At 36.5% G+C, this 72,089-nt stretch overlaps 2 protein-coding genes across 2 annotated transcripts; both read left to right on the top strand.

Moving 5' to 3' along the window:
• Positions 1-21,003: 21,003 nt before the first annotated feature.
• Positions 21,004-29,075, top strand: zgc:100868 (uncharacterized protein LOC554458 homolog). The gene is made up of 10 exons (XM_051105850.1): positions 21,004-21,145; positions 21,884-21,904; positions 22,282-22,440; positions 22,547-22,807; positions 22,900-23,045; positions 24,216-24,498; positions 26,063-26,234; positions 26,313-26,569; positions 26,670-26,767; positions 27,744-29,075. The coding sequence occupies exons 1-10, from the start codon at positions 21,070-21,072 to the stop codon at positions 28,131-28,133; spliced, it is 1,863 nt and encodes a 620-aa protein (XP_050961807.1). The 5' UTR covers positions 21,004-21,069; the 3' UTR covers positions 28,134-29,075.
• A 13,312-nt stretch (positions 29,076-42,387) lies between these two features.
• zgc:165423 (uncharacterized protein LOC100101646 homolog) lies at positions 42,388-64,863 on the top strand. Its single transcript, XM_051101699.1, is given in 20 exon segments — positions 42,388-42,516; positions 43,911-43,931; positions 44,035-44,197; positions 44,290-44,558; positions 45,665-45,807; positions 45,895-46,117; positions 46,236-46,365; positions 46,458-46,702; positions 46,814-46,911; positions 47,082-47,337; positions 58,536-58,556; positions 58,662-58,824; positions 58,917-59,029; positions 59,032-59,184; positions 62,038-62,180; positions 62,345-62,567; positions 62,693-62,816; positions 62,912-63,138; positions 63,247-63,347; positions 63,485-64,863. Coding segments are annotated over 20 exon segments (3,132 nt in total). The 5' UTR covers positions 42,388-42,461; the 3' UTR covers positions 63,746-64,863.
• Positions 64,864-72,089: the final 7,226 nt, after the last annotated feature.

The raw sequence follows: 72,089 nt of genomic DNA, 5'->3' as shown, positions 1-72,089 counted from the left end.
GAATGACCTCTCTTATTCATTTAGCTTCATGACTCTTTGTTTATACTTCATGAAAATCATCTCTAAGCCTTTTGTGTATTTCCAAGTTTAAATAAAATTTTAAAATCTGGTAGACTCATATGTTTGAACCCCACTTTATGTGTCTGGGACAGAAGGAGGAAGGGGTCACAGGGTTCACGACCCTATGTCTTCTGTGGACCCTACAACCTGTCGTAAATCTAAGTTGTTCGTTTCTTCAGTGATGAAGAGACGCTGTGCTTTGTTGTGGAAGACTGATACATTTTGTGTGTTTTACAAATTACCAGGCTAAAGAAAGAAAGAAGTGTTGTACTAAAACAGCAACAATTACTTAATTATACAAGTGTTGACCATTTGCTATAAATATTGAATGTATTTCGAGGCCCTTAGAAAGCAGTGTTTGCATGAAGTATGCATATATGAATGTGAGGCACAAACATCTGTGATACTATGCTATATTATCCCTGGAGGAAAGCACTAAAAGGTAAAAATAACAGGAGTGAGAGGAAATGCTCTGAATGGTACTGTATTGTGTTACATGAACTACCATTTTCTCTATTTATGAGCTGTGATGAGGATACTGAGGCTGTTTTTGGTCACTGAGACCATCTCATGGTGCTTGTAAAGCGCTAACGTCCTGTTTCCTCATAATTCACATGTGGCATAGCATACATACCACTATTTCCTTTCTCTTTACATCACTTCCTCTGGGCTTAAGGTTAAACACCAAAGGAATGATGCTTCTGTCTGACCTTACATGTTCAAAAACATCCACATGCACATATGAATACTTACTATAGCTGGGTAAAAAATACTGATTTCTCGATTTTAATCTAACCTTCTATATAGTAATGTAGTAGGTACCAATGGACTCTTATGTATATTTTACAGCATTAATTTGATGGGGGTTTTTTTCTTGAGAAAATTTGGCATGTACTGTACCTGATATATATCCAGAATTACATACGTGACCCTGGACCACAAAACCAGTCGTAAGGGTCAATATTTTGAACTTGAGATTTATATGATCAGACATAATCTGAAAGCTGAATAAATGAGCTTTCCATTGTTTGTTAGGATAGGACAATATTTGACTGAGATACAAATATTTGAAAATCTGGAATCTGAATATTGAGAAAATTGCCTTTAAAATTGTCCAAATTAAGTTCTTAGCAATGCATATTACTAATCAAAAATTACGTTTTAATATATTTACAGTAGGAAATTTACAAAATATTTTGATGTGACATGATCTTTACTTACTTATCCTAATGATTTTTGGCATAAAAGAAAAATCAATAATTTTGACTCATACATAGTATTTTTGGCTATTGCTACAAATATACCCATGCTACTTATAACTGGTTTTGTGGTCCATGGTTTTGAAATGTTCATATACTATTTCAGCACTGAAACAGTTATTACATAACTGAACAGATATTAAATAGAAAAAAAACATAACTGTTTACACTTCAAGGTTAAAGTTCTTATATGTGCTCATTTGAGACATCACCAACGTTTACAAAAAATGTCTGCATATAATAACTTAATATCCTGTTCAGTCCATCTGCCAATCAGAACGGTCCCAGGCATTGCTTTAAAGTAAGCTGAGCCTGTTAAATACATTAAGATCTGGAAAGAGCGTCATCTGTAAAACATATCTCAGAAGTACATGCCAGTTTCTTCAAAGCCAGAAAGTCCATGCTCCATTTAAGAGCAATAGTTTTGCCCTATAACCTCCCTTATAATTTACTGTAACTACAGAAACAATGTTTGCATTATAAATCTATCAATAATGTTAGTTAGTTTGCTAATATGAGGCCGTTTTGTGCTGCCACGTGCAGATTAAACATGGAAACATCTGCTTCGGTGAGCACAAACCCTCAGCCATCTGCCCACTAACTGCAGACTGGGATGAATTTCCCTCCAAATATAATCCATAATCCGTGTAATCTAACCAGCATCATACCAAAACCTAAAATATCACTAAAATATCTGCCCACAAGAGGGATGAAATAAATGACAGGGGCGGAATAGAAGAGCTGATAGATGTAAAAGGGTGGAGAAGTGGATGCAAGATGAAGAAAATATGAATGAGACAGAGACGAAGTGCAAGACAACCTCCCAATCATGTATGGACAGTGATGAAGTAACAGGTCATTAGCTCCAGCTGTAACGTCAATAATTACTCAGAAAGCAGTAGAAAAACAGGCCCATCCAGACAACACGTGAGCTCTTTTGTCTTGTGGTGAGCCTTCAGAAGAAAGCTTGCCTAAAATTTGTCCTTCTAAGAACACTGCAGGAAATTTATTGCGTACTTCAAATGGAAACTCGTTTTAGTTCTAGATATAGAGTATAAAATGCACAGCTGCTGTGTGAGTGCTGATCTAGAGTGATTTAATGCTGATATTGCTGGAGCATCTGCAGTTTTCCTTTCAATACACTGCAGTGCAGTATCTCAGAGATTCTGTATACATTTGTAGGCACTCCCTAGACACATTAAAAATGGCTTGTAGACAGTTCAGTGAAAACTAATCTCATGTAAGATGAAACCAAAACTTGATTCAAAGTAACAGCAAGGGAAGAAATAAAGTCTCTTGGTAGAGATTATTGTTTTGTTTGTTTAGCATTTTTCTTCAGTAACATGACAGGTTTACTTTTTTTCCATCATTTTATAATAAACAGTCAAACAGCACTAGGGCTTTTCACTGTTTGTATCACTCCCCTTCTGTGTTCACACATGCCAGACAGACTGTATTCAGTGATGCCGCTTACAGGTTGCGTCAGTAACACATGTAGGCATGTCTAATTAATGTAATACTCTAAGAATGAAAATATTTAGGGTAGAATCAGTGTTACATCACACTTGCTCACCAATGGATCCTCTGCAGTGATTGAGTGCCGCCAGAATGAGAGTTCAAACAGCTGATAAAAACATCACAATAATCAACACAACTCCAGTTCATCAATTAATGTCTTGTGATGTGAAAAGCTGCTTGTTTGAGAGAAACAAATATTCATCATCAAGGCGTTTTTAACTTCAAACTGTTGTTCCTCTAGCCATAGAATTGCTTTCTCCAGTGAAAAAGTTGTCTTGTCTGAATCAGGAGAGAAATATGCACTGTTTACAAGCAAAAACAGTCCAACACATGTCTATATATATGTGAATTTTGATGCAAGAGGACAACAGGGAATGGAGTTTTTTAATAGAAGAAGCGTTATTATAGATTTTGGTCTTGCATTTTGGCCTGAAGCAACAGTTTGAAGTTATAAAGGCACAATATGTAAGTTTTCGCCGTGAGAGGGCACATATTCAAAACAAACACGAAACAAAGGCGTAGTTTGATGATGCCGTTATTGAGTGTGGAATCATGGGAGTTGTTGTCTTCATCCCCACAGCCAATGCAATCTGACAGGACTCGGGCAGAAATAATGTTCATGGATGAGGTCACTGTAGTATGAAGCAGGGTTGGGCTGAAAGTCATAGAAGTTCGATACACAGTCATGCGTATGTAGGAAAAAGCAATGTTGTTTTATCATACTAGATACATTTGAGTGTATTGAAAGTTCTGTTGTAATGCTACTCTGTGCGTTCATCACCTGTCTAATAAAATGCATAAAATATGAAAGTCTCTTTGGGGTTTCCAAAACAGTGTCACTACTGGGGTTTCTACAAAATAAAACCGGAATATTCGAAGGCAGGCAATGCAATGACATCATCCATTACACTACTTAAATTGCTTATTTAAACATTCCTCAAAACATTTTGGATAATGTAAGTACACAATTGCACACTGGATATTTTAATCAGGAAATCTTACATATTGTGCCTTTAATCATGGATTTGTTTATTACAAAACATGCACGTTTTCACAAGACATAATTGATAGACTGGAGCTTGTGAATTGTTGTGACGTTTTTATCAGCTGTTTGGATTCTCATTCTGACGGCACCCATTCACTGCAGAGGATCCATTGGTGAGCAAGTGATGGAATGACACTAGTGCTGTCAAACGATTAATCGCATCCAAAATAAACGTTTGAGTTTGTCTATATGTGTAATATGTTATTTATGTACAAAATAGTTTTATTTATATATAATATAAATTATACAAAAATTATTATAAATACACTTGTAAATATTTCTTAAATATATACATGAATGTGTTTTTATTTATATATACATAATAATTACACACAGTACATTAGGCACATAAATTAGGCAAATTCAAACTTTTATTTTGGATGCAATTAATCGTGATTAATCATTTGATAGCACTAAAATCTGATGAAGAAACAAACTCATCTGCATCTCAGTTGATCTGAGGGTGAGTACATTTTTATTTTATTTTTTTAGCAAATTTTCATTTTTGAAAATTCCTTTAAGACAAGTTGGAGAGGAGGATCTGCAGTAAGACAATATGTGTGTTGGTTAGAAATTTTATCTGACTTGCGCAGATGTATGGCCTCACAGTGCCGTGAGAACAATGTAGTCAGCTGGCTCAGTCACTGCAGTTTCTTCAGAGCAGCTGCACAAGCTATTTTATGATTGGCAAGACTTACCGATAACAGCAATCACATGTGTTTCAGGTTAATCTCACAACTTAAGTTCCACTAATGCTCACAAATATGTGCTTTTGTAATAGTAAAATCTCTTTGCATGTATATATGAAATGTATGTTCATGTTGCATTGTGTGAAGTTTAACAAAATGAAACTGATAAAAATGTATAGACTCCTCTTTATTAGTATTTAAATACTATAGGCTTATGCTAAACATTATTGTTGCACAAACAGAAGCTGTATTAAAGGTATAGTTCACCTAAAAAATGAAAATTCTGTCATTGATTACTCACCCACATGCTGTTCCAAACCCAAAACACCTTCGGTTATCTTTAGAACACAAGACGCACACTGTGTCTAAAACAGTCTTCGTAAACATATCTGAAGATTTCTAATTTAAGAGAGATAGAACATTCTATGTTAAAATGCTGGCTCCTGCATCAGCAGCACCACACGCACGCTGTGGTACTCTCATTAACCTGGACTGACATGGAAGGGAAGAAATTGTTGAATTAAGTCATAATTTTTGTTTCCTTTGTGCTCAAAAAGTATTCTTGTAGCTTCATAACATTACGCTTGAACCACTGATGTCACATGGACTATTTTAACAATGTCCTTACTACCTTTCTTGCCTTGAACGTGGTAGTTGTGTTGCTGTCTATGCAGGGTCAGAAAACTCTTGGATTTAATCAAAAATATCTTCATTTGTGTTCTGAAGATAAACAAAGGTTTTATGGGTTTGGAACGACATGAGGGTGAGTAATTATAGCGTTTGACATTAAAAAGTATATCAATTGTATTATTTTTATGAAAATAACCAAATGTTTCGCTAGATAAGACCCTTCTTCCTCGGCTGGGATTGTTTACAGCCGCATTTAGACTGCATTTTGGAAGTTCAAAATCGGGGCACCGTACCAGTCCATTATATGGAGAAAAATGCTAAAATGTTTTCCTCAAAAAACACAATTTCTTTACAACTGAAGAAAGAAAGACATGAACATCTTGGATGACAAGGGGGTGAGTACATTATCTGTAAATCTTTGTTCTGGAAGTGGACTTCTTTAATGACAATTTTCATTTTTGGGTGAACTATCCCTTTAAGCAGTATAGAACTACTGACTAAAAATGTTTCTGTTGCTGTACGTATCTAAAATGTCTGTTAATTTGACAGATCTTGCATCTCCACATCATCTGTGATAAAGAAATCAAACAACATGCAAGTTTCACTAGGGGACAATGCTGACTGCAAATCACACCATTTGGTAAATCCAGCCAAAGTTAAACCCAATAAGAGGGCTGGTGACCTTAGCCAAGGCAGAAAGTGGGGCAAAATTATTTTAATAAATACTGACCAAATCAAATGAACCTCATTAAAAGCTGAATAGTACAAGTGGGCCCCTTTTCTCATCAGGACTGGTATTTAACCACTACTTCCCTCTGTCCCATTAACAGCTTGTTCCAACTGTTTGTTTCTGCAATACATGCAGCAGTGTTTTGGCTCATGGGCCTGTTTCATAATCATAAGATAACAGCTTTTTGACAATGTTAAGAGAAGCTGCAAACAGATCAGAAGAAACTATCAGGACAAACTCAGCTGTTATTTTTAGTTGGTTTGCACTTGTGCTCACAGAGCCAGCTACTGTTACTATCCTACTGTTACAGTCATTCCATACACCTGATCAATGAGACGACCTTCACACACACACACACACACACACACATATTCTGGACTGTATCATAGTCCAGGGAAAATGTCAAGTATGTGAAGCATTTATCTTTTACCTTATAATCCCCTACAGCAATTACAGCAATTTTACCCCCTAAGTATCGATCTTCTGCTACTCTCACTCTATGGTGGTCTGTTGTTTGTCTAGTTAGTCGTTAGTGCCTGTTGGCATTTTTCCATGGCAAGACATTTACACAAATAAACACACTTTTGGAGGTTGGATCAGGTCCCTGTTCAGCATTGACCTGCTCTGCCCATAACAGCTTCTTCCTCTCATAACACTCAATTACATGTGAGTGGCCATCCAGATACTTCAGAATGTCAAACACTACAAATCTACAGTGTAAATGTGAATCTGAGATATTATATGAAACATCCGCATCACAATATTAGCGTAAATCAAACCAATGTTGCAAACAAATATGTCATCAAACAAACATTAATCATCACAGATTTTGTAGACATTAAACACTCCACCAATACAAATCTAATATTAAATGTTGTTTTAAATAGCTTTACAAAGAATACAAAGACAATCATGTTATTCCAGTGGTGCCGCTATTTTTGATGTACTGTGTATTCACATGTCCTTGTATTTTTATAAACACAATGCGATGTTTCTAATAATACAACTGTCCTATTTGGTGACGTGCCTACTATTGCATGGGGATGACATCACCTGGTTGACGTTAGCCCTGTGCAAGACGTGGCTGAGGACATGCCGTGTCCCCCTCTGAGTGAGTACATGAATAATTCATGACTGAAGAGCGGGAAAAACAGCATGCAACCCGCTTAAAACGAGGGAAAGACTGTGTAGGAAATAAATATTTTGATAAATGCCATTTAAATGTGGCTGAAAACCAAACAAAATGCAGTGTCACGTTGCCTCTCTCACACCCATCGCTGTCCCAAAGGAGCAAGACTGTTGAGACTGTGACATAATGCAGCTCAGGCAGCAAATTCAGCACAGGGAATCAGCATCGTTGTTTCTCTTTAGTGTCACTGCATAACAAGCAACAGCTGGAAAGAAACACAGCTGTGTTGTTGTTTTTTTATTTAGTGATAGTTGTTCATGAGTCCCTTGTTTGACCTGAGCAGTTAAACTGCCTGCTGTTCTTCAGAAAAAAAATCCTTCAGGTTCCAAAGTTCTGTGGTTTTTCAACATTTTTGTGTATTTGAATTTGATCCAAAAATGACTGTATGATTTTGAGGTCCATCTTTTCACACTGAGGACAACTGAGGGACTCATATGCAACTAAATTTCACTTTGTGAAAACAACGTAGGAAACATGTAAGTATCTTCTGTAGCTTCTGAAGGGCAGTACTAAATGAAAAAAAAAAAAAAAAAAAAAAAAAAGATATTTAGGCAAAATAAGAAAAATGTACATTCATCTTCATTCTGTTCAAAAGTTTTCACCCCCCAGCTCTTAATGCATTGTGTTTCCTTTTGACGCATCAGTGAGCGTTTGAACCTTCCGTAATAGTTGCATAGGAGTCCCTCAGTTGACCTCAGTGTGAAAAGATGGATCTCAAAATCATACAGTCATTGTGGGAAAGGATTAAAAAAATAAAAAATGATGAAAACCACATAATTTGTGGGATCTGATGGATTTTTTAGATTTATTTTAGATTTTTTTAGATTTTTTTTTTTTTTTTTTTTTGTGATTACATAAGCACCTAACCCTTCTAGTGGGATTAATCAAGTTTGACTACACTAAAAAAAATCTGTTATGTTCTTCAAGTGCAAAATTAACCACATACCCAATGATTATCTAAATCTGCAGTTATTAAATATGATATACTTGTCTGGACTGGTATCTGCATGTTTTAGGTGCACTGCTGTCATGCAAAGCAGAGTATAAGGTTACTTGTATCTGATTTAAAACAGTGATGGTGGCTAATAAAAAAGGCTATATTTAAATCAAATGGCGATTCTGATACCGACACCCTTTATATTTAAAATAGTCTATGATGTTCTTTAAATGACATCAGCATCACAAAGCAAAAAAATGAAGAACAGAATAAGCTAAAAACGCAAGCTGCACAGAGGATTGTTTTGCTGTTAGAAACTGATGTGAGCATCCTGCTGTGGTGTTTGCATTTGCCTAAAGCATCACTTGCATGAAACGGGAAACATGTTTGTTCTGTGTAATTGTACACAGGCTGTGTCGCTCACCTGCTCCATGCTTCAGCAATCCCTCTTCCGCCGCCTGTTCCCACTCATGGCACACTATTCCAGTTTCTCAGTGCAATATTCCCACAGCAATCCTTACAAAAATCCACAGACGTCCTTACATAGCCGGGAGGCTCCCTGAAGATGAGCCGCCGAGATACATTCCCTCTCCAACAGCCTGTTATCCAGTCAAATGCTCGGGAGTGTTCCTATTATCTGTGTCACTTTCTCTGTCCCTGTCTGTCTGGTTTTGCTGTGATCCTCTGCTCCAGGCTATGTGCTACAGCAAAAAGCAAAAGGTCAGGGCTGTGGCTATGATTTCCTGTTCTCTGTTACGGCGGAGGATATGGGACTCCCTCTCACTCGTTTGTTTGCTTCACACTCTTCACCTTGCCTTCATGCTTCCAAGTCAACCCTCCCTCTTTCTCTCCCCACTTCCCTCCTCTCCTTCCCTTCCCCCACTTGTATGGATTCTGAGGGAGAGGAAGGGGGGGGTTGGTCATAGTGGTACCATGTGACTCCCAGCGCTGGGCCGTGGGACCCAATGAACTGAAGCTTATTCTGTTTCTATGGTGGGACCCCCTGATGCCCAGCCCGGCTCATGCCTGAGAGGAAGCTTCTGTCACCACTGGCAACCATAGAGCACAGCAGCCATGATGTGAATGTGACATGCTCATGTGAGACTCTGTAGCAACATGCTGTGCTGAGAACATGCAGCCACATGCAGTGTGCGTATAAATGAAATAAGGCTGCTTTGGCTGAGTGTGTGAGAGAGAGAGTCAAATATGTGTGATTTAGAGTGTGTGATTTACTGACCTCTGTAAGGCATGCGTGTTTTTCATAGTCTTAGAGATGAAATATAAATGTCATGTTCCCACAGTTCTGGAAAACCTGTACACTCTTAAGAATAAAGGTTCTTTATTGGCATTGATAGTTCCATGAAGAATCTTGGAACCTTTTCACTGGACAAAAAATGGTTCTTTTAGAACTAAGAACTGTTCACTGAAGGTTCGTTTGGGAAACCAAAATTAATCTTGGCATCACATTATTTTTTAAGAGTGTAAATATTAGTCTTAAAAACATGTTATTTATGTTATTTATACACCTCATTTTTCCCATACAAGTGGGCGTGGCCTTTTGTAAATTTCATGGGTGTGGCTTCTGGTCTCATCCACATCCAGCTATTTTTAGCCGTACAAAACAGCTCGTTTTGCTGCTTGATATTGCAAATTGGTGTGGCTTTCCATATTATTTTAATGCATTATCTTAATTATGAACACACTGGTTTGTAGTGCAAAGTTTTATCGTTTACTGCGTGTTGTTATTCTTTTCGTTATTTTCCTAAAGCGGCTACTGAACCGGAAGTTTCGTCCATGATCTTCCAGTAAGCGTATTTTATCAACAAGCAGTATTTAGTTTTTTTTTTTTTGTGACTGTTGCTGTGTCTCCAACCAGTATATAATTGAGAAATATCACAAGTAATAGTTCTGCTCTCCAGAATCCTAATATTCTGAATAATAATTTAATCACGAGACTGCAGGTAATCACATATGTGACCATGGAACAGAAAACCAATCATAAGGGTCAATTTATATATCCATAGGATATTGTCCTAGGTAGTATAGGACAATATTTGACCGAAATCCAACTATTAGAAAATCTGGAATCTGAGAGAAAAAAAAAAACAACAACAACAAAAAAATCAAAATATTGAGAAAATCGCCTTTAAAGGCACAATATGTAAGTTTTCACCGCTAGAGGTCGCATTTTCAAAACAATAACAGAGGCGATGCTCGATGACGCAAAGACGAAGCATGGAACGCTGGGAGATGTGGTTTTTGCAAATCATGCTCATGGATGAGGCAATGTATTACTTTTTTATTAACTTAACTATACATTTAATAACAGTATTTTATGTCATTGTAATGAATCTGTATTTAATTACATTACCATAGGTTTGCTCACCAGACTTGATAAAAACTAGGGATGCACCAAATTTTCGGCTGCCGAAAAAAAAAAAAAAGTGTTCAGAGTCATTATTTAAAACTGGAATTTCTCTGGATTTACAAATGCTTGAGAACTTTTGAGATAACGTAAGTACACAACTGCATGAAATATATAAAGCTGTGCAAGTGGTTTTTGGACATTTTATTACAAAAATCTTACATGTTGTGCCTTTAAATTTGTCCAAATAAAGTTCTTAGCAATGCATATTACTAATCAAAAATTAAGTTTTGATATGTAGGAAATTTCCAAAATATCTTCATGGAACATGGTCTTTACTTAATATCCTGATGATTTTTGGCCTAATAGAAAAATTTATAATTTTGACCTATACAATGTATTTTTGGCTATTGCTACAAATATACCTGTGCTACTTAAGGTTTTGTGGTCCATTACCAACTCCAATTTTTTTAAGCCTTTATTGTTTTTGACATTTCGTCCTCTAGGAATTATAAGGTTCTATCTGACATTTTTGTCAAAATTGACTTGTTCACGTATTCTTATTCTGTGACAATTTATTTACATTATGTGACAGATTTTTTAATGTTGTGTACATTTTGGGACTTTTTATTTAAAAATCAAAAGGTTCTGTCTACACAGTCAAAAGGAATGCAAAAACTTTGAAGTTCAGTATCTCAAAACTACACGGATGCAGAAATATCCTTATAATTCCAAGGGGATGATTTACTTTGTTGGTAGACAGATGAAGGCATACGATGGAATAAGCCTATGGAGATCACTTCCAGTTCATTAGCCACTTTAGGGAATTAACGAGAAGAATAACAACGTGCAGTAAACTGTAAAACTGTTTGCACTACAAACCAGTGTGTTCCTAATTAAGAGATTACATTAAAATAATATGGTGAGACACACAAATTTTGCAATTTCAAGCAGCAAAACCAGCTGTTTTGTGCAGCTAAAAATAGCTGGATGCAGATGAGATCGGAAGCCACACCCATAAAATTTAAAAATGGCCGAGCCCACTGTCACGGTAAGAAAAAGGTGGATAACACAGGCTTCTGTTTGTATATGAAGCCAATTGTAAGCAATGTACTGTAGTAGTAATATAAAACCTTTTGCCTTATAGATACAAAACAATATTTACTTTTCTTAAATGTAATTTATTTTTGATTGGTGACACCACTGGATTTCCCCAAAGGAAGGTTTGGTCAGATTTAGCTCACATTTGGGGATAGTATTTTCCTCAAACTATACACACATATACACACACACACACGTACACACAAAGCCTCTTGTACAGACAGGAAAGGCTTGGAAGGCAAAGGCATGCCTGGTTAATCAGGAAAAAGACATTCTTGGTCATTTCCCTTATCCTACATGAAGAAAATCCATGATTCACCCCACCACAACAGGAACTGAGCCAACTCTGGGAAGCATTATCTGTCACACTTCCCCTCATGCCTCACTCATCTGTTGTCACTCCTTCCTTCTTGTTTTTTTTTTTTTTTTTTTTTTTTTTTCTTCTCACCTGTTTTCTCGGTCTTTCCCCAGATATTTTACAGGAAGGATTCTGCGGATCACTTTTACCAGCCGCTTGTCATACATTTTTACTTTTGTAATGGATTATATGTAACTATTTTTTTTTAAAACTAATATATATATGCAAAAAACACATTAAAATTACACATTAATATCTACAAACTCAGTGTATGACAAATGAAATAAATCCTTTTTATCTGTGAACAGGCAGTACAGTCTTCAATCTTGTTGCTAGCATACATTTTGTTGATGTAGTTTTTTTAATTTTGTTGGTAGATAATGACAGAATCAGTTGTTTAGCTCAATCGCATGTGCCCACATACGTTTCAGTTCATGCCTTCAACTCTCGATGTAGTTTAAATGTTCGTCCTCTAGATGGAAGTAGAGTGACTTATGGGTAGATCTGACAAACTTTTTTTTTACAGTCATTTACACCCTGAAACAAACTGCAAAGGCATTATCAAATTTCATCAAACGATACTCAAACTTAATGCTTCACATGACTTCCTTGTTTCTGTTGCTGTTGAAATACAAGATTTCTTCCACATTCTACTTAACTCAGAGACTTGTTGTGCGCTACATTTTAACAAAGTTATTTTGCAAGTTAAATCTGTACAAATGATTTTAAAAATTCTGAATACGTCAGTGGATTGTCAATATAGGTTGTCTCTCTAATAAAAATGTTACATTTCATGTGAGGTCAGTTGGGGATGTGACTGGATTGATAAAATTAAATAATTTATTTTATTTTATTTTTTTTAAGTACAATGTACTTTTGAATCATTTTCTGTACACAGAAGGTGTGAACTATCTGTACCTTGCCATACATCTTTGATTTGAGTTATAAAAATAGTGTGAACCTACTTACCAACCAATATACAATGCAAAAAACATCTTGCTTCTAGGCATGCTTAAAACCTTTACCTGAGGGAAAAAAAGAGAAATTGAAAGAAAAATTATCTAATTTTATTGGATGAATTATTTTATGTTGTTTTAACTTTTTAACTCTTATTTATTGGCATGTCCAACACCTTTTTTTTTTTTTTTTTAGCTGCTGGGTTTTCTACAAAAGCAGTCAGTGTCAAGAACATTTTAATGACGTAATTTTATGGAACGACTGGCAGCATAGCATGACATTTTCAATGATTTAAAAAAAAGTTTTGTTTGTTTTGTACAGTGATTTGAATGTGTGTGTTTGACAGGACAAACAGGTTTAGTGTTTACTTGGAAGTGCGTGCACATTCCAATGTAACAAAAGTGTTCCAGGTTTTTAAAAGCTTTACAGTCTTATGAAATGAATCCACTTTAACCCACTCAGGGTTGTGATCAAGCAGTGAATTTTCAGACCTTTTCTACAGAGAGACAGAGACATATAGAGAGATCACAAACTTTATCGCTTTGCTTCTTCATAATTTTATCATGTGTCAGATTTAACAATGTTTTTTACCAGGTAACAATGTTGCTCAAGGCTTGCTTAGTTGACCTTAAATCTGTCCTCATTAACCCTCATGTCACTCTAATAAACACCCCGTGGTGTATAAGAGCTGACAAATTGTGCCTTAATTAGTAGAATTGCACTATATGTCAAAAAAGTAATCCAATTTACAATGAAGTACCTAGCCAAAAAAATCTAGCTTTATTGAACTTTATGTATTTAAAAGTAGAAAGTAAAAAGGTTGACTTTTAAAAGCAAGAGACTACACTGTAAAAAATAAAAAAACACAATTTGTTGAGTCAGCTTAAAATAATTTGTTACCCTGCTGCCTTAAAAGTTTTTAAGTTCAGTCAACTAAAATAAGTTTAGTCAACTTGAAATGTTAAGTTGTATTAAGTATCAACTTAGATATTTGTGTTTGCTAAACTTAACAGATGGGTAAGTAGCTGCCTTAAAATTTTAAGTTGAATCAACTCAAATATCTAAGTTGTCACTTAGTATAATTTAACATTTCAAGTTGAATAAACTTTTTTTGAGTTGACTTAACTTAAAATTTTAAGGCAGCCAGGTTACAAATTATTGTTAACTCAACAAATTGTTTTTTACAGTGTAAATGTTAGTTTTTTGATGCAAACACTTTGTAAAGGATCCTGTCAGACGTCAAACTAGAAGAAAAAAAAAACCCCTGAAACCTGTCACCTGAATATTTTCAGATAAAGCAGCAGGTTTTTCAGTGGTAGATTCCACTACCACAGAATCACAAAAAGCTTCTTTATAAGTCGTCACCTTTATTTGTATAGCGCTTTTCTTTCTTTTCTTTCTTTTCTTTCAAAAAACGTACTGACCCCAGACTTTTAATAGTTTAAAATACAATACCACTAAAGTTATCCATATGATTTTTGATCCGTATTCAATTCTTTTAGTCATACAGTAATCAAAATGTTGAGGAAATCGCCTTCAAAGTTGTCCAAATGAAGTTCTTAGCAATGCATATTACTATATTATTATAAGTTTTGATACGAAATATTCATATGACTATGAAAAAATATTTAGGAGCACTGTAGAGCCCTGTTTTAACAATACAGATTGTGTCAAAGCAGTTTTACAGTATTAAATGGGGAAAAAAGTATGTCAGTAATGCAAAAGGACAATAGTAAATCAATTTTCAGTTAATAATTTTCTGTTTAAAATAGAAAATGATTTTTAGATAAAGTTTTTTTTATTATTGAAGTGTTCTAAGAAACTGGTTCTTTTAAGGTTATGATGTTATTGTTATTTCATTAATCCACACATATAAAGTATTCTTCAGATATAAACGGGAATGGGGACGCAGTAGTAGACCCATCATGATTCATAACATGGTCAATGCGAATGAATTATAAATCAGTCCGTCTCATTTGAGAGGCTGTCTTCCCTTCTCTTTCACCCCTTACTCTTCCTCTCTACTTACACACCTCTCTTTCTTCAATTCTTTCTTTACTACTTCTTCTCAGTCTCCAGGGGTGTCATTGTTTCTTTGCTTTGGGTTTTCACAGATGACCTCTTTCATTCATTTTCAGCTTAGTAAATGGCATTTCCTGCACTGTGTACGTGACAAACCCAGAAGATATCTAATGGACAAACCTGGAAAACCTGAAAACGGTGGTTCGTGGTATTTTTGATTGCTTGCTTAATCTTTAAAATAGTACTATGAGCAAAAGTAATTTACATAGTTTTTTGACTCATTTTATTCTGTGAGTCAGTTGATGCCTGCCTGCTGTACGTGTCTGAGAAAATGTTACTATAATTAGACCATTTAGTGAAGAATGAGAACCAACTTCTTTTTTCCAAAGCAGGAAATGAATCTTTTTCTTTTGTGCTTAATTTAATTGCATGTTAAAATGACTTTTACTTAACCTTAACCTGCCTGTTATTCTTTTTGTGTACATGTTAAAGTTAATTCTTCTATTTGTATGGATCATATTGCTGTTGTCTCAGGCCAGATGCATGCTGTATTGTCCTTTACAATTGTTGCTTGTCAGACTGTACAAACATCATAGCAAAATTTAATCAGTCTTTTTTTGGCTTGCACTGGTTATTAACTGGCTCTCTGTGAACGTGACTACTGATTTTGGCTTTGGAACACAAATTAAGATATTTTTGATGAAATACGAGAGCTTTCTGACCCTGCATAGACAGCAACACACCTGTCAGCAACATAACTTCAAGGCCCAAAAAGGTAGTAAGGACATCAATAGAACTGTCCATGTGACTTCAGTTGTTCAACCATAATGTTATGAATTTACAAAAATAGGGGAGAGTGCGGCACAACCTAACAGTTTTTGAATTTCTCAGTTTGTATAAATCCACGTGTGGTTCAGAGTATCATTTTTTATCCACATTCATTTCACACTTATAGTACAAATATATCACTTTGTTTCATAATTACAGTGTGTATGTTTTTTGTTATTTACCTCAAAAGAAAGGAAGTGAAATGTGACAACATGCCCCTAGGTGGGGTACATTGTAACATGTGAGGGGCACGCTGACGATATGACAGCTTAAAATGTTATCTGATCGAATGAAAAAATATACACGACAAACTAAAATACTTTGTCAATAAAATAAAATGATTAACTTTTTCAAATAAAATAATGCCGTTTTTTTTTTTAAGAATTAACAATAATCTAATTTTGGAGTTTGACAATGAACACATCACTGTCACTCATCCTGACAATCACAACCATGCCCTGATCACGAAACACAGCTATAGAGTGTAGTTCAAAACAATGTGCGCAAATGAAGAAACACATTCAGACATTCAGAAAAACACTCCCCTCCCTCCAAACACAGCTCTCATAGAACACAAGACACATAAACACATTACATTTCTTGAAATAATAATTTAAAACATTGATTGTCAGTCTTTATTCAGCTGTTTGTTGTGGTTTCTCATTAAAATCCACAAAAGTAAATGGTGTAAATTACATTGCTAATATCATAGAATAGCATAGTTTAATATAGCGGGGCAGATTGTAACGCAGTGTTACAACGTTCCCCATCTGCGCAACTGGAATTTAAAACTGCTTTGTGTCTTCTGCTGGTTTGTGAAGCATTAATAAACTGTCCAAACTGATAAATAACAGATTGGAGATCAAAATAATAGCAGATTTGTCTCATTTTATATAAATTCTGAAAACTGAGATGAAATATTCTGGTTCAAATAAATAAGGCTGGGCAAAAAATTGCAAGTCATCCTCTCTGTCTGAAATTTTCAGACATGTTTATGAAGACTGTTTTATGTACAGCATGCGTCATCTTCTGCTTGTAAACAAGGCACAGCACATACGGGTTCTACGTCAGAACACCGGCTCCTGCGTCAGCAGCACCACATGTATATGTTGTGGTACTCTATTGAACGCCACAGAGACTGACAAGGAAAAGAATAAATTGTGAAATAAAGTCATTATTTTAGTTTTCTTTGTGCAGAAAAAGTAGTCTCGTAGCTTCATAAAATTACAGTTGAACTACTGATGTCACAGGGACTATTTTAATAATGTCCTTACTACCTTTCTGGGCCTTGAACGTGTCAGTTATATTGTTTAATTTGTGTTTTAAAGATGATTGAAGGTCTTACAAGTTTAGAAAGTAATGAGGGTAATTAATTAATAACAGAATTTTCATTTTTGAGTGAACTATCCCTTTAAGGAAATATAAATGGATAAATATCATCAGAAAGGCATTTATCTTCAATAAAAATGAAGGAAGTATTTGACAAGTTGAAAATAAAGTATCAGGTAAAGTTAGGTGTAGGGAGGGCTTACAGTATATTGTCCCAATAAGGTTGTTCTAATTTATACTCAGTATGTTATTATTGCATACTGTTTTATAATGTACTACAATACTGAGGTGTAGATAATTGCCATTATTTGCAATTAGTATAAAAATCCTGCTATTTTAACATACACTGTAAAAAAAAAAATCAGTAAAAAACGGCAGCAACGTTAACTTTAACTTTTAATTTTCATTTAAATACTGTAATTTCCTTAACTGATGTAATGTTAATCAACATAGTGAAGTACTGAAATCTGTTTTGTACCTTTGTAATACACTGATAACCACCAAAACATTAGTCAATCGGGTTGTGTGATTCATTTTTATATCCTCTTCCCATAAATGTTGTATCTGAAAGGGAAACTCCTACAAATGCATATTCAATAATAAGGCACAAAAACAACTGTGTCCAAGCCTTTTTAGCTCTAATTCTTCATTGCGCATCTTCAGTAAATCCTGACAGTACTATTTTAACACCAAAAGGTACTTTGCGCTGGCGCAGGCTGACCTTTAGTGTAAATCTGGCCCTTAGTGTAAATAGCATCTATCACAATTTACACTTGTAAATAGCCGTTGCTAAATAAAAATCTTAAAAAGGATCAATTTAATATTGCAGTTTTGAAGCAAATGGAAGCGTTTGCTTAAATCATCTGTTTGTCAGATTCTGGTGCTGAGAAAAATACCTTCTGTTTTTTTTTTTTTTTTTTTTAAGCACAACAACATTATTTGTACAAACATTATTTAACTTAAATGAAGCTGGTTCTCTCCTTCTTTCTTTCTTTCTTTCTTTCTTCATATTAAAAAACCAGCAGCACCATCTTTGTAAAAAAAAAAAGAAAAAAGACTTGAATGGCCAAATACTAGGAAACTGATGCTATTAGAAAGAATATAGTTCTTAAAATAACTTTTTTTTTTACTTTTATTTTCTGTTAGCCAGCAGAAAGCTGTTGCAAATGAGAGAGCAAAAGTTATTTTTCTACATAGTTTGTTTATTAGTTAGAAGAATATAGTACAGCTTTTATTTTGAAGTTTTTGTGTGTGTTGTTTTTGTCACGTCTCTTTTCATGTCCCTGATCGGCAGGTGCGTCTTGTTTTGCCATTAGTTTCGGCTTGGGGTATGGCGGGCGTTTTCCCCCACTCTACCCTACATAAAAAAAGTACTATGGTCTAATTTGGGTCCAAAAGGACTGATTACTGCTTGGCTAACTGCTAGCTGGTCAGACTAGTTCTTAGAACCAGTCCTAATGTAACGGCTGGGTTCGTGGAACTGACCCCAGATTCATAGAGAGAGAGAACACAAACCTGTTATCTGTTCTTTTTCATGACTGACAATTTAAAAAGCTACACAGATGTTTCTCAATCCTCCAGCAGTAAACATTTTGAATGTCTTCCCGATCTAACATCCTCATTCTTTATGTCAATCACTCAATGTGACCTCACCTACCGTAAAAGCCTCAAGAGCAGGTCTGAAAACCACGCCATTACACAACTGCTTTGCAAACAAACAATTTAAAAAAAAAAAAAACATACATCATGTAGTTTGCGTTTAGAAAGATCCTGTTTGACTTGATACCTACTCACAGAAACTGTTGTTTGATCTTGGTGATTTAAACTCCTTCTTGCACTGATTCATTGGTGTCATTTGCCTAATTAAGTATTACATAAGCAAAGTATTGTAATTTTAGTCATTTAAAAAAACATCTCAAAATGGGTTTACACCTTTAGCTGGGTTTTACACATATGGAATTAAAACTGCATTTGAGTATAATATCATTGTAATTTTGAACTTGGTTATTATACAGCATGTATGTTGTGCTCTAATAGTAATCTACCATCCATAATCTAACCTCCTCTAATCATTAGAACCGTGTGACTCAATCATGACTTAATCATGACTGACAACTGAAAATCAGTTAATTATAATTGGTAGAGAAAAGAAAATATGCTTTTTTAGATGTAGGAGGGAACTACTGTCACCGCATTCTAATTCTGGAATCATTAGACAAACAGCCCTTAACTGTGTTTCTAATTTAGCTTGAACTGAAAATATGAAACAAATAATGCAAAATGATTTTTACCCATTTAAGATTATTTTATCCAAATAAGAAGGATCAAACAAAATGCATGTTATTTTTATTTAGTACTGACCTGAATAAGATATTTCACATAAAAGATGTTTACATATAGTCCACAAGAGAAAATAATAGTTGAATTTATAAAAATGACCCTGTTCAAAAGTTTACATACACTTGAATATTAAAACTGTGTTGTTACCTGAATGATCCACAGCTGTGTTTTTTTGTTTAGTGATTGTTTGATTGATATTTTGTTTGTCCTGAACAGTTAAACTGCCTGCTGTTCTTCAGAAAAATCCTTCAGGTCCTACAAATTCTTTGGTTTTTCAGCATTTTTGTGTATTTGAACCCTTTCCAACAATGACTGTATGGTTTTGAGATCCATTTTTTCACGCTGAGGACAACTGAGCTACTCATATCCAACTATTACAAAAGTTTCAAATGCTCACTGATGCTTCAGAAGGAAACACAATGCATTGTTTGCTTGAGCATCTGAAGGGGTGAAAACTTTTGGAATTTGCAGATCAGGCTAAATTCTACTTATTTTGTCTTCTGTGCAACATCTGTAGCTTCTGAAGAGCAGTACTAAATATGATATTTAGGCAAAATAAGAAAAATATACACATCATCATTCTGTTCAAAAGTTTACACCCCCAGCTCTTAATGCATCGCGTGTCCTTCTGGAGCATCAGTGAGTGTTTGAACCTTCTGTAATAGTTGCATATGAGTCCCTCAGTTGTCCTCAGTGTGAAAAGATGCATCTCAAAATCATACAGTCATTGTTGGAAATGGTTCAAATGCATTAAAATGCTGAAAAACCAAAGAATTTGTAGAACCTGAAGGACTTTCCTGAAGAACAGTTTATTTTATTACAGCAAAGTTAACTTGTTGCCGTTTATAGTTATCGCTCGTTTTTGCAACTTGTTTCCTCTGGCTATGAGTCATCCTTTTGTTGGAAAAATACTATTGTAGTTAGATCATACAGTCAAAGGAATTTTCCTTTATGGAAGAATGAAGGACGACTTCTTTTTCTCGTAAGAGTTGAATGGTCTTTTATGCCTGACATTTGTAGGTCACTGAACTTTTACTTTACTTTAACTAATTAATCTTTGCAGTTTCACTGTATAAAGTCAGATGTAATATGAAAAGAACACAATTACAGGTTTTCATTGCAACACATTCTAATATTTTTGGATGAATTGGTGATTAATTGGTTATTTTCGAATATGGTTATTGAGGGAAGGAGCTAGGGATGGACCTTCGTGCTTTATTCGTCCTAAAATAAAAATGTGTTTCCATATGAATGACGTTGCACAAATTTAACTAAAAAGCCCACCTTATAGTTAAGTTTTATCTTGAGATCAGCTTGGGAATTCAAGGAATCTCATGCAACACAGTTTTACTAACGAAAACAGCTGCTGTAGTCTTTTTAAAAACTGACAGACACACTAAAAGTACCTTGAGCACCCTTAATCAAGTATTACCAATAAACAAACACCTTATTTATCACGTTTAACAAGTTTCAGGGATTTCAGAGTTTGCACAGGTGAGAATCATGCATGACTAAGAGTCGCCAACATGTCTCTTATCTCACTTTAAGACATACAGATTGCTTAATAAGTATCACAAAAGAACGCCGAAAGAGTTTACAGACCGAGAGAGAGAGACGGAGGTGTGACTTGTTTAAATGTGATGAGAGAGTGTGTGGGTGTGTAAGAAACAGGTTAACAGGGATATTTAAGGACAGGTGCAGGTTACTGAGCTATGCTGTCTGAGATGACACAGATGAAGATGATCCACGTACTCAGTGTAGCATTTTCCGTCGCTCTTTTAATGAGTGGTAAGCTCTTTTATTGGATATTTAATTCTTTAAGATACTAAAGAACAATAAACTATATACTGTACCATTCAAACATTTGGAGTAATTGAAATAATTGTAAAAACAGTGATTTTGTGAAATATTATTGCAGTTTAAAAGAACTGCTTTGTATTTTAATGTATTTTAAAATATAATATATTGTAAACTAAATTTTCAGCATCATTACTCCAGTCTACAGTGTCACATGATCCTTCAAAAATCATTTTAATATGCTGATTTGCTGCTCAGTTGTTATTGATAGTCAGTTATTAATAATGGTGCTTATTGTTATCACTGTTGAAAACAGTTTTTGCTGCTTGATATTTTTGTGGAAACTGTGAAACATTTTCCACAATTCTGAAACATTTTTTCAGGCTTCTTCAGTGTATAGAAAATATAAATGAACACCATTTATTTGAAATATAAAGATTTTGTAACATTATAAATGTCTTTACTCTCTCATTGATCATGCATACTTGCATTTACTTTATTATTGTATATATTTTTTTACATCTTACACCAAATTTGTGAATGGTAGAGTTCATCGAGCAGCAAATAAGCATATTAGAATGATTTCTGAAAGATCATCTGCCACTGGAGACTGGAATAATGATGCTGAAAATCTATTGCTTTCTTTTATGGAAAAAGTTTTATACTGTTTATTGCATATGTCGTGTTTTTTCCTCGTGAAGTTAACTGACCTTGTTTCTTTTTTTCTAGGATGTGCTGCACAACTTGATGGTAACTAGTTTTTCACCACATATTTTAAATGGCTAAATCATATTAAAAATGTTGCTATGACCAACTGTTTGTCTACACTCTTAAAAAGAAATGTGCTTTAAAAGGTTCTTCACAGCACTGCCATAGAAGAACCATTTTTGGTTCCACAAAGAACCATTCAGTGAAAGTTTCTTTAAAGAACCATCTCTTTCTTACCTTTTTATGATCTGAAGAACCTTCTTTCACCACAAAGAACCTTTTGTGAATCAGAAAGGTTCTTCAAATGTTAAAAGTTCTTTATGGAACCATTCAGACAAAAAAGGTTCTTCTATGGCATCATGAAACACCTTTATTTTTTAAAAGTGTGAACGTGCTTACTTTGCTATTTTCATTGTCAGTGTGTGGCAGAGCATCTCTCAACACAAGGATAGTTGGAGGACAGAATGCACCGGCTGGTGCTTGGCCATGGCAGGCCAGTCTTCACACAAATGGTGCCCATTTTTGTGGTGGATCACTCATCAACAGTGAATGGGTTCTGACTGCAGCTCACTGCATTTGCAGGGTAACTATCATAGAGCAAACCTTGCAATTATTAAAAAATACTTGCCATTCAATGGATGTGGCAAATGCTTAACGCTTGTTCTCCCACTAGAATTAGTTCAGCCAGTGCCCTGACTGTGTACCTGGGCCGACAGACACAGGAAGGAACAAATGCAAATGAACAGTCCAAGAGTGTCTCTGAAATCATAAATCATCCAAACTACAGTAGCAGCACTGAAGACAATGACATCACTCTTCTGCATCTGTCTTCACCAGTGACAATAAATGACTATGTCAGACCAGTCTGTCTGGCTTCAGCAAACAGTACATTCTTTAACGGTACTGTGAGCTGGGTCACCGGATGGGGAAACACTGCGTCAGGCGGTAAATTTTTAATTTTACTAACCTTGATCATACACAACATACTGTATTGTTGTAGTACTGATGCACATTTGATCATTTAATGTCGTTCACAGTTAACCTGCAGTCACCGCAAACCTTACAGGAAGTGCAAGTGCCTATTGTTGGAAACAGGCAGTGTAAGTGTCTTAATGGCGTCTCAAAAATCACAGACAACATGATATGTGCCGGACTACTACAAGGAGGGAAAGACTCCTGTCAGGTAGCAACATCTATACATCCATTTGGGTTATTTCATAGATTTAATAGGTTGCAAATATTCTTCAGTGTCAGGATAGCAATAATAAAGAATGGGTGCCTCTTAAAGGAGAAGTTCACTTCCAGAACAAAAATTTACAGATAATTTATTCACCCTCTTGTCATCCAAGATGTTCATGTATTTCTTTCTTCATTCGATAAGAAATTATGTTTCTTGAGGGAAAAAAAAAAGGAATTATCTTCATATAATGGACTTCATTGGTGCCCCCAAGTTTGAACTTCCAAAATGCAGTTTAAATGCAGCTTCAAATAGTTCTAAAAGATCCCAGCCAAATAAGAGGGGTCTTATCTAGCAAAATGACGGGTCATTTTCGAAACAAATGAACAATTTGTATATTTTTTAACCTCAAACGCTCATCTTGTCTAAGTCAGCTTGAACTCTATTTTTTACTGGTTCAATACGGTCAAGACAGTTAGGGTCGAAAAACCATCTCGTTTTCTTCCACAACTTCATAATCGCCTTACATCACTGCAGAAGTACCAACCCAGTGTTTTAAAGTGAACATGCAAAGAAGATCAAATTCCCTTTACAAAAAAAGGTAAAACAGCGATGTAGGACGATTTTGACGTTGAAGAAGAAAACGATACAGGAGTTTTTCGACATACCCTAACTGTCTTGACCCAACAACGCATGCAAATCACAGAGACAAGACAAGATGAGCATTTGAAGTTAAAAAGTATATAAATTGTCAGTTTGTTTAGAAAATGACAGATCGTTAGGCTAGATAAGACCCTTCTTCCTCAGCTGGGATCGTTTAGAGCCCATTGAAGCTGCATTTAAACCACATTTTGTAAGTTCAAACTTTGGGGCACCATTGAAGTCCACTATATGGAGAACATTGCTGAAATGTTTTCCTCAAGAAACATTATTTCTTATTGACTAAAGAACAACATGAACATCTTGGATGACAAGGGGGTGAGTAAATTATCTGTAAATATGGTGAACTTCTCATTTAAACTTTAAATTCAACCTAGTGAGTCACTTTCAGTAAAAAATTGAATGTTATCTTCCCATTATTCCTTGATAATACATATTACACCTGTGAAATAGAACTGGAATAGATGTGTAGGATAAGTTGCATGGCATGTCACTAACCTGTTCTTCATCCTACAGGGTGATTCTGGCGGTCCTTTGGTCAGCAAACAGGGCTCGATCTGGGTCCAGTCTGGAATTGTGAGTTTTGGCAATGGTTGTGCTTTAGCTAACTCTCCTGGTGTGTATGCCCGAGTGACTCAGTACCAGAACTGGATCAATCAGAAGATCACCACCAACCAGCCAGGCTTTGTTACGTACACCTCCAATGGTACTGACGGTGACCTGTCAATTAGCTGTGATGGTGTGCCTGCCATTACCACAACCACTGTTGCCACTACAACTACAACTACAACCGTTGCACGTAAGATTCTTTCTAGTAAAACAATTCTTTCATGAAACAATTCATCAGGCTTGTGACTTGAATCAGACCCCCTTGTTATCCAAAATGTTCATGTCTGTCTTGCTTCAGTCGAAAAGAAAATTAATGAGGTTGAGGAACACATTCCAGGATTTTCCTCCATATAGTGGATTTTAATGGTGGGCAATGAGTTGAAGGTCCAAACTGCTGTTTAAATGCAGCTTTAAAGGGCTCTACATGATCCCAGCCAAGGAATAAGGGTCTTATCTAGCAAAACGATTGGTCATTTTCTAAAAAAAAAAAAAAAATATATATATATATATATATATATATATATATAATTTTTAACCACAAATGCTCGTCTTCCACTAGCTCTGTGTCCACGTCTTCACGCATTACGTAATCACCTTGAAAAGGTCATGCTTGACCTAGGCTGAAATACAGATCCAGTGTTTACAAAGCGAACATGCAAACAAAGTCAAATGCCCATTACAAAAAAAAAAGGTAAAACAATGATGTTGGACGATTTTAAAGTGGGAGGAGCCCTGCCCTACCTTTTTGAACCGGAGTATACAGACCATGAACTACCCACGCATGACCTTTCCAATTTGATTGCGCAATGCGTGAAGTGGTAGACGCGCATCCCAGAGCTACTGCAAGATGAGCATTTGTGGTTAAAAAGAAAATGACAGATCGGAAGCTGCATTGAAACTGCAATTTGGACCTTCAACCCGCTGACCCCCATTGAAGTCCACTATATGGAGAAAAATCCTGGAATGTTTTCCTCAAAAACATTAATTTCTTTCGACTGAAGAAAGAAAGACATGAACATCAAAATTTTAATTCAGGAGTGAACTAATCCTTTAATCGACTTCCTCTCTGAATCATCAGGCATTTTAATTAAGCCATTAATATATCAGCTAAAAAAAGTAATTTGGCTTCTAAATGTTTTATTTTAGGAACTTATTAAGTATGACGTCACATACCACTGTTTCTGAGTCCAAGTGCTCTATGAGATCCTTAAGGCTAACGACTAACAGTGCTAATGTACACTCACTGTGTACTGTGGTACTACTGAAAAGCATGTAACAATATGGTGTCGAATCAATTTTCACTCAGAAATTGCTAGTAAATGTGATAATAAATCACGAAGAAACTGCAAGTAACACACTGTAGTGTACACCGTGAGTTTTTAAAATTTGAGTTATAGTAAAAGCAGAAACAGAACTTGAAAATCTTTACTCAAACAGTGGCCAGAAAGCAAGTTCTGTGACATACCTTCCAAAGCATTACGCTGCTTTCTGTGCTAATGGACTGTGACTTTGTAGCCTAAGTGTACCAAACACAGCCCTTTTTTTTGTTGCTTTTTAGGAATACATTGCTCTTTAAGCTCTCAACTCTATTAAGTGATCAACTCAGACTCGAAAAAAGACAAAGAATATTGGAATGCATTTTACAACACTGTTTTAGTCATTCCACTTAAAAAAAAATTCATTTAATTCAATGCTGATTATTTGAAATTATTTGTGAAATCCATCATTCATTCCCTTTCTCTTTGTTACTGTAGCTGTAGTGTGTGGAAGTGCCCAACTGAACACCCGCATTGGAGGAAACAGCTCCCTCGTATCTTCCGGTACATGGCCATGGATGGCCAGCCTGCAGTTTAACGGCAGTCACGTTTGTGGAGGAACGCTGATTGCTGAACGCTTTGTCATGAGCTCTGCCAGCTGCTTTACCAGGTATTACCACTTAAATGGCAAAAACAAAAACATTTGATGAGAAATCAAAATGATTCAATGGAGTTCCTCTTTGTTTAGATCCAAAAATGCCTCTGACTGGACCGTGATCCTGGGTCGTCTGAATCAGAACAACGCCAACCCCAACGAGGTCTCTATAAAAGTGGCGAATCTCACAATCAGCAATAGTACAGGTAACAACATTGCAGTCTTGCAGCTGGCTGTCGCACCAAACCTGACAAATTTCATTCAGCCCATATGTGTGGACTTGGGAGATAGCATCTTCAGCACAAACACTCAGTGCTGGGCAGCAGGATGGGGCTCAGGATCAGGAGGAGGTGCGGATGCTTTGAAACACTACGCTAAAAATAAGTTTACAATTTTTTTTTTTTTTTTTTAACAATTCCTCAATTTGAATTTGTTTTCTTCCTTTTATAGTGAATCAAACTCTTCAGGAATACCAGACCTCTGTTGTGAGTTGTGGAAACTCATCCGCAAACAACAGCATTTGTACAAGTTCCTTGAACTTACAGGAGGTAAGTTAATTCTGTTTAAAAACGTTACATTTTGCGTTATTTTTTATAAAAGTACTTACAGATAATAAAAGATATTGTGAAATACCAGTGAACTGAAGCTTCTGGGAAGGAAGTATATTTACAGTTTACGATCATTATTATTATTAGTTAATGCGAACAATGAACAAACAAGGAACAATACATTTATTACAGTATTTATTCATCTTTGTTAACGCTAGTTACCAACAATACAGTCGTTCATCATTCATGTTAGTTCAGTGCATTAACTAATGTTAACAAACACAACTTGTGATTTTAATAATGCATTATAAATTAACAGTGAACATAGAATATTTATGAATAACATTAATAAATGCTGAAACTAAAACTGTTTATGATACCTGCTGCGTTACCTAATTCGTGTTTTGTAAATAATGCATACTAGCGTTTTTAAGTTTTTATCAAAATACAGCAAAACGCTGAGTGTTTGGAATATTTTTACAATTTAAAATAACATTGTGATGGCAAAGCTGAATTTTCAGCATCATTACTCGAGTCTTCATTGTGACATGATCCTTCAGAAATTACTCTAATATGCTGATTTGCTGCATTAATATTTATTAATATTTTTGTGGAAACCCCAATACTTTTTAGGGATTCTTTGATAAAACAAAAGTTCAAAAGAACAGCATTTATGTAAGGAAAAAAAAATCAGTAACACTTTACAATAAGGTTCATTAGTTAACATTAGTTAACTACATTAGTTAACTTGAACTAAGAATGAACAATACTTCTACAGTATAACTTAATGTTAACTTCAGCATTTACTAATGCATTATTAAAATTAAGTTGTGTTTGTTAAGATTAGTTAATGCACTGTGAACTAACATAAACAATCAATGAACGACTGTATTTTTAATAACTAACATTAACAAAGATATTTTTAATTTTTTTCAGTTAACACTATTTTCTTAACACCACTCTCTTTCTCTCTCAGGGTGATCAGGGTGGTCCGCTGATGTGTAAGCTGGGTCAGTCATGGATCCACGCTGCTGTTTTGACCATACAGAGTATCAGCATACAGACTAACGTTTCAAACAGCAGCAGCTCTAACACAAGCTCCAGCAACACCACCCGCTCTGTTCGCGCTCAAGACGTCCAGGTCTTCACTAAAACCTCCAGCTTTGCCTCATTCCTGTCATCTGTTGTGGGTTCCTTCCCTGCAAGAGCCACAAACTCCACAAGTTCAACTACAAGCGCAGCTAACAACAACGCAACCCAAGGCACCTCCAATGGCTCACAAGCATCTTCCTCCTTCTGTTTTACCGTCTCAGTCCTCTTGCCTGCACTTACAGCTCTTAAACTCTTTCATCAAGGCATCAACTGAGGTTTTGTGTAGAATGGGCCACTTTTTGTTAACTATGAATGTGAATGTAAGCACATAATACAAGTCTTCAATGTACAGATTACCTAATCATACAACATAAAAAGCTTTTGTGGGGCACATAATTCATTCATTCATCACAAATGTGAACTCTTAGGATCTCTATTGTATCTCAGGCCGTGAAGATGCTGTTCTTACAATGTATAATTACGCTGTATGATTTTACACTAGTAACAAGTGCATAGCTAATGTTTGTGACCAGGCGGTTTACCTATATTTACATTGTAGCAGATGCAGCATGGCACTTTATGAAAACGTCCCGGTTTGAGTGGTTCAGTTCTAATACTGACTATACTGTAGCTTAACTAACTAGTACCTCAAGCTGTACCACATTTGGGACATGACTGTAAATTAAATAAATTAAAGAGTGAAATAGTTTGGATTTTTTTTTTTTAAAAAAGAACAACATTTTCAAATGTTTCATAATATGAAACTATATTTTCAGATATTTTTTAAACATATCTATTTATCTTTTATCTCTCTCCTGTGATGTTTTTAATGAAAAGTCGTTATCATATGATTTCTTACGAATGAAGTAACTCTTTTCAACACACTGTGAAAAGTAAATGTATATTTTGTTGTAAAAATGATGATTAAAAAGACAAATTAAGTTAAAATAAAACCATTTTGGTGTGTTTCCGCCCCCTGAATTGTTTTGGGCAAAAACCCAAGAAGGCATGTGGTAAGAATGTGGCTTGAATTCTGCTTAGTCATTGCTGTAAACGCAAGCCTGTGCTGTTCACAATGTCACGTTAAACGTTGTACTTTTAGACTATTTCATTATAAAAGTTTCCACATATCCAATAGAAATAATAACAAATGGTTGAAAAATTCATTATTTCTCATTTTCTGTTATAAATAAATTTGTGTGATTACCTTCTCTCAGTTTATCGTAAGGTGACGTGAATTGTTTTCATGTGACCATTGTAATCGAAGTTGTATGTGTTAAGACTGTTCCAAATGAAAGCACTTATTACAAAGTCTGTACTTTCCCTACCAAGCAACACAATTCCATGTTCTTTGAAATCGATCTGCTGTGAAAATGGATCTATTTGTACGGAATTTGTACAGATTGAGCAACGGGATGTTTTAACTGAAACAACTTACCACCTTTCTTACATCTATAGGTGCTCTAAATTGAATTGCATCTAATCTAAGATTTATCACTATCTTATTCTAACCCAAAGAATGCAAATGTTAGTCTAATATCTTGTTATAATTTCAAGGAGAAGTTCATTTCCAGAACAAAAATTTACAGATAATGTACTCAACCCCTTGCCATCCAAGATGTTCATGTCTTTCTTTCTTCAGTCGTAAAGACATTATGTTTTTTGAGGAAAACATTTCAGGATTTCTTCACATGTAATGGACTTCTATGGTGCCCCCGAGATTGAACTTCCAAAATGTAGTTTAAATGTGGCTTCAGAGGGCCCTAAACGATCCCAGCTGAGGAAGAAGGGTCATATCTAGCGAAATGACTAAATCTAAAAAAAAAAAAAATAAAAAATTACAATTTATATACTTTTTAACCTCAAGTATTCGTCTTGTCTAGCTCTGCGTGTACTCTGTGTATTCTGGTTCATGACAGGTAGGGTATGTTGAAAAACTCCCGTCTCATTTTCTTCTCCAACTTGCAATCACCCTACATCGCTGTTTTACTTTTTTGTGAAGGGCGTTTGTACACGCTTGTTTGGAACTACTGCAGTGATGCAGGATGATTTTGAAGTTTGAGGAGAAAATGAAATGTTTTTTGACATACCCTAACTGTCTTGAACTGGAATACATGGAGATCACACAGAGCTAGACAAGACAAGCATTTAAGGTTAAAAAGTGTATAAATTTTATTTTTATTTTTTTAGAAAATAACCAATCGTTTCGCTAAATAAGACCCTTCTTCCTTAGCTGGGATCGTTTAGAGCTGTTTGAAGCCGCATTTAAACTGCATTTTGGAAGTTCAAACTCGGGGGCACCATAGTAGTTCAGTATATGGAGAGAAATCCTGAAATGTTTTCCTCAAAAACATAATTTCTTTACGACTGAAGAAAGAAAGACATGAACATCTTGGATGACAAGTGGGTGAGTAAATTATCTGTAAATTTTTGTTCTGGAAGTGGACTTGTCGTGTGAGTAATTGTACTCATGTATGAGCTGGAAAGTGATTTAATAAATCTTTTAGATAAGTTTTGTGAGATTATGTCTTAATGTGGAAAAATATACGTTGTACAAGTCAAGTCAAGCCACTTTTATTTATACAGTGCTTTTAACAAAACAGATTGTGTCAAAGCAGCTTTAGAATCAGAATCAGGAATTTTACAAATTTTGTAACTCCGATTCTGATTCTGATACCGCTGCAATAACTGAAGTATTCAGTGCCCTCCACAAATATTGGCACCCTTGGAAAATATGAGCAAAGGCAGCTGTGGAAATAAATCTGCATCGTTTATTCTTTTGATCTTTTATTAAAAAAATCACAAAATTCTAACCTTTCATTAAAATACAACAATGAAGGGGGGGGGGGGGGTCTCATTATAAAAGAAATGTTTTTCTCTAGTTCATGTTGGCCACAATTATTGGCACCCAATTATTGCAAAGTCCTTTTCCCAAGATAACAGCTCTGAGTCTCTCCTAGTTTAGATTTTTTATCTGTTGTTAATTCATGGTGGCATGTATCTAAACAAGATGTCCACGATCTCTGGCAGAAAAATAGGCCCACAACATTAAAGATCCAGATGTATATTTAACTGTGGACATAAAAAATGTAAATATGAATAGGAATACACTTCAGAGATATTTTGCTCATAAGAATTTCTAGGGTGCCAATAATTGTGGCCAACGTGAACTAGAGATTTTCTCCCCCGATTTCCATTGTTTTACTTCAATGAAAGGTTAGAATTTTGTGATTTTTTAAAATTATATATCAAAAAGATAAACAATTCAGATTTATTTCCACAGATGCCTTTGCTTATATACTGACCAAAATTATAAACGCAACACTTTTGTTTTTTGCCCCCATTTTTCAGGAGCTGAATTCAAAGATCTAAGACACAAAAGGCCTATTTCTCTCAAATATTGTTCACAAATCTGTCTAAATCTGTGTTAGTGAGCACTTCTCCTTTGCCAAGATAATCCATCCACCTCACCGGTGTGGCATATCAAGATGCTGATTAGACAGCATGATTATTGCACAGGTGTGCCTTAGGCTGGCCACAATAAAAGGCCACTCTAAAATGTGCAGTTTTATCACACAGCACAATGCCACAGATGTCGCAAGTTTTGAGGGAGCGTGCAGTTGGCATGCTGACTGCAGGAATGTCCACCAGAGCTGTTGCCCATGAATTGAATGTTCATTTCTCTACCATAAGCCATGTCCAAAGGCGTTTCAGAGAATTTGGCAGTACATCCAACCGGCCTCACAACTGCAGACCACGTGTAACCACACCAGCCCAGGACCTCCACATCCAGCATCTTCACCTCCAAGATCATCTGAGACCAGCCACCCGGACAGCTGCTGCAACGATCGGTTTGCATAACCAAAGAATTTCTGCACAAACTGTCAGAAACCGTCTCAGGGAAGCTCATCTGCATGCTCGTCGTCCTCATCGGGGTCTTGACCTGACTGCAGTTCATCGTCATAACTGACTTGAGTCGGCAAATGCTCACATTCAATGGCGTCTGGCACTTTGGAGAGGTGTTCTCTTCATGGATGAATCCCGGTTTTCACTGTACAGGTCAGATGGCAGACAGCGTGTATGGCGTTGTGTGGGTGAACGGTTTGCTGATGTCAATGTTGTGGATCGAGTGGCCCATGGTGGCAGTGGCGTTATGGTATGGACAGGCATATGTTATGGACAACACAGGTGCATTTTATTGATGGCATTTTGAATGCACAGAGATACATGTTTGGGATGCTCTAGATCGGCGTATACGACTGCGTGTTTCAGTTCCTGCCAATATCCAGCAACTTCGCACAGTCATTGAAGAGGAGTGGACCAACATTCCACAGGCCACAGTCAACAACCTGATCAACTCTATGCGAAGGAGATGTGCTGCACTGCGTGAGGCAAATGGTGGTCACACCAGATACTGACTGATTTTCGAACCCACCCGGACCCACCTAATACAGTAAAACTGCACATTTTAGAGTGGCCTTTTATTGTGGCCAAGTGAAGTGCTCACTAACACAGATTTAGACAGAATTGTGAGCAATATTTGAGAGAAATGGGCCTTTTGTGTACATAGAAAAAGTCTTAGATCTTTGAGTTCAGCTCATGAAAAAGGGGGGCAAAAACAAAAGTGCTGCATTTATTATTTTGGTCAGTGTATTTACCAAGGGTGCCAATATTTGTGGAGGGCACTGTATAGTGCAATATAACATCAGATACTCATTGGACAAAGTCAAAATTCAAAGTCTGTTGACTATGACTGATCATACAGCACAACTACAAAATCATTTTAACAGGATCAATGATACAGTGAACTAACAATTGTTCCTTTATCCATCATTATATAATACATCCAGGGTTACTATTCACATCTGATGAATTCAAGTGACAGCTCTGAATAAGGCGTCCACATTTCCCAGAAGTGCTGGCTATAAAAACAGTAAACACAGTCCTTTTTTCAAACTGCTTTGTAGTGTAGAAATAATAAAAGATGCATGAGGAGGAATACATGTGACTCCATAGTTTAGAAAGAGCCATTCTTTGTAGCTAAGCTTTTTATTGTGATTATATCAAGAAAGTCTACAATATCTGGAGAACACTAGGCTTTTGGAAGAACCTCAACTGGCTGATGCCACGGTAAGAACACACACAGTATCGGACCCTTCAGCAGTGAGTGACAAGCTGGTTGTCACAAACTATTACTTCTGAGTGGGCATCAAATAAAACAGAAACAGTTCACCCAAAAATGTCATTCCAAACCCGTAAGACCTTTGTTCATCAACAGAACACAAACAAAGATATTTTTGATGAAATCTGAGAGCTTTCTGACCCTGCATAGACAGCTTTTACACACAAAAAGTATCCTTGTAGCTTCATAAAATTACAGTTAAAACACTGATGAACTATTTTCATCATGAAAACATGAACTATTTTAACAGCATCCTTACTACCTTTCTGCTGTCTATGCAGGGTCAGAAAGCTCTTGGATTTCATCAAAAATATCTTAATTTGTGTTCTGAAGATGAACGAAGGTCTTACGGGTTTGGAATGACATGAAGGTGGGCAATAATGAGATTTTTCATTTTTGGGTGAACTATCCGGGGCCAGGGTTTTAGAAAGCGCTTGTAAATCAGTGGGGTCAGTCAGTTCAGTAGCTAAGTCTGGCACAACTTAGCAGAACAGCTACAAAGTGAGAAGATGCACAAAAAATTGACATGTATAAAAATAGAATAACAGGTGGTTTCTTGATCATCTCTGACCTTCTTTTGTAAGTGCGAACAGGTTCTCCTCTGTAGTACGTGGATTAACTGAACTATATGTTACAAAAGAAAAGGGATTCTAAATTCTCACACTTTCAATGACTAGTGTCAACACTATCAACCCAACCAGACATCTTGCGTGTGATGTGTGTCATATTATTGTATTGTCTGACTTTTGACCTAACTCATTTTTCACAGATTTGAATGTGATTATTGTGCACCAGTTGATAAAGTGAAAGTATATGCATTAAACATTACTTCATGCTATAGGGTTTCCCAAACTGGGCTTCCTGAAAGAACCACAGGGGGTTTGTGAGTTGTTTTATACATTTATATAGAAATGATAAATATGTACATTCAAACAAATAAAAATAAAACACCTGAACAGTTAGAGCGGAAAAAACTGTATTTGTTTACCATCATGTCCATGTGACCATCAGTGAACAAGCAAATGTGTTAATAAATCATTGAAGGGCTCCAAGTAAATATTTTAGGTCAAATGTAGTTGAGGTACTTAATTTTTGGAATCTGACTGGACAATTCAGGTTACATGTAAACAGTTAACAGTATCATCACTCTTATCTAAAGTTCCTAACTTACTAGAGAGACAATACATTGTGCTTTTGTTGATTATCACATGATGAATTGTCACATAAATTAACAGCGAGTTATGTAACAAGGAGTTACCTTTAGAACCTGCCTCTGTTGGATGACATTTTTGTCATAGTGCCTGTAACAGATCATATGGGTTAACATGAACAAGACAGAATAAAAGAATGTATTCTCATACATATTATGTTCTTTGTTCAAATGACTGTAATAGTCAACCAAATATCATGGTTAAAGTGACAGATTTGTCTAACCAGATGTTTACAATGTGTATAATAAAATATATAATGTCCTTTAAATCTATTATGTTGATCACAAACTTTTGCTCATCCAAGAGGTCATTGCATGTAATAGATAGATAGATAGATAGATAGATAGACAGATAGACAGATAGATAGATGTTAGAGCACCAAGATTTAGACTGTTTATATACTAAAAGCATAATAATGTAGAGACTGACAAATGGCCAGTATCACAATAAGTCCTTCAACTTCTTTCATCTTCTAGTCTCCTACTTTCCCTTAAGTGGCATGACTAGCTGATCTGGTTTCACTTTGTCCAGAGTGTGACTCACAACTACTTTTTTTTCCCTTGTGAATGTTAATCACTCAGTAGATAATTCCGGCAAGTATGCTTGGTAAATATATCAAACCGGTCTGTCCGGCAGCATCAGAAATCAGATTAAACAATGGCATGATGAGCTGGGTCACAGGGTGCCACTGACTCAGATGGTTAGTGAGAGTTATGATAAAAATGATTTGTATAATTATGTGTCATCCTCATTATGTATCATGGTATATAATAACAATGCAATGTTTATAAAGTAAGGGAAAACAAAAGTACCTAACCTGAGGTACAGTCTGAGTAACAACAGGAGTTAATACAAAGTGATACGTTAGGCATTATGATATGTAGTGTAATTTTAAGTAGAATCAATTTAAGTGAAATACGCCAGCTGTGGATACACAGGATAACACAGACATTTCTATGCAATTGTCTGTTATGTTGACATGACTTGACAGTGAAGGTGTCCCATCAATGCTCAAATCAATGCTTGTTTTCCTGGCCAGTCTTAACAAACAGACAGTTAACAAAACCTAAAGCTTAACTTGGTCTACTTGTACCAAAACATACCAGAACAAAAGCTAAATATATGCCTGGATTTATTTTAATCATCTAATTTTGATTGTAATAATCATCTTGATTGCATACTACTGTATACATGAATTAGAAGTAATTAAAAAGAGTGTCTTGCAGTATTGTGTCTAAAATGCAAAATTATTATTATTAACGTCTTGTTTATTCAACTACTGAGCAAAATGACTGACAATCCTGCATATCATCTGAATATCACTATGGCTGTGATCACATGTACTCTGTGTGTGGCCTCGTGACCATACAGAAAAAAATATCATGTGATATTGTAAAAGAATACAACAGAATTTACAAGAATTTACCTTGTGTACAAGGTAAATACAATATCTGACGTGTTTTCTTTATGAGGTGTCACACTGCAAAAAACAGGTTCTTCTAACAACTTCTAACTTCTGTACTTAATGAGAATACTCTAAACATGTTGCTAACAAAGTTGTTTTGTTTACCTTACTTCGATCCTCAAGTACTGTATTTGTTCAAAACTTGTCAAAATGTTGCCCCGACTTTCCAAATTGGGTCATTTAAACAAACAATGCTGAACAATGTTTTACATTGTTTATATATATATATATATTGATATATTTTTTGATGTATTTGATACTTATTACAGTAATATGTTTGCCTCTAGTTTTATGAGGCAAATAACACCCATATAATTTAGTGGGTTCTTAAATAGTTCCTTGCAACGATAAATTGGACAATACTTGTTTTGGACAATCTTTAGTTGCTTTACAAAGAGGTAATGTGAGTTGTTTAAATCAGCAATGACGTCGAACTTTTGAAGGAATCAAGCTTTAGGTCACTGCTAGCACAGCAGGTGATTTATCTTAATTTCTGATATTGTGCTTCATTATTTTGGCTTAATTAAAACAGTGATGATTGGTTGTCATTTGCACATACAATTATTTTGGAGTTGCACTGAACACGCAGGGCAGGTCCACAGTTGTAGTTGTATTGAACAAGAAAGCGTTCAAAAAAAAAAAAAAAAAAAAAGAGAGAGAGAGAGAGAGAAGAAAACGGTCTAATGGCGACCTCTGGTTGTAGAGGAAAGAAGCTGCAAGTTCAGATGTTATAACTGATGAGTTATATAATACCTGGAGAAAGTAGAGAAAGCTGTCTGTTAGCATTCTTGTTCATCTGAAAAGCAGCTGCTTGGCTGGACCCCAGTTAGTACACTAAAATCTGCCATCTTTTCTCCATGGAACCATATAAAAATGCTAAAATACTCAAAATACACATTTAAAGGGGTCATCAGATGCAAACTTCACTTTTACATGTTGTTTGAACATTAATGTGTGTTGGCAGTGCATGTACACATCTACTCTATTATGACAAAAATCCATGCAGTGGTTTTTAATTAATCTGTAAAAATAATATCCACTTTTACAAATCAAGCCGTTCTCAGATGCCTGTCGTTGTGGCGTCACACCAACAGAGGCCGCTCCCACGATAGTTGATTGACATGAGCGTCTTACCTCAGATCAGCTGTAACAGTCCCACCGCCAATATTTCGATGCCGGAGCAGGGATGTAAGTTAGACAAGAATATCTCTGATTGAGCGATCGAGGTGTTGTGTTGCTGGATGTAATAATGAACATAGTGGTCATCATTTACTCCCGACATCTGAGCCGCTGAAGATGCAGTGGATTATGTTTGTTTGTGAAGGGAATGCGCCTCCCAATCTACATAAATGTGTCTATGTACGCGCAAATCATTCGTGATCCAGCTTCACCCACAGCAGAAGTGAGTATAAGTTTTTTTTTCATGAATCTCTGCAATTACCTTTCCTAATAATGTGTTAGTTTGCAAGTTTCGCGGCTAAATGCGCTAAATACGGCTAAAGTAAAAATCTGTCACTCTTCGAGCAGCAGAAAGACGAGAGGGGCGGGGCAAGCAGAGCTCTTTTGCATTTAAAGGAACAATCCCTCAGAATGGGTAGATTTTTGCAGAGCTGATTTTGGCAAGGTAAAAAGGGTGTTGTTTTTCACAACCATTGAGAATTTTTAACCAAAGTATATTATAGACTTTTCATTAAGACCCTAAAGAATCATATCAACTTGTGGAAAATGGGCATCTGATGACCCCTTTAAATTTAAGGGAAGGTGTGTACACCAGATGGTGTAGCTACAACATCTGCCAGCAGGGAGCAATAGTCCCATGATAATCACAACCTGTTTGATATCCAAACAGATCTATAGTGGCTGCAGTATGAACAAAAAGGGACAAGATAATGGAATGTCGTTGGTTCCACAATCAATATCAGTCTCAGTGCGATAAGAACTTTAGCGTCTCTGTTGTAGACTGTTGAAACACAACTGAGTTGTGTGGACTTTGAGCACAAAGACATCTGCTCAACGTGTGAAAAAAAAAGACTGTGACTGAAACGGCATGGTAAATAAATTAAGAAAGAAGTTTTATTTTTGAGTGTACATTCCCCGATGACTGAAATGATTGCATTTAATTATGGGAATTTCAGAACCAACAGTTTTGGTAACAATAGTTAAGGATTTTCTTAAATTATAACACCTATGGTGTACTTAAATTGTACTGCTGGGACATTTTTTGTCCCACAAAAAAGCATTAGCTCATATCTACCAATAAATTTGATCATTTAATCAATTTAATAACTTAAAGTTGATTTGATAAAGATTGATCATTTAATTTGGTTGGGCTTAAATATATAGAAGGATGGGTTTCAGTAAAGTAGTCTAGTTTTCTTAGAAAATGCCCTCCATTTTGACTAATATTGTGGTAAGGAAATTAGCCTTGGTAGTTTGGAAAAAAAATATCTGCAGGCAAACACTGACAAAGCTGAAAACTGGACTCATCAGAGAACATCCTATCCTTATGGTATTTTGCAAACCTCAGCCTGGCTCTTCTTTGCTGCTCATTGATGAAGGGCTTTTTTCTAGCTTTACATGACTTCAGCCCTGGCCTGTTTTCGAACTGTCCTCTCCAAGCACTTCAATGCAGCTGCTGTTTGCCATTCTTTTTGTAGATCACTTGATGTCATCCTGGTTAGTGGAGGGTCATTTTTTTCCTCTGCCGGTCTGCAGCTTTGTTGTCGCCAATGTTTGCAATTTGACCTTGTTCTTTTGAACCACTCTCCTTAAAATTTTAAGGATGGAAGCAACCTCACACTCACTGTAAAAAACGTCAAAACTTTTGTTTTCAACTATTTTGCCATAACCAATAGTTATTTGATTACAATTACTTTGGAGGTACTACCCCAGCTGAAAAATCCAGCATTGCTTGTCACCAACATAAGGTCTGTTTTGCACGCTGGGACCAGCATGGGATGCTGGTTTGCTGGTCCATGGTATGGGATGCTGGTTGCTGGTTTGCTGGATTCCAGCATGGAATACTGGTTGCTAGTTTGCTGGTCCCCAGAATAGGATGCTGGTTTGCAGGATCCCAGCATGGGATTCTGGTGTGCTAGTTTGCTGGATCTCAGCATGAGATGCTGGTGTGCTGGACTGGCATAAGGTATGTTTTGCATGCTGGGACCAGCTTGGGATGCTGGTTTGCTGGTTTGCTGGTTTGCTGGATCCCTGCATGGGATACTGGTCGCTGGTTGCTAGTCCCCAGAATGGGATGCTGGTGTGCTGGATCCCAGCATGGGATGCAGGTAGCTGGTTTGCTGGTCCCCAGAATGGGATGCTGGCTTGCTGGATCCCAGAATGGGATGCTGGTTTGCTGGATTTCAGCATGGGATGTTGGTTGCTGGTTTGCTAGACCCCAGAATAGGATGCTGGTTGCTGATTTGATAGATCCCTGCATGGGATGCTGGTTTGCTGGTCAACAAAATGGGAAGTGGGTGTGCTGGTGGACCAGCATAAGATATGTTTTGCCTGCTGGGGGCAGCTTGGGATGCTGGTTTGCTGGATCCCAGCAAGGGATGCTGGTCCCCAGAATGGGATGCTGGTTTGATGTATCCCAGCTATTACAACTATATCTAAAACTATTAAAATGTTTAGTTCTACTACTTTCAACAGAGGGATAAAAAGAAATTACAAGGTTATAATCATATAATACAATAATGTTGTAACTTTAAATATGTTTTAAATATTGTTTTCCTTTACATAATTAATTTGTTAATTATAGAAACATGCAAGCAAAATTTGAGAATAATTTAAGAAATTTATGACAATTTTTGATTTAAGAAATATTGGAGTGGTCTCTTCATTTTTCCAGAGCTGTATTTCAGAACTCCATTAACCATATCAAATGTTCAGTTGAACAGTGCTGTTTTCATATAATCTCTTGAACTTCTTTCCTATTGTGGTTATCAGAGCAAATGCAGTAGTGATAGTTTGCTCAGGTGCCACTGCCGCCCATCTCTGAGTCTGTAACTTTAACCCAGTATCATCCAAGGCTAGACATTGCATGTTTAGCGTGGGTGAATCGAACATAAAAAGCATAACTTTCTATTGTTCCACCTCACCCATTTCCATTGTCAGCTTCAACTAGAAAGTCAACATGTGACATGTACAGTATATTATTCACTGTGCTAAAACAACTTTCATGTATGCATCTTTTTGAAAGTATTAGGTTAATGGTCTATGTGCATGTTCTGTATTCAAACTGAACAGGGATTGGTACAGAATAAAGCTTTCAGTGCATTTGCAGGGTCTCAGTGAACACCTCAAAATGCAGAAGTTTTGTCTGATGGTTTAGAAGACTTTGAAGTAGGGGTTAGAAAATAAGCTCAGTATATACGTCATGACCGGAAAAAAAATTGATTGATATTCCTTAATATTCTTTAGCAATATATAAACAATTAAATTGAATAAATAATAATTTTATTCATTTATTTATTCAGTTAATTCTGTATAATAATATATATATTTTTTTAAATTGCCAGTTGGCCAGATTTTAAAAAAACAAAGACATGTAAAACTAAGACATGTTCAAGTCAAAGACAGATTTGCTTGTCTTCATTTCTGAGAAAATTTGTCTAGCTTATCTGAAGGTTTTTTCCAGCACGTGACATTCGATAATCCTCATGACGGCAAAACAATAACACGAGAAACATATCAAGATGTGTCTTCATATTTTTGTGACAGGCAATTTCACAAGCAGTTTCGCAGTTTTGTGACAAGCAGCCAAATAATTCCATTTTGTCATGGAGACAAAAGTAAATGTTTTATTTTAAATTACAAGTATGTAATCATATCCTCCTGGGACCCAGGCATAGACTTTTTGTTGTTTGTCAAATTTGTTCAAATTGTTTGTCAAAAATAAACATCTCAGAAAAATGTTATAGGGTTTCAAATCAAAATATGACTTTTAGTTACAAAACAGGGCATAATTTTTTATACATGTCTTCTGTAGAGGACACCAGGACAAACACCATGTTAATCAGGCATTTTGAGGAGACACAATGTCAATAGGGAAAGAAATTATAGATCAATATTCCTATTAAATATGAGATATTCTTATGAAAATGTTTCCTAGTTATTACTTCCATTATAACACTTCTCATTAGAACACATTAGTATGCAAATGAAATGCAGTGTATAGATACATTGTATAGAATGGGAATACTAATTTATGGACATTTTACAAACATATTGCATAAAGTAAAATAGTATATCAAATCATTCTGATATATCTTAAATAACATAGTTGAGAATCATCTTTATAAAAAGTTTGGTTAGAAATAACTTAAAACCTAAAAACTGATTGGTGAATGAAAAAAAAAATATGGTTCTCAAGAGGATATACAATACTTTCAAAAATTTTCATTTACCCTTAAATTTGACATCTGCCAAAAATACACTGATTTGTGGGTGTCTGAATTTGCTTTCAAAGCGTTGTCCATGTATACACTGGTTCCAGATGTATTTTTAAGTGCTCATTTTGTTCTATTGAATGTGGATGGGTTCGGAAACTCTTTGCTTAATCAAAGCATAGATAACTTTTACACACGTTACATAGTTATTAAGATTAAGATTATTTACTTTATTTTCAAAAAAGATTGAGAATTTTTAATACATACTAAATTCTTAACACGACTGAAACTTACTAAAAAGAGACTAAAAGTACAATGCAAATCTTAGAAAGCTCAAAAGCATTCCCTAGAGTAAGAACTTGAAACTTACAGAAAACTAAAGAAGCCTTCCCTAGAGTACGAACTTGAAACTTACTAAAAAGTGACTGAAAGCACAAACCAAAACTCAAATCTTTCCTAGAGTAAGAAATAAAATATTATGTCAAAAGTGAGTTTAAAACAAGATGAATATGCACAATACATCAATAGTATAATAATATGCTAAATATATTTTTAAAGGTTAAACTGACATTGTATTGTTGTTACGTAAGAAGCTCTTTCGATGACATGAAAGATTGTTATCACTTGTCTTTTTTGGCATTATGTGCGCACTTTTGTACACAGAGCGTACAAAGATTGAACTTTACAGTCTTTTAAAACAGCCTGAAATAACACTGGAAAGAAGAAAAGAACACGCCTTGTCATCGCCTATTATGATGCAGCATAGTTTTGTGCTGCCTGAAAACCTGCAAAACCAGTTTCATTGTCAAACAAATATGTGAACATAAACATTTATTAAATCTAAAGGAAATATTTCAAAGCAATGGCATTTTCATAATGTACTTTCTACACTTGATACATTAATGTGCTATAGTATTATACATTGATAATAACACTGTGTTTGAAAAGCTTAAAGAAACTGACAGCAACAAAGTAAATTATTTAAAATATTGATCTAAATGCAAAACTCCAAAGCATGATCAAATATTTCATTTTGTTTAGTTATTAAGTTCTGAAGCAAATACATAAAACATACATAGTGCCTGCACATAACATAGTCAAAATGTCCTTTATGTAAAGTTCACACACTGTTTTTTTGTGCTGAGAATCAAGTTTGTCCATTTTATATGACAGAATCTTTGTCTAAATATTTTTAAAACATTTTTTACGTCTCCATTGTATAAGGGTTTTTAGTGTCATTGTGTAGGTGTGACCAAGGGAACCCAGGCTTCAATAGAAAAATCAGGAAAGGTGTGTATACGTCAGGATCCAGGTGATATATAAGTTTCGAGTCAGCAGTGAAATCAGAAAGATGAAGATGTTCTGGACACCAAGTTTGGTCTTTGTGATCACTCTCCTTACCAAAGGTAAATGCCTTCATCTATCTATCTATCTATCTATCTGTCTGTCTGTCTATCTGTCTATCTGTCTATCTATCTATCTATCTATCTATCTATCTGTCGATCTGTCGATCTATCTATCTATCATCTATCTATCTGTCTATCTATCTATCTATCTATCTGTCGATCTGTCGATCTATCTATCTATATCAATCTATCTATCTATCTATCTGTCGATCTGTCTATCTGTCTATCTGTCTATCTGTCTGTCTATCTATCTATCTATCTATCTATCTATCTATCTATCATCTTTCTGTCTGTACATCTGTCTGTCTATCAATCTATCTATCTATCTATCTATCTATCTATCTATCTATCTATCTATTCTGTCTATACATCTGTCTGTCTATCTATCTATCTATCTATCTGTCTATCTATCTATCTATCTATCTATCTATCTGTCGATCTATCTATCTATATCAATCTATCTATCTATCTATCTGTCGATCTGTCTATCTGTCTATCTATCTGTCTATCTATCTATCTATCATCTTTCTGTCTATACATCTGTCTGTCTATCATCTATCTATCTATCTATCTATCTGTCTATACATCTGTCTGTCTATCTATCTATCTATCTATCTATCTATCTATCTATCTATCTATCTATCATCTATCTATCTGTCTATCTATCTATCTGTCGATCTGTCGATCTATGTCTATCTATCTATCTATCTATCTATCTATCTGTCTATCTGTCTATCTGTCTATCTATCTGTCTATCTATCTATCTATCTATCTATCATCTTTCTGTCTATACATCTGTCTGTCTATCTATCTATCTATCTATCTGTCTATCTGTTGATCTGTCGATCTATCTATCTATATCAATCTATCTGTCGATCTATCTATCTATCTATCTATCATCTATCTATCTGTCTATCTGTCGATCTATCTATCTATCTATCTATCATCTATCTATCTGTCTATCTGTCGATCTATCTATCATCTATCTGTCTATCCATCTATCTATCTATCTATCTATCTATCTATCTATCTATCTGTCTATCTATCAATCATCTGTCTATCTATCTATCTATCTATATCTCTCTATCTACTTATATTCTTAAATGCTATAAATTTATTTCATGTGGTGCTTTAAAATTTTATTTCATGTTGTGCTTAAAAATACATTAATAGTGTTGATTTCTAAATTATTCTGCAGAAAACAAATCTCAAACAGACCTTTTTTAATTCTTAACAATTACAACATTTTTTCTTTCAATTCATATCTGAGATTACAAAGATTACTTAGTATGCATATAATGTGAGTCTCACATGTAGTGGCTAGATGTTATTGGTGAATATCGGTTGTCTTTTTTAACATTTTTTTTAACATTTGATGTTGTGATCTCCTCTAGGGTGTGACTGCCAGCTTTTGGGTAAATGTTTTTTCATCACATAATAATACAATTTACTGAGTAACATCTTCACCTTTTTTTGAGAGCATCGGTGTAATGGTCTTTTCCCTCTCTTTTTTTGAAGCGTGTGGCAGCGCTCCTCTCAACACAAAAATTGTGGGGGGCACAAATGCTTCTGCCGGCGCTTGGCCATGGCAGGTCAGCCTTCACCAGGGTGGGAGTCATTTCTGTGGCGGATCACTCATCAACAGCGAATGGGTTCTGTCAGCAGCTCACTGCTTTCCAAGGTTTGACACTCAAACATAATTAATAACATGTTTCCTTCACCTCAATGTACTGTGTGATTCTAAACAGTGTTTGGTCATAATTGTCTTTTTAGCAGTCCCGATCCTACGGTCTATACTGTGTACCTGGGTCGACAGAGTCAAGAACTACCCAATCCAAATGAGGTGTCTAGAAATGTCTCTCAAGTCATAGTTCATCCAGAATACAACAACCTCCCCCATGACAATGACATGGCTCTGCTGCGTCTCTCATCACCTGTGACCTTCACTAGTTACATCCAACCAGTTTGTCTGGCAGCAGAGGGAAGCACATTCAACAGTGACACAATGTGGGTCACAGGTTGGGGAGACATTAATTCCTTCGGTAAGAAGCAAGATGATTTTGAATGCATGCCAAATGATGCTCAAGGTTTTATGCTTTTCGGATGTATCCGTAAAATATACAGAGTGTGAAGTCAATGTGGAATTTTGATACATACATACATACCAGTTTGACAGTTTGATTCATTTAAAGGGTTAGTTCACTTCCAAAATAAAAACTTGTCAAATTTTGCCATGTCATCCAAGATGTTCATGTCTTTCTTTCTTCAGTTGAAAAGAAATTAAGGTTTTTGAGGAAAACATTTTAGGATTTTTCTCCATATAGTGGACGTCAATGGGGATCAACGGGTTGAAGGTCCCAATTACAGTTTCAATGCAGCTTGAAAAGGCTCTACATGATCACAGCTGAGAAATATGGGTCTTATCTAGCAAAACAGTTAGTCATTTTCTAAAAAAAATTAACATTTATATACTTTTTAACCACAGATGCTTGTTTTGCACTAGCTCGACTTTACATAATTACATTGAAACAGGTGGAAGTACCGACCCAGTGTTTACAAAGCGAACGTGCAAAGAAAGTCAAACGCCGAAAAACAACGATGAGGATAGTTATAACAAAATGAGATGGCTTTTTTGCCCAACCGAAGTACACAGACAAAGAACAAAGCATACGTGACCTTTCCAACGTGATTACGTAATGCATGAAGTCGAGCTAGTGCAAGACGAGCATTTGTGGTTAAAAACTATTTAATATATATATATATATATATATATATATATATATATATATATATATATATATATATATATATATATATATATTTGGTTTTTTTGTTTTTTTTGAAAATGACAGACCGTTTCGCTAGATAAGACCCCTATTCTTTGGCTGGGATCGTGTAGAGCCCTTTAAGGCTGCACTGAAACTGCAATTTGGACCTTCAGCCTATTGTTCCCCACTGAAGTCCACTATATAAAGAAAAATCCTGAAATGTTTTCCTCAATGTTTTTGAAAAGAAAGAAAGACATGTTTATAGCCTGTTAATGTCAGCTGATGTGCTGATGTTTCTAAAGATCAGTATATTATTCAAAATCACCTCTGACTGTTATTTGAGCATTAATGATGTTTTTTTCTCCTTCACTGTTTCGCAGTATCCCTTCCTGCACCTCAAATCCTACAGGAGGTGGATGTGCCCATGGTTGGAAACACAAAGTGTAACTGCCTCTATGGAGGATCAATCACAGACAACATGATGTGCGCTGGACCGCTGGAAGGTGGAAGAGATTCCTGTCAGGTATCAATAGTACATTGCTTGTGCTATTTAATGTAATAATATTTTATGAAATGTAGAAATCGATATATATTCTCTCTCACTATACAGGGTGACTCTGGAGGTCCAATGGTCATCAAACAGGGCTCTAGATGGATCCAGGCTGGCGTTGTGAGTTTCGGTCAGGGTTGTGCTGAGCCTAATTATCCTGGTGTGTACTCCAGAGTGTCTAACTACCAGAACTGGATCACTCAGCATGTCGGCATGAATAATGCGGGTTTCATCCATTTTACCTCCACTGCTCCTGTTCTGGATGAGACCTGTCCTACTACACGTATGTTTCTTTATATCACCATGAACAGGCAAAATGAGGTTATCTATTAGCTTGCTTACACATCTCCTTTAACCGGCATTTTCATTTACCTCTCCTCCTCTCTCGTTTTTCTCTCCAGCGCCATTGTGTGGAGGTTCTGCAGGTTCGTGGCCATGGATGGCTAGTGTAAATTATAACAATTTTCCAATGTGTGTAGGAACCTTGGTCTCTGACCTATTTGTCATGACCTCTGCGAGCTGCTTTGCCAGGTAATCATTTTAAAAAAGACTTCATTTTATATGAAATCAGTTACTTAGGAACTGATTAACTGTGCCCTCACATTCAACATTTTATATTTCAGATTCATGAGTACGGATGGATGGACAGTCGTCCTTGATGTTGTCCAATGGGGCTGCTTCAGCATGCCAGTTGCAGCTGATGTGGAAAAAGTCTTTTTTGATGATGTTTTAGGCAATGGTGTAGCACTTGTGCAACTGTCTCATCCATTCTCTAACGTTGCCAATCTACCGGTTGACATGTATTATCCAAGCTTTGGTCCTGGTGTTGAGTGTTCAGTAATTGGTTGGAACGCAGCAGGCTCAACATGTGAGTTTATATAATCACTTATTTAGACTTTTTCCTTTAGGAAATTCAATGGCACCTCAACAATGATCCTTTTGTTTCTCTCCCGTTTGCTTTTCTTTTCTTCATAAACAGATCCATCTTTTCAAGAATTCCGGACCACCATTGTAAACTGCGATCCTTCACACACCACACAGACCAACATCTGCACACAACCTCTGGATGTTCAGCAGGTATCTGCAGAATCCTTTTCAGTCCTTTGTGCTTGTCGTTAGATTTTTCAGATTGAAACAGATTTACAAATTAGTTACTACATACTACATCTCTATTGAAATGTTTCCAGGAAATATGCCTCTGAGTGTTTGAATTATGCACTTAATTGTTCTAACTCACTCTCATTCAGGATGACAATGGCAGTCCTCTGGTGTGTACAATGGGCGGCATGCAGATTCAGACTGGTATTTTGTCCATTCCCCCTGGCAGTGAGAACAACCCATACTCCAACAGTACAGTCTTCATCCAGACCTCTCCCTTCACCTACTTCGTGACTAACACTATCCAGAGCGTCCCATCTATTGTGGATGGGGCGGAGTCATTCTCGCCCCTCTCTCTCACCTACATCCTTCTGCTCTCTCTCCCAGCAATCCTCCAGGCCTTTTATTAAATCGGCCATCTGTCACTTCATCACTGAATTAACTAACATATGCAATGCATGATATGGGGAATCACAGACTATTTGCTCTTGCATTAGAAACATAGCTATATAAATCTTTAATTTGAATAAAATAATTAAGGTGGAATAAGGTGTAAAATAACACTTTTTATATTCCAAATAAAACAAAGTACATTAAAAATGTTTTCTTTCTCAATTTCTATAACTCACACTCTGTAGTAAATTAACTCCAGAATGTATTTCTCCTATAAATGACAATTTAAACAAATGTGTGCTTATGGAAATCTGTCAGCACTAAAGATGGGTGTCTAAGAAGACAATGTATCATCCATAATAAAGCTGTTTATTGTCCTGAAACCTGAAGAGAATTATCCATTTTTGAGCTATTCATTTTTCTTTTAAATTACTTTGTTAATAAATAATTAATTATTATTTTATTAATATATGATTAATTGTTTTATTAATACATTGCAGTCATACCTCAACTGTGAATTTTGAATCCACTGTTTTAATGCAGTATGCTTATTAACTCTCTTAAATTTCTGGCATTATATTTTCCCACTGTAAACACTACACAGCTTTGACCATAAAGCTAAGTATGTAAATATCATTTAACTAAGATATATTATTGGGAGAAAGCAAGTGACAGCTGATATTTATATGCATTTATATTACAAGATATCATAATTTTATTTTATTTACTGACCATGTGTGTCTTGCAAAAGTATTCATACCCCTTCATTTTTTCACGTTTTGTTATGTTGCTGCCTTATGTTAAACTGCTTTAAATTACTTTTTTTTCTACATCAATCTGCACTGCATACACTACCGTTCAAAAGTTTGGGGTCAGTAAGACTTGTAATAGTCTTTAAAGTAGTCTTTTATGCTCATCAAGGCTGCATTTATTTGATTAAAAAAAAAAAAAAAAAAACAGTAATATTGCAAAATGTTTTTACAATATAAAATAATGTTTTTTATTTTAACATACTTTAAAATAGAATTTATTCCTGTGATGAAAAGCTGAATTTTTATCAGCTGTTACTCCAGTCTTAAGTGTCACATGATCCTTCACAAATCATTCTAATATGCAGATTTATTATTAGAATGACCAATGTTGGATAATATCAACAGTTGTGCTGCCAAATATTTTTTGAAACCTGTAATTTTTTTTTTCAGGATTCTTTCATGAATAACAAGTTTAAAAAGTACAGTGTTTATTCAAAATATAAATATTTTATAACAATGTAAATTATTTATTATTAACTTTTAATAAACTTTTAATTATTAACTTAATACATCCTTGGTGAATAAAAATATTAATTTCTTAAAAAAAAAAAAAAAAAAATGTTGAAACAATAAAAATGTACTGACCCCAAACTTTTGAACGGTAGTGTATGCCATAATGACAAAGCACAAACAGAATTGTCACGACTTCGTAAATTTATTAAAATAAAAAAACTGAAATAAGTATATTTCATAAGTTTTCGAAGTACTTTGTATACTACTTTGCTGAGGCACCTTTTCAGCCTCAAGTTTTTTTGAGTATGATGCGACAAGCTTTGCACATCTCTATTGGCAGTTATCTGCCATTCTTCTCCTCAGCACTTCACCACTCAAGCTCTGTCAGTTTGGATGGGGGCAGACGCACATTTTCAGGTTTATCCAGAAATACTTGATTGGATTCAAGCCCAGGCTGTGGCTGGGCCACTCAATGACTATGTCTATATGCCACCCTTGTGCTGTGTGCTTAGGCTTATTGTCCTGTTGGAAGGAGAACCTTCTGTCCAGTCTGAGGTTTTGAATGCTCTGGACTGGGTTTTCATTAAGGCTATCTCTATGTTTTGGTGTATTGAGCTTTTCTTCTACTCTGTTGAGTCCCTCAATCCCTGCCACTAAAAAACACTCCCACAGCATGAGGCTGCTACCAGCACACTTTACTGTTGGGATGGTACTCTGCAGGCGATGAGCAGTGCCTGCTTTCCGCCAAGCATGATGTTTGCAGTTGAGGTTCATCAGACCACAGAATCTTGTTGCAGATGTTTGTCCTTCTGGTTCTCCTATTTCCACATATGATCATGGAGCTCAACTAGACTGACCATCAGCTTCTTGGTCAGCATGTCTAACCAAAGCACTTCTCCATCAATTACTCAGTGTGGCCAGGAGGCCAGCTCTAGGAAGAGTCCTGGTTGTTTCAAACTTCCTCCATTAAGAGTAATGGAGACTACATGCTTCTGTGAACCTTCAATGCTGCAGATTTTTTTCTGAACTCTTCCCCAGACCTGTGCCTTGATGCAATCCTGTTTCTGAGCTTTGCAGGCAGTTCTTTTGACCTCAGGGCTTGGTTTTTGCTCTGATATGCATTTTCAGCTGTTAGACCTTTTATTATATGTGTGCCTTTCCAAATCATACCCATTTAATTGAATTTGCCACAGGTTAACTTCATATTAAGTGTAGTAACACCTACAAGCGATATGAATGCTCCTGAGCTAATTTTCAACTGTCCCAGATGAGGGTATGAATACTTATGCAATGGAATCATTTAAGGTTTTTATTTGTAATAACTTGGCAAAGACAGTAAAGCCTGTTTTTGCTGTGCCATTATGACGTATGGAGTGTAGATTGATGTGGGAAAAAAAAAAAAAAAAAAAAAAAAAAAAAAAAAGTTATTTAAAGCAGTTTAAAATAAAGGCAGCAACATAAAAAAACATGAAAAAAAAAAAGGGGTATGAATATTTTTAGTCAGTTTGGGCCTCTTAACAAAACTGTTTTGATCCTCCTCTAGTATTTATATACAAAAAGGTCAGAGAGAATCACAAACTGGATGACAAAAATTTTAGTCAATAACAATCTACATATTCTGACTCTGTCCGTGAAAATAACAGAGGAGTCAGGCGCAAGTGCAAGTAAAACAGTTTATTGGAAACCTTGAAGCAGACAAATCCGAGGAAAGATATCACGGGTGCAAAGGAGAGTTCTTGGAACGTGCAGCAGAAGAGCAAGGTGTAGTCCCCCACGAGAATCCGGAAGGAATCACAGAGGATGATCCAAGCTAGAAAGAACTGGCTGGCAAGAGAACTCCACCAGGACTGGAACCACTGCTCAACAACAACAATCTGACAACACAAGGTAGGAAGCAAGGGATTAAATAGAGGAGCTAACAAGCCACAGCTGCACCTGATCAGCTCATCAGCAGAGAGAACACAAGCACACACACAGAGGGAGAGAGGGAGAGAGAGAGAAATGGAGAAAGAGAGAGAGCCAGTAGACCTGTATACCGTGACAGACTACTAATAATTTTCAGATTATGTTTGACCTAACTTGTTTACAATTTGTATCTCCGAATTTTGTATCTCAATTGGCTCTTTTTTCCCACAATAATATTAAATGGAGAGCAAATGGAAACTTTAGTCTTTGCTTTAGATAATTTCCCTTAAAAAGAGTTTAATAATGTCACACGTGCCTCTTTGAAGTGAGATGAGTAAATTTACAAACTGGAATCAGATTTTGATAAAATACCAGTCTGCTATCAAAAGTCAGATATAATCTCAACAACCTCTTATTGAATTCTTAATAGAACAAGTCAAGATACAGATTTGAATGTAATTATTTTGCACCAGTTGATTAAAAAAGCAAGAAAATGTATGCATTAAACCTTACATCATGCTATAGGGCAGGGGTGGTGAACTCTTGTCCTGGAGAGCTGCAGTCCTGTAGAGTTCAGCTCCAACCCTAATAAAAACTCACCTGCCTGTAGCTTTCTAGTAACCCTTCCAAAGCCACTAGAAGGCAAGCCTGCAACCATTAGCCAAAAAAGCATAATAGCTAAAGCTAACGCTTCCGGTCTGGCAGTACGTGGGAAAGTTTTTTTTTTTTAAAGGGATGCTATTATGCTTTTTCACTTTTTGAATTTTAGTCAGTGTGTGGTGTGTATCTTGGGGCATAAAAAACATCTTCAAAGTTACAAATCTCAAAGTCCTCTCCAAAGGGAGATATTTCATTTTTTAAAAAGTCTATTTTCAAGAACTACAACGAACGGCTCCTTTGGACTACACCGTTTGTTTTCCACATACAATGATGTCACAACGCGGACCATTAGAATATCAATAAATTTCCATCCCGCCTATGGAAATTCAAATTGATGGGGGATGGGTAGGGACAAGGTGGGGGATTAACTTAACTTTAGCGATGCAACGTGGAGAAAAACAGAATTACAGAAATTACTGATTCAATAAAAATAAATAAATAAATAAATTCTATCCTGTGTAATCAATACAATGGCAATCTAACACTAAAAGATATTTCGAACTTGTGAACAGCTTGTGAGATTCTGTATGCATAAAATAATTGTAATTTGTTTTTGATTATTTTAATTATGGATGCACTATAAGAACTTTACAAAGACGCGGTGGTGAAGACGTCAGTAACCTGCGGCCATTCAGAATGAAATTCCGAAGGTACATTTTAGCGATCATGATATTTTTAATATCATGATCGCTATTTTTACAGTGAAAATATAAATAAAAATAAAATAAAAATATAACAAAAATAAAGGCCTCCTGTAGTGAATTGATGCGTTTTTGTAAGAAAAATATCCATATTTAAAACGTAATAATCACTTTAATCTAGCTTGCGCTAACTTGCTTCTTTGAAAAGGGGCGTGGCAGTACTGAAACACCATCTAAGCTGTTCGCCAATCGCAACACAGTGGGGCAGCTAACCAATCACAACACACTGCGGGCCTTAATTAAACCCGAAACTAATTGAGCCATTTGTGCCAGGCTGGGATAAATGGGTAACACTTTACAATACATGGGCACAAATATGCATTAATTCATGCTTAATTAATGCACAGATAATCACAAGTTAATGTATAATTCATGAAGAACTAAACCATTTATTAATAATTACTTAATCAGCAACAAATGAACATTCTATATGATTCATAGATTAAGTAATCAATACATTGTTATTAGTTAAATGTGTCAATGTATTAATTCCCTAATTTTGCCCTAACACATTAAGACAATGTGTTGAGATTTGCATGTCTTCATTTCCATGGGAGATTTTGGAATGTAACATTTATCTAGCATGCCAAGCAAGTTTTTACAAGGATTGTATCACATGTCAGAACTGTGATACTCTTTGTGTTATGACACCAAACGTGATAAACATATCAAGATTTACATTTTTGTGTGAGGTGCAGTTTCACTGAAGCAGAGATACTGGCTTCAATATGTATAAAAAACACTAAATAATTCCACTGTAGTTCAGACCCCAAGTATACCTGTATTATTAGTATTACTATTTTCAAATACAATTGCATAATAATATAGAATAAATATGCATGGCTGGTTAATTTTCTTAATTAACCCTCAAATTGACGTCTGCCAAAAATACACTGATTGTGGAAGTATTGGGAGTGATTCAGGACCAATTTAAGGAAAACTCTAAGTGAGAAAAAGACAAAAACTTTTATCTTGGTGAGGAGGCAGGACCGGCCTGGTAGCTAGTCATGACACAGCCTTTTGAAGACTGTGATTGATTGGTTGTCCAAGAAGGAAATAAAAGAGCACTTTTAAGTGTAGGGTCTATTATAAGCATTCACTTTGAAGTTGTAGGCGTAATTCTTCATGTTTTACTTTACACGCACACATTATATATATATGTATATATATTATTTTTTATTTACCATGCTGTTAATGTTGTACTTAACATATTTGATAGGAAAAGAACAGTGACACATTAAGGTTCTGAAAGTGCTGTAATTGTTTGTGTGACCTCTTTGCTTATAGAAGGTTGTAACAGACCCAAATCATCACAAAAAAAAAGTATATTGTCAGTTTGTTTAGAAAATGGGACCCTTATTCCTCGGCTGGGATCATTTAGAGCCATTTGAAGCTGCTTTTAAACTGCATTTTGGAAGTTCAAACTTGGGTGCACCATACACTCTAAAAAATGCCCAATTTCGGTTATTTTGGCAACCCAGCGCTGGGTAAAAAAGGGACGAACCCAACGCTGGGTTGTTTTGACCCAGCAAGTTGGGTTGAATTATTGACCCAGCATGCTGGGTTGCTTTTTTATGGTTTAAAATTACTACACTGCTAGGCTAAAATGAACCCAAAATTGAGCTAGGCATTAAATCTACAAATCTTGATCATTATAAAATCACTTTAACACACACAGAATGACTATCAAAAGATAAATGTTTATTAAAAACTACAACAAGAGAAAACATTCAAAAGTAACATGCATGTGAAAAGAAATGCAGAAAAAGTATGGCATTAGCAGGTACAGAGTTTATAAATGAAGCACTGAACATCTGCTGACTATTTTGTCTGGTAAATTCTGTATATTGTATAAAACTACTGTACAAAAACAATACTTTACAATAATTGTACAATTAGTTAATAGTTTCTTGTATGAATGTATGAATGAATGTGAACTCCATTTCTGCTAAACAACACAGAACAAGCATTTGACATTTTGTTTTTAGACTATACACTTACGGTTTGTTTCATAGTCCATGATTGCATACAGAAAATGCATCACTGCCAATTTTCATTATCTCTTTAAGATAATTGATGTAGTCATGAAGTCCCATCAGCTCAGCAAAGGCGTGCAACATCTTTGACATTATCCAGGGCAGCCTCCTCCTTTAAAACCACTGTTGCATCAGTTTGGGGGAAAGATCATTTCTCCTCTTTGTCCAGCATTCATCCCAGTCACCACCTGCTCTTCATCAGTGGCCTAAAAGAGAAAAACATTTAAAAAAGAAAATATTAAGTTCAAATGTAACCATTTTCAAACAGAGGTGCATCCAATTCTGTAAGGATGGGTAACTAGACTGTTTTATTATTTCAGCCATATTGTGTGGTTGTTTATTGTCTTTGTCTACCACAGTGCTTTAGAATACTACAGTAGCAGACAACGGTAACATTTATTTTCTAAAACATAATTCCCATCAATCTTAAAAGAATGAAGCTCTCTTATGTCTCTGGCCTTTTAACCTCTACATAAAACATTATTTTACACTTATTCAAACAAACAAAAAAAAAAAAATTATGACCTTTACTTGCCTTAAACCACCTTTCCCTCTCTTATGAACGAGCTGAGAATATCACCTCCTCACACAAGCAGGATTCTGTGTCATTAATTCCAAAGTTGGTTTAGGTTCTGCAATTAAAAACACAGACATCAGTGGTTTAATTAAAATGTGAACAAGTCATCATACTGTTCAAAATGTGAAGCAAACAAACAGGAGACAACAGAAACATGTATTTTATACAAATAACCTGCATCAATCTCAAAAGAATTAAGCGCTCACCTATGTCTCTGGCTTTCTACATAATGTCTCTGGCTCACCTACATAAAATGTTTTTTTTACTCTTAGACAAAAAAAAAAAAAAACTGATAACATGACATTATGACCTTTACTTGCCTTAAACCGCTTTTCCTTCTCTTATGAAGCAGTTGAGAAGATCACCTCCTCACACAAGTAGGCTTCTGTGTTGTTCAAAGTTGGTTTGAGTTCTGCAATGAAAAACACAGACACCAATGGTTTAAATAAAATGTGAACAAGTCATCATACTGTTCAAAATGTGAAGCAAACAAACAGGAGACAACAGAAACATGTATTTTCAAAAATAACTCACATCAATCCTGAAAGAATGAAGCTCTCCTATGTCTCCTATTACAAAAAAGTAAACATTCTTTTACTACTAGTCAAAAAAATATATAATATGGAATTATGACATTATGACCTTTACTTGCCTTATACTGTCTTTCCCTCTCTTCTGAAGAAGCTGAGGAGATCACCTCCTCTCACACGCGGCCTTCCGTGCCGTTAACTCCAGAGCTGGTTTGAGTTCTGCAATGAAAAATATGCACATCAATTATTTAATTAAAATGTGAACAAGCAATCATACTATTTTTGCATCAAAATATTAAGTAAACAGGCAGAAGACAATGGAAACATTTATTTTCTACAAATAGCTCATATCAATCAAAAAAGAATGAATCTATCCTGTCTCTGGCTTTGAACATCTACATAAAACATATTTTTACTCTTAGACAAATAAATAAATAAATCAAATAAAAGATAACATTAAATTATTACCTTTACTTGCCTTAAATCGCCTTTCCTCTTTTCTAAAGCTCAGAAAATTTGCCTCCTCACACAAGTAGGTGCCTGTGGTGTTAGCCCCAAAGTTGGTTTGAGTTCTGCAAAAAACGGACATCAATGGTTTAAATAAAATGTGAACAAGTCATCATACTGTTGTTGTATCAAAATGTGAAGTAAACAGGCAGAAGACAACAGAAACATGCATTTTCTAAAAATAACTCGCATTAATCCTGAAAGAATGAAGCTCTCCTATGTCTCTGGCTTTCAATCTCTAAAAATGCAACCATTCTTTTATTAATAGTCATTAAAGGTGATATTATTTGGAATTATGACCTTTACTTGCCTTGTACCGTCTTTCCGTCTCTTCTGAAGAAGCTGAGCCGATCGCCTCCTCTCACTCGCGGTCTTCTGTGTCGTTAACTCCCGCCGCCGACACAATGAAGACTCAAAGCTCAACAAGTCTGAAACATTACATGCAAAACATTACTTTTAACAATTAAAACTTAATGAGCCTTAAAATAATTAATCCTAGTCTTCGTTACACGACGCCGTTTTCTTTAAGAAACTACTTTCAGTTTAATCGCGGGAAAAAAAAGTTTACGAATTAACATGTAAATCGGTTAACGCTCCTCTATTAACACCTAAATCTTGTATAAATATGACATATGAAACTCACAGACGTTGTATTAAAGCTATCTCTTCCGTTCAGTAGAAGAGGCCGTTAAGACTATTTCTGAGGCGAAAACCGCGTCAGCGTATTTTACAATAAAAGCTCTTTTCTGACTTTTCCCGCGTTCCAAGTCTTAAAATACTCCCGGACACACATAATGAATGATGATTTTACATTTTTTAATCTTTACTTACCGAAAATCGTCCTTCACCCGCTTCCATCTGCAGACGCTGAGAAAATGGCCGCTTCTCGTACTTTTTGACGTACGGTGGACACGACGTGCCTGCTCTCTCTCGAGTCCGCGTTCCTAACCCAGCACCGCTGGGTTATAAATTAAGACCAGTTTTAACCCAAAATTGGGTTAAATTAACCCAACGTTCTTACCCAGCGGTCTCAACCCAGCATTTGGGTTGAAAAAACAACCCAGCGTTTTTTAAGTCCACTATACGGAGAACATTCCTAAAATGTTTTCCTCAAGAAATATAATTTCTTTACGACTGAAAAAAGAAAGACATGAACATCTTGAAAGACAAAGGGGTGAGTAAATTATCTGTACATTTTTGTTCTGGAAGTGAACTTCTTATTAGGTTAGGATGCTTTCTGAATTACGTTTTTTTTTTTACTAGGATCTTTTCTTTTCTAAGAAGAAATACCCATATTTCTAAGACATTTCATTTCTAAGAAAAATAAAGATTTTTCATGAATATGGGGCCTGAACATGAGGAGTGTTTGTACTTTTGATATATACCTTAATTGTGTGTTCATAGAGTCCATTTTATTAAGAATGATCCACAAACCTTGTTGTTTATTTTCCAAAAACCCTGATAAAAAGAATAAACTATTTTAATTATATAAAAAGTGCTTAAAACACTTGAAACTTACTAAAGAAGTATAAACCAAAACTTAGGAAACTGTACACTGATATCACTATTGTGTTTGGAAAGCTCAAAGAAACTACATTTGTTGTAGTAATAAACTACAATGTTCAAAATACTGATACAGAACTAAACTGAACAGTACAGGTTAATTTAATTTCATTTCATTTTAATTTGTGTCTTAAAGTGAATGTGTTCTGAAGCAAATACATCAAACCTTTTAAAATGTACACAACACAGTCCAAATGTGCTTTATGTTAAGCTCTGGTATGTTGTGAGTCATGTTGGTCTATTGAATATGATAAAATCTTTGAATATTTTTCAATTTTGTCATCATCTCCATTCTATAAAGGTTTTTGGTTTCATTATCTGGTTGCATGTAGGTGTGACCAAGTCAGCTCAATAGACTTTAACAAAAAAATAAAAAATCAGGAGAGGTGTGCGTCACGTAAAGGATCTAGGCAATATATAAGTTCAGAGTGAGCAGTGAAAACAGAAAGTTGAAGATGTTCTCGACACTGAGTTTGGTCTTTGTTATCACTCTCCTAACCAAAGGTAAATGCCTTCATCTTTATATAATGTTCGTTATAAAATCTATTATTTGCTCATGACAAAATTCATTAAATAATTGAAAAACCAATACAAAAACTCAATGTACCACTTTTTTTTTTATTATTATTATTTATTATTATTATTTATTATTATTATTATTGTACAAATTGTAATATGTATTATAATTTTAATGTGTGTGTGTGTGTTACTAAATATTTGAGCAGATGCTATAATTTTACTTTAGTTGATTTTATGTAAAATGCATACATTAAAAATAATATATGTGACCCTGGTCCACAAAACCTTAAGTCTTAAGTAGCATGGGTATATTTGTAGCAATATCCAAAATACATTGTATGGGTCAAAATGTTTGATTTTTCTTTTATGCCAAAAATCATTAGGATATTAAGTAAAGATCATGTTTCATGAAGATATTTGTATATTTCATACCATAAACATATCAAAACTGAATTTTTGATTAGTATGCATTGCTAAAAACAATTTGGACAACTTTAAAGGTGATTTTCTTAATATTTATATTTTTTTTTTTTTTTTATTTAATAGTATGTATTTTTTGCATCCTGATTCAAATTTTTAAATAGTCTTATTGTCTCATAAACAAACCATACATCAAAGCTTATTTATTCAGCTTTTAGATGTATACATTTCAAAAAATGTAACCTTATGTCTGGTTTTGTGGTTCAGGGTCACATATAACATATTAATTAGTATATTAATAATATAACATTAATAGTGTCAATTTCTGAAATTATTCTGCAGAAAGATTTTCTTAAAACTTTTTATTTGAATGGCCATTGCAATGTTTTTCTTGCAATCCATATCTGAGATTGAAAAGATTACATAGTAAGCAGATAATGTGAGTCTCACATGTACCTCAGCTACTTGATGTTATTGGTGAATATCGGTTCTTCTTTTAACATTTGATGTTGTGCCATCTCCTCCAGGGTGTGACTGCCAGCCTTCGGGTAAATGCTTTTTCATCACATAATAATACATTTTTTTTCTGTGTAACATCAACTTTTTTTGTGAGAGCATCAGTGTAATGGTCTTTTCCCTCTCATTTTTTGAAGCATGTGGCAGAGCGCCTGTCAGCACAAAAATTGTGGGGGGCACAAACGCTTCTGCCGGCGCTTGGCCATGGCAGGTCAGCCTTCACGAGGGTGGGAGTCATTTCTGTGGCGGATCACTCATCAACAGTGAATGGGTTCTGTCAGCAGCTCATTGCTTTCCAAGGTAACCCACTCAAACATCTTTATTAGCATATTTCCTTCACCTCAATGTACTGTGTGATTCTAAACAGTGTTTGGTCTTAATTGTCTTTTTAGCAATCCTGATCCTACGGTCTATACTGTGTATCTGGGTCGACAGAGTCAAGAACTACCCAATCCAAATGAGGTGTCTAGAAATGTCTCTCAAGTCATAGTTCATCCAGAATACAACAACCTCCCCATGACAATGACATGGCTCTGCTGCGTCTCTCATCACCTGTGGCCTTCAGTAATTACATCCAACCAGTTTGTCTGGCAGCAAATGGAAGCACATTCAACAATGACACGATGTGGGTCACGGGTTGGGGAGACATTTTTTCAGGCGGTGAGAAGCAAGGGTTTTCATACTTGCCACTTGGTGCCACAAGACAATTGAGGTCTGATGTCTATAAAATATACAGGGTGTATAGTCAATGTTTGCTTTCGATACATGGCCAGATGAAACCATCATATTTATGACTGATTAGAGTTCAAGCTTTCTTTCCATTGGAACCAATAGCATGGGCAGCACTTTAACACATAGCTCAGCTGCACTTTGGGCAATCTTAGATCGAGTCCTGGCTTGTGGTGCTTTCCCAGTCCCATGCCCCTCTCTCTGTTCCAGTTCATTCCTGAATGCTCTTTACTATACTACGTAATAAAGGCAAAAAAATGCCAAAAAACAACAACTTTTTTTTCCAAACCCCAAGCCATATATACCAATTTGTAAATATAATACATTTAGACCAAACATCATATTTGCATAAAGTTTTTGAATTTGGAATTTAGTACTAACATACTTTTACTGTTTGTGCCATATAGCATGCATTGGCAAGCACATTTTGGCAATTTCCATTCAGCACCACATCAGCAAACACGTATGGCGACTAAAACACAATTAAAACACTGGAGATTGCCAAGCCTAATTTCGCAGTTCAAATATTTTAAATATGAGAAGCATTTGATGAAACCAAATGCATTTTTTAGATCAGTTGTTTTTTAGTATCATTGAGTTATTATTAGTTTAAATTAGTCTTTATTTTTAGATTTTCTTTCTCATTTTCATTTTAGTTACATTTTAGTTACATTTTTATATTTATCTATATAGTTTAATGAATTTTTATTTTTTAATTATAATTTAAATTAAATGAAAATGAGAAGTATTTTTGTGGCAACTAGATGAAAAAACATGTTTACGTTTTTTATAAATGTGAAGTTATTTTATTTCAAGTAACAATAATTCAGTTTTATGTTTTTGGTTATAGTTAGCTGTAATAACCCTGGTTTAAATATTTTTAAAATTAAGACAAAAGGTTGAAAAAAAAATGCTGAATTTAAGAGTTGGATTTTGTTAAAGATGTCAGATAAAAGTGTGTGATCTCTCGAACATTATCAACTTTTGCGACTTTGAAAGTCCATGGTAGAGTTGTTATCGTTAACTAAAACTACAGTCAGACACACGAAAATCATTACTTGAATTAAAATTAACTAAAATAATTAAAAAGATATTTTTTCAAAATTCCTTAAAGGGGTCATCGGATACAAAACTCACTTTTACATGTTTGAACATAAATGTGTTTTGGCAGTGTGTGTATATGTACCACCCTATAATAATGAAAATCCACCCACTGTTTTTTATCTTTATAAGTAATATCCCCTTTTTCAAATCAAGCCATTCTTAGCATCTTGTCTGTGTGATGTCACAAAAACCCAGGCTGCTCTCACGTTAGTTGATTGACACAGCCATCTTACCTTAGACCCGCCCTGAATGAGCTGAGTGAGCTGTAACAGTCCAACCGCCATTGTGTCGACTCCGGTGCAGGGGAAGACAAGAATGTCTCAGATTGAGCAATTGAGGTGTTCTGTTGTTGAATGTAGTAATGAACATAGCCGTCGTCATTTACTCCCAACATCTGAGCCGCTGAAGACGCAGAGGATTAACATTACTTCCGGTTTAGAAGGAAATGCACCCAGCGATCTACATAAATGCGTGTATGTTTGCACGAATCATTCGTGATCCAGCTTCACCTACAGCAAGAATGAGTTTAAGGGTTTTTTATGCATCTATCCACATTGCCTTTCTTAATACTGTGCTAGTTAGCAATTTCGCAGCTAAATGCGGCTAAGGCCATGTCCACACTAATACGTTTTTGTTTGAAAACGCATCTTTTTCTCTCCGTTTTGGCCTTCTGTCCACACTGAGATGGCGTTTTTGGTCGAAAACGGAGCTTTTTGAAAACGCTCTCCAAAGTGGATAAATTTGAAAACGCCATTTTCGCGTTGCAGTGGAGACTGTGAATACAGAGGCTTTTGAAAACGATGACGCATGTTTAGTCATGTGACGCATATTGTACCAATAGATATCCATGTTTATACCGGTAGTTGTGGCTGTTATGTGCTATTCACTTTCACACTGCTGCTAAAGATATATTTCTACACTCTTCATGTTACAGTCCTAAAAAGATGACAGAAAATGTACTCACAGTTGCTATCCTGACTCATGCAGTTAAACGTGAGGGCAACTGCTTTTTAGATCAAACATGAGAGCGTGCGACATGGACGCTTTAGTGAATGATAAGATATTTCCGTAAATAAAATGATCCTGCCAAGAATTCTGTGAAAACTTATTGTCTCTTCCGTCTGTATCATCTCAGTGAGTTTTTACGCATGCGCAGTATGGCGAATTTAACGTTTTCCTACGTTTTAGTGTGGATGAGAAACTTTTGGAAAACGCTTGAAAACGCTAGTGTGGACGGAGAGCATTTTAAAATGAAAACTCCATTTTCAAATGTATCCGGATTAATGTAGACGTAGCCTAAAGTAAACATTACGGACTCGTCACCCCACAGAAGAGAGGGAAGGGGCGAGCAGAGCTCATTAGCATTTAAAGGCAAATGCAACAGAACAGCTCTAAAAAGAATCGTATCAACTGGAAAATGGGCATCCGATGACCTCTTTAAGCTTGTTGCCAAGGAAACATTTCTCATCTTTACTTAGTTTAATTTGATGTAACTAAAATGGATGTACAAACAATACCAGTTTTTAAAAATCTTTTTATTCTGCTTCTAACTCTCACATATAATATATATATATATATAAATATATTTATATTATATATTTAGATTATATACATACACATATAATCTCTGCTTGTTATTTGAGTGATAACGATGAGTTTTTCTTTTTCACTGTTTCGCAGTATCACTTCCTTCACCTAAGGTCCTACAGGAGGTGGATGTGCCTGTGGTTGGAAACACTAAGTGTAACTGCTTCTATAAAGGATCAATAACAGGCAACATGATGTGCGCTGGAACGTTGGAAGGTGGAAAAGATTCCTGTCAGGTATTAACAGTATACTTTTAATTGTTAATTAATGTTAATTCATTTTTCATTTTAAGATATAATTGTTCAAATGTTTGAATCAACATGATCAACATGGAATGATTCGTCTACATATTTCAGCGAGCAGTTCAAAGAGAGGTTTTTGATTCTCTGTCACTATACAGGGTGACTCTGGAGGTCCAATGGTCATCAAACAGGGCTCTAGATGGATCCAGGCTGGCGTCGTGAGTTTCGGTCAGGGTTGTGCTGAGCCTAATTATCCTGGTGTGTACTCCAGAGTGTCTAACTACCAGAATTGGATCACTCAGCATGTCGGCATGAATAATGTGGGTTTCATCCCTTTTAACTCCACTGCTCCTGTTCTGGATGAGACCTGTCCTACTACACGTACGTGTTCTTAATATGACCATGACCAGGCAAAATGAGGTTATCTATTAGCTTGCTTAAACATCTCCTTTAGCCGACATTTTCATTTACCTCTCCTCCTCTCTCGTTTTTCTCTCCATCGGCAGTGTGTGGAGGTTCTGCAGGTTTATGGCCGTGGATGGCTAGTGTAAATTATAACAATGTTACAATGTGTGTAGGAACTTTGGTCTCTGACCTACTCGTCATAACCTCTGCGAGCTGCATTGCCAGGTAATCATTTTAGGAAAGACTTCAATTTAAATGAAATCTGTTACCTAAAAACTGATGACTTGGTCCCTCACATTCTACAACTTCTCATTTTTCAGATTCATGGGTACGAAAGGATGGTCCGTTACTCTCTATGTTGTCAAAAGCGGCTGCTCCAGAGTGACAGCTAATGTGACAAAAGTCTTTACTGACAATGGTGTAGCACTCCTGCAACTGTCTTATCAATTTTATTACAATGCCAAACTAGAGCTTAACCTATTTTATTCAGCCTTTGGCCCTGGTACTCAGTGTTCAGTAATAGGTTGGAACGCTGCAGATTTTACAAGTGAGTTTATGTAATAACTTTCTTAGACTTTGTTATAGCGGGAAATTCAATGGCGCCTCAATAATGATCCTTTTGTTTCTCTCTCATTTGTTTTTCTTTCCTCTTAAGCTAATCTACATTTTCAGGAATTCCAGACCACCATTGTAAACTGTGATCCTTCAGACAGCACAGGGATCAACATCTGCACACAATTTTTGGATGTTCAGCAGGTATCTGCAGAATCCTTTTTTAATTCTTCGGTCTTGTCATTAGATTTTTCAGACAGAAAGAGTTGAAGTTACTACATACTATGTCTAGTTGACTTGAATTAAGTTTGTAACAGTCTTTCTAACTCACTCTCATTCAGGATGATGACGGAAGTCCTCTGGTATGTAGAATGGGTGACATGTGGGTTCAGACTGGTATTTTGTCCATTCCCCCTGGCAGTGAGAACAACACATACTCCAACAGCACAGTCTTCATCCAGACCTCTCCCTTCATCTACTTTGTGATGAACACTATCGACACCGTCCCAACTCTTCTAGCTGGGACGGAGTCATTCTCGCCCCTCTCTCTCACCTACATCCTTCTGCTCTCTCTCCCAGCAATCCTCCAGGCCTGTTACTGAAGAGGCCATCTGTCACTTCATCACTGAATTAACTAACATATGCAGTGCATTGTATAGGGTATTACAGGCTATTTGCTCTTGCTTTAAAAATATAGCTATATAAATCTTTAATTTGAATAAAATAAAGTAATTAAGGTGAACTCTTAAAACTTTGAATATTCCAAATAAAACAAAGTACATAAAAAAAAAGTTTTGTTTCTTAGTTTTCGTAACTCACACCAGTAAATAAACTCCAGAGTGTATTATTTCTCTATTTCTGTTTATTGTCCTGAATTATCACTTTCTGAGCCATAGGTAAACTCAGGATTTTCCTAAGGGTTTTTTTCATATTGTTAGTAATATTTCAAGATACTTAATACGTACAGTACTAAAGCAACAGTTTGCTTTTATCCATGCATCAATTTTTTCGAAATCATTTGATTTCTTAAATAATTAATTTTAGTTCATAATTTCAGTTAATTTTAGTTTTTATTGTGGGGATTAATTTTTTTCCACAATAAAAACTACAGAGCTTTGATCATAAAGCTATAGCATTTTACTAACACATAGGTAAGATAGAGATGGACAACTCATGTTTATATGCATCTTGTGAGAGTTGTAAGGATGCTTTATCTACATTACAAGATGTCAGAATTTCATTCTGTGTTTTGACTATATAAATATAAGCAGCTGCACCAATTAGCATATTTTTACTCAGTTTGGGAGTTAATAAAACTTTGTGTTTTGTTCCTCATCTCCAAAGACACTCAAAAGAAAACAAACAAACAATGTAAACACCCCTTACTGAAAGTTTATATGCTGGCAAGTCTTGTAGAGAGTCATAAGACAAGCTGATTTAGCACACTGTCAGAAAAAAAAAAAATGCAAAAATTGTATATTTATGGGCTCAACAGCTTGTCACTTGGGCAGTACGCTTCTTCTCCCCCAAAAGATGTATATTAGTACTTTACAATATATGTACCCTTAAGGTGTTGCTACTAACCTTTAAGTGGTAAATTAAGTACAGAGAGGCCCCTTTAAGTGTACTGTGTGAAAGACAAGCTGTTGTACCCTTAAAAAATGCATTTTTTTTCTAACAGTGCATGACAGAATGACTAACTGAATTTTTTTTTTTTTTTTCACTTAAGTCACTGCATTGTATACTACATTGAAATGTTTTCCTGGTTTACATGTGCCTAAGGCCAGTCAGGCTTCAGTGAGAACATGAAGAGATTTGTGTAGATGTCAGGCTGTAGAAGATATATATTGCAGAAAATTCTTTTGGTTTGATTTTTGTTGTCATATAATGTTAGCTGTATTAAAGTATTCTTTACCTAAGAATAAAGCTAATAGACTTAAAATCTTCTCACCCATGAACTTTGCATGCTTTTGCATGCACGCTTCAGACCAGTCTATCTGGTAGCAGAGAGAAACACGTTCAACCACGAAACAATGTAATCACATCTTGAGAAGACAAGTGGTAAAAAGTTGAAAAATGCTCAACTCGAGGCCACGAAGCCAAACCTGTTATTCATAATTGAAATACTTATGCTGAGGTGTGTTCAGTAGCAATATAAAAGCATTTTTCAAATATTTTCTAAGCACGACATGATCAAGATGATTAAAAGATTGGATTTTGCATTGTGTTCAAGTTATACCATGATCTAAGAACTTGATCTAGCAAAACCAATCTCTTTCTTCACTTACATGCAGCTTAGTTTTTTTGTAATGAAAATATATATAAACTTTTTTGACAAAAAAACTGCCAATACAGTTGCTGAATTCATTGCATCCGATATGTTTATTCACTGATAGGCCCTTAACTCAAACCTAAAGTTCCTAGCTTTCCACTCATAATTACGACTTTTGTGGTGGTGTTCATGTGTGTTCAACTCATAAATGCGATTCATGCGACACAATCTGAAAGCACCATCTGACACATGAAACAAAAGCTTACTATATACAATGTTCAGGTTAATGTATGTCAAATCATGCAAATGTATCATTCAAACTACCTTTCTGAAAAAAACTATAGAAACAAACACAGAATTTGTAATGGTTTTACTGGGAATTGTACTGGTTTTTAATGGAAAATGTAATGGTGCTTATTGGTCTGTGCTGGTCCCAGATAGCACACACACGTCTGCAAGATGTCTGTTAAAGATTACTTGATCTGGAAAACACCTGCTGTGTACAAACATCTGGCAGACGTCTGTAAGATGTCAGTTTTACATACATTCTGAATCATAAACATCCCAAAGACATCTAATAGATGTCTATTTGACATCTGATAGGAAATGTCCTACAGACGTACTGCAGATGAGCAAACAATCTAAAAAATATGTCTTGCAGATGTAAATGCAGACGTCAAATAGACATCCCCAGATGTACCTGTGCTTTCAGGGGTATTTGGTTGCCATCTATTGGTGTCTTGTTAAAACCACTGTAGTGGACAGCACATTCCAGGGCCCAGTTTATGGCAGGGGCCCTCCCTGACCACAATACTGGACATAGGTTTGCTACATTTTGATTGGATCTTGATGAACTAACATAAACAAACTGTCCAACGGCATCAGATAAAGATGCCAGGACAACAGCCAGACCTCTCTTAGAGCACAATGAGACCACCTTTGGTACAAAGCCCGGGAAGGACAGAACTTCCTATTTGTCAAAATGCAGTTTGTGCCCTTCACCCACCTTGAGACTGATTCTTAAGGGGTGCAGCAGCAATGGGTGAAACTAAGAGAGATCAGGGAGATCCATCCAAATCCATTCATAACTGTTTTCAAACCTTAAAACTGATGCACACTACAACACACGCATCTTATACTTATTCAGAGAAATAAGTATTCCTTGTGACAGCAACGTGTAGTGCAACATCTTACACAAACTTAGCTGTTAATAGACAAATGAATGCATGCATGACAGTTCAATCTTTTCCCATCATGTGTGGACTTAATGTATTTGTAACATTGCCAAATGCATTCTGGTTAAGGTTTGAGAAGTGAGAAATGCACCAGTAAAACTTTAGTAACACTTTTGTAGCTTTGTGTTTGGACTATACAAATAAATTCCACAGGGGGAAAGAAGGGTGGGCCGCCCCGTGTCCCCTCACTCTGATGGAACCAGCCAATCACAGCACGGAAACGGAGAAGCGCCAAATTGCAATCTCCTCCTCATCAGAAAGGGATAAAGGTACCCTTCCAAAAGACACTCCTTCGTTCTAAATCTGCTACCCGCGAGGGAAGGGACTATAGCAGGATACACAGTCCCATAGGGGAAAGACACAAACAGAGCAACAAAGTTCTGAGTCTCAGTTCTGTAAGGGATGAGACAGAAACAGATCACCTTCATTCTGAGTCTCCCATCCGGTGAGACGATAGCAGATCAACCTCAGTTCTGAGTCTGAGTTCCGAAAGGGAAACCCACACAGAAATAACCTATATAAACATATATGTTTTAATATAGGTTTTGATATAGGTTTTTTAATATATGTGACATATATAAAATTGGCCTATATTATATGTACATATATGTGCATATATGTACATATAATATAGGAAAACGGCCAATTTTATATATGTCACATATTATGCGTGTTCGCACATAAGTTTTTTGCATTTTTTTTTTTTAGTTAGTTCTTAGTTATTGCCTTGATAATAGAAAATATGAGCTAGGCATCATGTATGACAGTTGCCAAAGTGAGATATGAGCTAAAATGACCAGATCCTGCCATGAGCTATATAGGAGACATATCGTGTATGTACATATAGGGCTTTTTTGTGGATATAAAGAAGCAATACAGGAGACCTATATGGCCTGTATATGCACATATATGCACCTCAATTTTGCCTATATGTGGCATATATACGAATATATGCAGCATATATATTATCATATATGTGCATATATACTGCATATAGGTTTCATATATGCGCATATATCCTCATATAGGTTCTTTCCATGTGGGAAGGACTGCAACAGATCACCTTCTTTCTGAGTCTGAGTCCCATAGGGGAAAGACACTAACAGATCAACCAGTTCTGAGTCTGCAACCCGCAAGGGTGAGACAACAACAGATACCAAGTCCAAGTCTCCAGCTTTTGAGTCAACAGATACGACCACGTTCTGAGATAGTCTACGTTCAGAGTCTTCGTCCAGCGAGACAACAACAGATGCAGCGTCCTGAGTCTCCATCCTACAGAGACAAAGCGGATTGACCAAGTTCTGAGTCTCTAGCCCAGAGAGGCAAAAGACACACAAACATTACAACAAGGTTAAGCTCTGGCGAGCAAACCTTCACTTCAGGTACTTTGCTTTCGTGTTCCAAGCTAAGGACCTTCAGCACCTACTCCAGGGCCACATCTGCGTGTTACAGATCTTAGGACCCTTGGTGCTCCAGGAGATCAGCATCCTACAGCGCTTCATCTTCAAGGCTGTCGAAACGGATTCCTGCTCCTTTCCCCACTGTACTGCCACCAGCGCAACCAGTGGAAGAAGTCACCGTCACCGGACTGCTCACTCAACCACAGTGAACGTAAATATCACTTCCAAACCTCTTCCAGAGACCTTGGCATTGTTGTATATTATCAGTATATGATTTTCTAATTTACATTAGATATTATATAGCTGATTGCAGTTGATAACAAATCTTACACGTATTTGTTTGATGCCTAGTAAGGTTATTCACCTTATTTGTTTCAGAGTAGCAACAGTTTATCTTTCCAGATAACATAGCTCTGACATAGCAACTCCCAACATTATCACTTGCTTTTTATGCATCTTATGCACTTCATTCCTTTTTTCTTTCATGGTATTCATTTAATAGTTATTGATTACTCTTGTCTATCTTTTGTTAATAAAATGTATTTTATTACAACTTGTGTCTTCCTTATGTTGATAATACAGAAGAGGTTCTACAAGTTTGAGATCCCACCAATCTTTCTTATGTGATGTACTCATAACCACACATTAATTGACGCGATTTAAAAATCATAACATCAGCTGTGACATGAGTACCCATCACTACCCTATTTCACCTCCCTAGGTTGGCGAAAGCGAAATTTATTACACCACTAAATCCTAATGGAATAAATACCAAACACACTATAGGAAAAGCATTTTTTAATGCTGTGAAAGAAAAATTAATTTTACTTATTTTATGTGCTTATGGAATATTTTGTAAGGGTCTGCTTTATTTAAACCTGCTAGGAGGATGATGTAAGAGAAGCGTATCGGGGCCCTACATATAAAGGTTTGATTTTTGGGAGTATGACGTAGCAGAATGTATTTATCTGACTCTTACTAAGTGTGGAAAGTTACCAGTTAGGAGATGTAACCTTGAAGGCTGGGGAAGAGATATAAGTTGATATAAGATATAAGAGATATGAGCCCTCCCTTCTTGGTCGCACTCTGCAGTAACCTGTGTTTCTGTATGACCTTCTTTGCAAAGAATAAACTTATAAACGTCATTTGACTGTTTCTCTCTTACTATGGTGAGAGTCGATTTTATTTTGCCACAACAACTGGTTTTAATGGTTAAAAGTTGATGGTTTGTAATATTTATAATGGTATTGGAAACGATTAGAATTTCTGTGATTCTTTCTATTGTTTGTTTGTTTTTCAGTAGAGATAGACTCAAATAGCCAGATCTATTTAGTCTATAATTTCAAATATGCTATTCTTATAATTAAACTATCATAACAGTGTAATTTTAATGACCTCATCTGACCTCATCTTTCATTCTTCTAAGCAAGAACGAAAAAGAACCGTGAGTACAGATAGACTGGATATTTCAGCACTGCTGACGTTGTCTTCTGTCTTCCAGTTGGACTTCACAGCCTGAAGGTAAGGTCGTATAAATGTATGAATGAACCGCTTGTTTTAAAATCTTCCTGGTCAACTGAGATTTGTTATGATATCCGCTCGGAAATTACAATGCACATGATAACTTTCGTTAACTTTACAATAAGTAAATTCCCCTCACCAGCTAACTTTTCAATAGCGATTCTATCCACCGTAATATATAATAAGATGGCGGCGTGCAACCACTCATTCAGATTTCTGCTTCGGAGCCTCTCACCGGTCCTAAGCAAAGAAGAAAAGAAGAAAGAAGAAAGCTGTCGCTCTTTTGCTGCGGGAGAAAACACAGTGCCTTCTCCTTGCTTCTCCAGCGAGGGTACTGCCTCGAGTGCACCGAGAGTGCTGCGGTTCTTCCCTGGGCAACCAGCTAAAAGAGCAAATTTCTCAGCTTACACGGTCGTGAAAAGCCTTATCACTCCATATGTCTTCCGTCCGTGTACTTCTGGATGCGGTAGTTTCATGACTCCCTCTGACGGACACGATCGCTGTCTCATGTGCCTGGGCCGAGAACACGCTGAGAAGGCGTTCGTGGATGGTACATGCCCTCATTGCGAGCGTATGTCCATGGCTGCGCTAAGGTTACACCTCTCGTGTTCGAGAAGGCTCCCTTCTGTTCCTCCCCGGCCGGGTTTGTCGAGCTCTAAGAGTTCGGCAGCCACGCTGGTTAGGAAGAAACGTAACCTGACGGTCACAGTTCGGAATGCTCCGGCGGGTCAGCCTCCTCGGAGGTCTGACTCGTCACGCGGTCCTGTCGAGATGCCGAGTGAGGGCGCCGGTTTGTCCCGCGGTGAGCCCAGCGTCTCCTTCGGCGCTCCTGAGGAAGATCGGATGTCTATCGCGGCATCAGAGGAGGGGCTTACGCCAGAAGAGGCAGAGGAATCCGCGGAGCAGCTTCCCTCAGCGGCGGCTGCTCAGTCGGAGGCCAATTCCGAACTGGTGGCCATGCTCCTCCGGACGGCCAAGAGTATCGGGTTGGATGTGCGCAAGGCGCCTTCCCCCGAGTCCTCTCGGCTTGACGATTGGTTCTTGGGCCCCAGTTCCTTTCTTCCCGGAGGTTCATGAAGAGTTCACCAAGACGTGGAAAGCGCCTTATAGCACCCGTACATGTCCGGGCTCTTCCCTCCTCACTACCCTCGAGGATGGGGCAGCCAGGGGGTACGTTCCCCAGGTGGAGCGTGCAGTTGCGGTGCATTTATGCCCGCAAAATGCCACCACTTGGAGGAACCGCCCCCGTCTCCCGTCCAAAGCCTCTCTTTTCTCGGGATGGAGCTGAATTTGGTCGACATGATGGCGTGCCTCACAGAGGAGCGTGCGCGGTCGGTGCTCGATTGTCTGAGTTTATTCAGACACAGGACAGCGGTCCCTCTAAAGATTTTTCAAAGGCTCCTGGGGCATATGGCATCTGCAGCCACGGTGACGACGCTCGGGTTGTTTCATATGAGACCGCTTCAGCACTGGCTTTATGGCCAGATCCCGAGATGGGCATGGCACCGTGGCATGTTTCGGGTTGGCATTACCCCGGAATGTCGCCGCCTTTTCAGCCCGTGGTCAGACCTTGCGTTCCTACGGGCAGGAATGCCCTTAGGCCAGGTCTCGAGGCACGTGATTGTCAAGACGTTCGCCTCCAGGATGGGCTGGGGTGCTGTATGCAACGGGCAAGCAGCCTCGGGCTCTTGGACAGTACCTCGACTACAGTGGCACATCAACTGGCTTGAGTTGCTATCCGTGTTTCTCGCGATGCATCGGTTCCGCCTGATGCTGCGAGGGAAGCATGTGCTAGTCCGCACGGACAACATAGCGATGGTCGCCTACATCAACCACCAAGGGGGTGTACGCTCCTGCCGCCATCTCCTCCTTTGGAGTCAGAAGTGGCTCAAATCGCTACTCATATTCCAGGAGAGCTGAACCGTGCAGCGGACACGCTCTCACGACAGCTCACTCTCCCTGGAGAATGGAGACTCCATCCTCAGGTGGTCCAGCTCATTTGGAGCCGATTCGGAGAAGCTCAGGTAGATCTGTTTGCTTCTCCAGAATCCGCCCTCTGCCAGTTGTTTTACTCCCTGACCGAGGCTCCTTTCGGCACAGACGCCCTGGCACACAGCTGGCCCCGGGGACTTCTCAAATACGCCTTTCCCCCAGTGAGCCTCCTTGTACAGACCCTGGTTCACGGAACTCAGAATCCTCGTGACAGCCCCTCCCTGGAAGATTCCCCTGAGGAAGGACCTTCTTTCTCAGGGGATGGGCACCATTTGGCACCCGTGCCCCGATCTATGGAACCTTCATGTGTGGCTTCTGGACGGGACGCGGCAGACCTCTCTGGCCTTCCCCAGGCCGTGATAGATACTATCACTCAGTCTAGAGCCCCCTCTACGAGGCAGGCTTATGTGCTGAGGTGGGGTCTGTTCGTCGATTGGTGTTCCTCTCGTCGAGAGGACCCTCAGAGATGTTCGATCGGAGTGGTGCTTTCCTTTTTACAAGAAAAGTTGGAGCGGAGGCTGTCCCC

The sequence above is a fragment of the Labeo rohita genome, chromosome 3, assembly GCF_022985175.1.
Source record: "Labeo rohita strain BAU-BD-2019 chromosome 3, IGBB_LRoh.1.0, whole genome shotgun sequence".
In the NCBI taxonomy this organism is placed as follows: domain Eukaryota; kingdom Metazoa; phylum Chordata; class Actinopteri; order Cypriniformes; family Cyprinidae; genus Labeo; species Labeo rohita.
The sequence above is the reverse complement of the archived record's forward strand: the minus strand, read 5'-3'. Positions and strand labels throughout refer to the sequence as shown.

Excerpts from the sequence above, each read along its gene's own strand:
- zgc:100868 (XM_051105850.1), top strand. The coding sequence starts at position 21,070 with ATGCTGTCTGAGATGACACAGATGAAGATGATCCACGTACTCAGTGTA. Across the intron at positions 23,046-24,215 it reads GAGGGAAAGACTCCTGTCAG|GGTGATTCTGGCGGTCCTTT; the intron begins GTAGCAACATCT and ends TTCATCCTACAG. Across the intron at positions 26,570-26,669 it reads GGGCTCAGGATCAGGAGGAG|TGAATCAAACTCTTCAGGAA; the intron begins GTGCGGATGCTT and ends TTCCTTTTATAG.